This window comes from Olea europaea, unplaced genomic scaffold (genome assembly GCF_002742605.1).
Source record: "Olea europaea var. sylvestris unplaced genomic scaffold, O_europaea_v1 scaffold1431, whole genome shotgun sequence".
Classification (NCBI taxonomy): Eukaryota; Viridiplantae; Streptophyta; class Magnoliopsida; order Lamiales; family Oleaceae; genus Olea; species Olea europaea.
The window spans coordinates 28,545-100,633 of NW_019231846.1; the positions used below are offsets into that span (position 1 = coordinate 28,545).

The 72,089-nt window shown below is 31.9% G+C and overlaps 3 protein-coding genes across 6 annotated transcripts; 1 reads left to right on the plus strand and 2 right to left on the minus strand.

Annotated features, from left to right (window-relative positions):
* Positions 1-45,863: 45,863 nt before the first annotated feature.
* Positions 45,864-50,160, minus strand: LOC111375928 (zinc finger BED domain-containing protein RICESLEEPER 2-like). The gene is made up of 5 exons (XM_022998853.1): positions 49,732-50,160; positions 48,902-49,546; positions 46,281-46,367; positions 46,035-46,193; positions 45,864-45,929 (listed from the first exon to the last, which is right to left on the minus strand). The coding sequence occupies exons 1-5, from the start codon at positions 50,158-50,160 to the stop codon at positions 45,864-45,866; spliced, it is 1,386 nt and encodes a 461-aa protein (XP_022854621.1).
* An 11,034-nt stretch (positions 50,161-61,194) lies between these two features.
* On the plus strand, positions 61,195-63,207 carry LOC111375915 (bidirectional sugar transporter N3-like). Of its 4 annotated transcripts, none has more exons than XM_022998829.1 (6): positions 61,195-61,372; positions 61,599-61,635; positions 61,993-62,203; positions 62,284-62,445; positions 62,548-62,670; positions 62,770-63,207. In XM_022998829.1, exons 1-6 carry the CDS (start codon positions 61,321-61,323, stop codon positions 63,061-63,063), a joined length of 879 nt encoding a protein of 292 aa, XP_022854597.1. In that variant the 5' UTR covers positions 61,195-61,320; the 3' UTR covers positions 63,064-63,207. The 4 variants fall into 4 exon arrangements, with proteins under 4 accessions (XP_022854597.1, XP_022854599.1, XP_022854598.1 ...); XM_022998831.1 differs by having other exon boundaries at positions 61,197-61,372; positions 62,551-62,670; XM_022998830.1 differs by lacking the exon at positions 61,599-61,635 and adding an exon at positions 61,855-61,891 and having other exon boundaries at positions 61,209-61,372.
* Positions 63,208-65,959: 2,752 nt separating this feature from the next.
* Positions 65,960-70,880, minus strand: LOC111375917 (serine/threonine-protein kinase PBS1-like). Its single transcript, XM_022998833.1, has 5 exons — positions 70,127-70,880; positions 69,275-69,477; positions 68,578-68,767; positions 66,868-67,259; positions 65,960-66,787 (listed from the first exon to the last, which is right to left on the minus strand). Exons 1-5 carry the CDS (start codon positions 70,245-70,247, stop codon positions 66,302-66,304), a joined length of 1,392 nt encoding a protein of 463 aa, XP_022854601.1. The 5' UTR covers positions 70,248-70,880; the 3' UTR covers positions 65,960-66,301.
* Between the last annotated feature and the right edge of the window lie 1,209 nt (positions 70,881-72,089).

The following is a 72,089-nucleotide window of genomic DNA, read 5'->3' on the forward strand; positions in this document are numbered from 1 at the left end:
TCGATAAAAATTAATAAAAATTTTATAGTGAAAAATTAATAAAAAAATATGGATCCTAGGTATGATTAAGGTCCCGTTTGGTATCTATTTTTCTCAAAATGTGTTTTTCTCTCTCTTCTTTTCAACCACACATTCTTTATTAAAATAATATTACACATAAATAAAAAAATTTCTTATTTTTCAACTACACATTTCCCATTAATTTACTATTTAAAAATGCATTTTTACATAAAAATGTCTCCCAAACACCCCCTAAAAATGAGATTAAACCAATAAATTTTAAAGAATATGTGCGAAACAGGAGTTAACCATCATTTTTATCGTAGCTTAAAATTATTTAGCATATAGACTATTTGTTTCTTTTGAAAATCATTATTTTCACAAAGCACTTGTGTGGCTAAGTTTTTTTTTAAAGGGTAATTATCATAAAACGTTCTTACTTTTCAATATTATTGTGCAAAATATTTCTACCTTTTATTTTTTGGCATTTTCATCCTTATTTTCACATTTCATTTTGAAAATTATCATTTTCATCCAATTTCTCAATAAAAAATATAAAATAACAAATATACCCTGCCAAAAACAAAAAAGGAATGAAAAACTAAAGAGCATATTGCAATCACACTCAAACTTCTTTAAAAAACGCATGTAAGTCCAAATAAATTATTAGAAAGGTAATTAGCATAAGACATCTATACCTATCAATGTTATTGTGCAAAACGTGGATATATAAATTTTTTGATATTCTAACCCTTCTTTTTCACCCTTTATTGCGAAAATCGTCATTTTCATCTAATTTCTCAACAAAAAATATAAAATTATAAATATAGCCTCCTATTTAAATAAAATACAAAAAAGAAAAGAAAAATTAAAGAATAAATTGCAATCACACTTTCAAATTTTTTTGAAAAATGCAAGTGAGTCCAAATAATGTACAAAATGGACATACATATCAATTTTGCTGTATAGAATGTATCTACTTTTCATTTTTTATATTTTCACTCTTATTTTCACATTTTATGGCCAAAATCATCATTTTCATCAATTTTCTCAATTAAAAGTTGTAAAATGATGAATATATCCTTCTATTTAAATAAAATAAAAATAAAGAAATGAAAAATAAAAGAACAAATTTCAACTATATTACCAATTTTTTTTTTCAAAAAAGTACAAATAAATTTTAAATAAATATTTAAAAAACTGAAAAAACAAAATTTACTTTCTTCTTTTTTTTAATTATTTATTTGTACTTTTTCGAAAAAATCGGGAGTATAGTTGTAATTTGTTCTTTACCTTTCTTTTCTTTATTTTTTTATTTAAATGTGAGGGCGTATATGTTATTTTACAGCTTTTAATTAAGAAAATGGATAAAAATAATGTTTTTACAATGAAATGTAAAAATAAGAGCGAAATGCCAAAGAATGAAACGTGTGGATGTTTTGTGCAATGATATTAAAAGGTGGAGACATTTTGTGTTGATTACTTTTTTAATAATTTATTTGAACTTATTTGCAATTTTTTAGAAGTTTGGAAATATGATTGCAATTTGTTCTTTGATATTTCTTATTTTTTTATTTTATTTAAATATGAGAATATATTTATAATTTTACATTTTTTATTGAAAAATTGAATGAAAATAATGATTTTCACATGGGTGAAAATACCAAAAAATGAAATGTATGAACGTTTTGCACAATAACATTGAAAAATAAGGACGTTTATGCTATCCACCTTTTTTTCAAACTATCAAATGATGTTGCGCCACGTATCCCTCTGTTTTTAATCCCTGTTATCGAGCTTGTTTGTATAACATAATTGACTAATTTTATTATTAGAAAGAGAACGAGAAATCTCGTTTGTTTTTACAAGATATCTTTAGCTACTCATATTCTATTTTTCACTATATAGTTGATATCAAATTCACGCCATTGATGTGATATGCAACCTACTAAAAATTTCATCCTTTATTATAGGAGAATTATAAACAAATACAAGTATAGGTATATTGTGTACTTAAACTATTAAGAATAAGTAGAAATATATTCTTATACTATTGAGACAAGAAACATTATTGAAAATCACACCGACGTATGTATCAAGATTAAGTTAACAAGTTTTCGTACCAATCGTCCATTTATTACTTATGTATTTAACTAATACTAATCCCATATTGTCAATCAAAACTTTTAATTATTTAAATGGAAAATATATTATCTTACTTTGATCTATGCAATTATTAAGCCAAAAGAATTTACAAGCAAAAGCGAAATGGCTTCAATCATTTATGTATTATGCTCTTTTTCCATAATAGAATCATTACTTGCATGTTTCAACTTGCAATTGATATCTAATGCAAGAAATTGATTATATAATGGGCTGGACCAAAAACACTTTTTCTATATATATTACATTTTCATTAATCATATTAATGTAAGCCGTCAAATAAATATATAGTTAAATTAGATGAGCAGACAAGCTAATTGAATTATGAGTTGAACTGCATGTATAGAAGTCCTGTGCACAGAATTTGGTCAGACAACACACAGCATGGGATGGGTGGGTAATTTTTTGACATTATTTTATAACCTACATGGGGCCCATCATGTGAGTAATCTGGTGGACTTCTGTAGCCTCCTTTCTGTACAAAATGCTTAAACCTTGAATTATATACGCAACTACACAAGTAATTAAAAATATAACTATAATATAAAGCAAATTTCTAGAAAGTGAGAAAGAAATTCAAAAGTGACAATGATATCTATTGTTGAACACTGAATTCTTTGAGGACAAAAATTCCTTGTGGAAATAATTGCTTAATTTGTGGAACACAATTTGATTGGAGCCCTTTTTTCTTCATTTTAAATCTAATTTTGTTAACCCTCTACAGGTCAAGCTATGTAGAAGATAGCCAAATTCAAGTAATAAAGAAATATTTAGGGCTTGTGTGACAAGTTTTTGATGAAAATTTTAGTATGATTTGATAAAAGTTAATAAAATGAGTGGTAAAAAAATTGTGAGTACCATAAAATCTGTGATTAAAATTGAAGTTTGATTGGTAGAAAAATTGATAAAATCTTAACAAAGTTCAATCAAACAAAACTTTATATGAGATATTTTTATTTTCTTTTCTTATTCATAAGTTCTATCAGGTTGCTATCTCGAGGAAAAACAAATTTAAAAAAAAAAATTAAAAAAAATTCCTTATTGTTGTCACAATTTATGCACATGGGTCAAAAACTTTTGTTCATCGAAGTATTATGGGGGCAAGTGAATAGAAATTTTAACTTTAAGATTAATTGTCATATCTTTGATTCAAAAAGAAACAAAAATCTTTTGGCAAAATAAGTGGGACAGACTGTTGGCTATACGATTATGTACACGATTTTCTTCATTTTGAAACAAGAAACATCAGAAAACATTGTTTGATGAACATCATACCTAAAATACTTAATAGGAAGCTATACTTTCTTCGATTTTGGACGGTTTAATAAGGTATGAGAAGATATTTTAGATGTTCTGTCAAGAGATAAATCTCACATCGAATAAAGATGATAACATAGACCAATTTTTAAAAGTTTGGACAACTTCTCTTAACGAGGTAAATCTTTTAAGATGGAACCCAAGTTTTTAACATGATGTCAGAGCCCTAGATATAATTCCACATCGAAAAAAATATAAACTTATTGACTAACTTATAAAGGCTGAGTTACTCTTTTTAATAGGGTTGACAAGAAATTCAATTCAATGAAAACTAAAAAAATGATCATATAAATTTCAAGATTGATCTGCTCAAACGAGTCATCATCTTGTGGAATAAATCTCACGTCGAATAAAAATGATAACATACGTAAACATATAAGAATTCAGACTAATTTTCTTAACAATGTTGACCTTTTAATATAGAATCCAAATTTTCAACATGTTCCATAAAGAAATTAATTTAATTTAAAGAAACTAAACTAATAAAATGGACTAGATTATTACCTTTTTGGTAAGACGATTTTATGCTTGTACGCAAAATTTTAATTGTACCTTAAAATGTACAAACGTACACATTTTTATTGTCATAACTGGCAAAAGTCTCAAGAGATAAAAGGGTGGTTGGTTCCATTCTTTTTGAATGTGAATGCAAGCGGCTCACGCTTGGGAATAGAAACTTCCTCAGAAAGGGATTATATTCTGTTTTATACCGCAACGAAAAAATAATAATTTGGACGTGCGCAGTCAGCCCATTTCTTGTTCTACGTTTAAAATATAAATGACACGCTAAGAATTAAAAAATAGCTGATTGTAAGTTACAAAAATTTGCGATGGAGGTTCTGAATCTTTCAAAAAAGTACAGCGTAATTTCAAACATTTAAATCGTAATTGGATTGTGATATACGTACAAGTACTACGGGTTCCCGTACCAATCACTCATATACGTAGGGTGGATGGGTGGGGTTCTGAATCTTTCAAAAAAGTACAGCTTAATTTCAAACCTTTAAATCGTAATAAATACGTCATAAATTTTTCAAAAAAGTACGAGTACGATAGACGGACATATGAATGATTTTCGTAAAAAAATTCGTTAGTTGACCAAAAATCAAGTTGTGACCATCTTTAAAAAGGATGAAATGGTGAGTATATATATTTTTATGTTAAAAACATTAAATAAAAAGAAAGAAATTAATAATAAAAATATTTATTCCTCTTCCTCACTCAACCCACCTCTGATCAGAATCCATACATGTTTTTTCTTCCCCATTTCTCATCTGTCTTTCTCTCTATACCTTGTTTATTGAAAAACAACGATGACATCCTTGTTATTGTGAACATAAATTAAAGCGATTAATTTTTTTTTTCATAAAGCATCTAAACAAAAATTTTTTCGATTTAAAATCACAATTTAGAAAACAAGTAAAACATATATAGAATAAGTTAAATAATAAATATTAGTCTAACATCTCATGTTAAAATCTATCTATTAATACATTACAAATATTACAATTACAAATCAAAGTACTATTTTTTTAATCATTATAATGCAACAACATGATAGAAATAATTTAGTTATAACCTCGTAGTAGATACTAATTAACTCAACAACTCCCATTGTAACAAATGATTCATTCTTCTACCAATACTTTTTCGGTCGATCATGTCGTACCGGATTTGCCTAGTACGATTTATTTGGCTGGTATGATTTGCAGGCTATTGCATCAGTTTGAGGGTTTACCCAGTGCCACCTGAAAGATAGCGGTTATGAGTTCCCCCGTCATAAAAAAAAAAAAAAAAAAAATGATTCATTCTTAACATGAAGATAAGAATATAGGATATTATAAGTAAAACTAAATGATATAACAAGTAACAAAAGAAAAAGAATGGAAAGATTAAATATGATAATACCCTTAACAACTTTTTCTGGTCGTTCAATGCTTTCATCTTATTCAAATATTGACAAATCACGATAGATTACTTGTTACTATACAACCAATTCTTAGTACAAATACCACTTCAACCATCTTTACACTCAACAAACTCATAAACAAATTAAAAATTCGATCATTGAATGCACACTCAAAATGATTTAAAATAGCCCAACACAAATCAAAATGAAATCAAAATAATTAACAGTAAAATCTATCGACTAAGTAAACAATTAAATAATAAATTAAGTAACCTGACCAGAAAATTAAGATTTAAATAAAACAAAATGTTCAGCTAAAAACTTTCGGGAGTCCAGCATAAATCAAAACAAAACAACACACTAATAAAATATATAGCAAAAAATTATTAAAAATACAAATAATTTGGGTAAATTAACCTAGAAAATTGAGCCGAAACCGGAGAAAATAATTAGTAGAGGAAAAGAAATACTGAGAGTTTGATTTAAAATTTAGATTCAATTGTTTACTAAGGAATCAATAAATATGGTTCAACAACAATTGTTCAGCACTTCAACTAATTTGAGGTTCTTATATTCTCAATTGGAATGACGAATGGGTAATTGAGTAGGTTTTAATTAATTGTTGGGATGTATAATTATCTAACTCGCTATTGAGTTTAATTGGATTTAATTGAATTGTATCTAATATGAATGTATCTTTTTAATTGTTATGTGTTTAATTTTAATTGGATAGGTTAAAATTTAAATTAATTTGTCTTCAAATTTTATTCTTGTAAACGGTTTGCAAAAATTGAAATATAAACTAAACACTTTAAAATGGTTTGGCTCGATTCGGTTCAAAACCAAAATATTAATGGATCCAAATCAACGATTTCCTTAAAAAAAAAAAATAATAAATAAATAAATAAAGAGGCTGTTTCGAATCGATTTTGTTGTTCAATCCTGAATATTAAAGGCCGCAAGTACATTTCACAGAACGTGTTCTACCATTCCACCCTCTCCGACATAAAACCATTGCCTTACCCACAAATTACATTATTAACTACCCTTCTAGAGTAGAGTTTTCTCTGGGTGCAATTAGGGCTGTAAATAGATCGAATTTGCCCAAATTCGATCTGAACTATTAAGAATAATTATCCAATTCAATCCAATGGATATTTAATTGTTAAACCATATTCGATTTGCTATCTTATCGGATATTTGATCTGAGTTTGAAAAAATTAGAAAGATAAAAAAAATTTATATTAATCAACTTCTAAACCCTAAAATTAAAAGGTTTAGATAGCTTTTTACCTAATTCTTGGCCAACCTATTTATAGATTGTAAATTTTATCTATTCTAGTGAGCATTCAATGTAGAAAGTAAGAAGCTGAGAATAATGAAAGCAACTCCAACTATTAGCTCCTTTGGTTGTTTAATTTATAAAATAAATTAATTATTATTTTTATCTTATTTTAATTAATAAAAAATTAAATCTCTTCAAATATTTCAATTAACAATATTATACTATTATTATTATTTGAAATTTATGTGCAAAGTATAATACAAGTTTCAAAATCCATCTCCCATTAATTTTATTGGGTTCGGATCAACCCATTGGCAGCCCTAGGTGCAAACTGCAAAGAATACATGTTCGGCCTGAGGTTTCAGTGGGGTCCCCTTTCTTAGACGGTGTCGTTTTCATGGCCTTGGTGTTGAGGTATCTATTAGTGGTGACATTATCGTAATGAGTGTAGAGGTGGATAGAAAAAGTAGCATAAAACTGTTGAACTCTACAACCTACAGCCCCTTCACAAAGGAGGGGGCCCGCGCATTTTTTTTATTAGCGTGAGCTCCCTCCTTTGTGAGAGGGCTGTAACCCGTGCTGTGTATCGAGCTGTGCACACAGCGCGGTTCTAAAAAATAAACAAATAAGTGTTAAGAAATAAATAAAAATTTTAGGGAAGCAACAAATGAATTAGGAAAACTCGGCTTGAGTCAATGCCTCATGACAATGACTGTATGAGCAGTGCAATCTAGCCTCGAAACATTTTACCTTTTTGCATTTGCGTCAACCAAATATGTATAAATTGCATTTTCAGGTAGAATTTTATTTTATTTTTTTTAAATGTAAATGTACATCTTCTTTTTTACATTCACAAGGGGCAAAAAGTGAATTTAAATATTTTAATTGGAGCAGAATTTAAATTTAGGTCCACCGAAATGTAAATGAGAATACAAAAGCGATTTAAAAAATACCAATTTTATATCACGATTGGAGATACTTTAAGCATATACGAAAGTAGTCTTGGGTCATAATATAGTTGAATAATTCGGCCCAGAAATTTAGTGGGCCTTCAATCACCTCAGATACCTTTCTTCTGGAAAAATTTATTCCCCATTTACTGGGGTTGACATTTAAAGTAATAAATTCTCTGTTATCGTTTTCTTCTTCTTTAGACTTTAATCTTTGATATTCTCTCTTTATCTTTCCTTTTCAAAGATTTTAATGTCAACTGAAAGATGAATAGATTCTCCTACATTCTTTTGTTACAAATTCAGTTGGTTAATCCAATGGGCTAAATTTGACATATACAATAGGTTGGACTTAAACAGCCCAAATTAATAGGCTTCTGAGCTCATCCAACTAGCTAAATTTTGTAAATGACCCATCCCCAGTTAGCAAGCCACCCATGCCCTTGATGATGACCCACTCAGTTATAAATCAGTTTGAAATCAGCTCAACCCGGTTCACAAGTTGGTTTATCATAATAAACAGGCCGTATTGGACTTGATTGTCTAGTCGACGGCCTGTAATGGTTGACCATATTGTCCCGATCCGTTGATTTTTCTTTTCAAATTCCTGGATCAACTTAGTAATTGACTGTTTAATTCATGCTTACTGTCAAGGCAAAATGTTTTGATGCACTTTTTTAAACACTGAATTGAAAAATTATGGGTTGGAAGAAGGATTGGGGTAGGCATGTTTCCAAACTTCAGCCACGTTCAAAGTTATATAATATTTTTGTATAAGGATGAGTTCTTAGGAGGGTGGATGAGTTCTCCTTGTGTCCCATGAATTTAATTAACTTTGTTAGAAATCAAATGTCATGTAATCATTGTTTAGTATAAATTAAGAATTTGTTTGAAGTTCATGCCATCATTGTTTAATATAATTGTAAATAAAGGTTTGCTTGAGTCTCATTTTTTTAGAAAAATAAATTTCGTAATGGTGATTTTTTGATAAATGTGTAATAAAAAGAAAAAATAAATTGAATTAATTCATAAAAATATTTTATTGAAAGAATGTGTAGTTGAAAATGAATTTTAAAGAATATAGCTATAAAGGGCTAAGTCACCGTGCTCACTATTTTAGATAGGACTTACATGGTCCAAATTAATGGGCTTTGGAGTTGACCAGATAGATTATATTCAATCGATTAGATTATCATTTTGGGGGGTTTTGACTAAAAATGGATTTCACGAATTTTATGAAGTGAAAATGGGAATTTTGAAATATTGTATGAATGCTAAATAGTATCGTTGAAAATTTAAGGATATAGTTTTGTAATTTATTTATTTCAAGGTGATATTGTTTAATTTCCTCGTGCGGGAACTTGAAACGGACCATTCTCAATTAATACAAAACTAGTTATATTCATTTGGGAAAATTATATAGAAACATATATTTAAATATCAATTTTTATAAATAAGGAGGATTAACTTTAAATTCAAAATTAGGAGATAAATAAGGTTAATCAAAATTTAAAAAAAATAAATTAATTAATTTGTATACTCACCTCAACCTAGGGATGTAAACGAGTTGGGTCGAGCCGGCTCACCAGCCTAAAGTTTCGGCTCGGGTTCGGCCCGGTTAAAATGGCCGAACTTTTTTGCAGGCTCGAGTCGGGCCGAGCCAAAAAAATAGGCTCAGAGCTTGGGCTTTTTTTGGGCCAAGCCGTGCAGGCTTTTTTTTTTTTTTTTTCCTCTCTTTCTCATTCCCCTAAACTGTTGCTTTCAGCCTCAAAATTTTAATTTTAATTTTTTTTTAAAAAAAGCTCGCAAGTTCATGGGTCGTCTGGGCAAAACCCGTGTTCCCAAAATGGGGCTCGGCCCGAGCCCCGAGTCGAGCCGGCTCGAGCTTTTCCCGAGCCAAGTCACGGGCGGCCCGAGCCAGCGATCCCAATTGCCATCCCTACCCCAACCCCACCCAACCACACTACGTGTCAAGGACCGCAGCTTTATTTAGCCCCTTGACACAATCGCAGTCGCAGTTTACCCAACTTCGACCGCACATTATAAATATTAGTTTGAGTTTGAGTTGTAATTTTATTTTCATTGTAATAGTTATTTCAGTTTTAAAATAGTTATGATATTAGTAAACTTTTAGTATGATTCATCGTCATTTAAACATCTACTCCTGTCACTTAGATTTTTATTTAGAATGCTATTTTAGGATGAGGTATTAGTCATTCAAAGATCTTTCAAGCTCACTGGTGTCCGCCCCCTGCACCAGCAATTGTAATTTTCTGCTTTCGTTAATTGTAATGTTCAGTTTTCATCAATCAGTGTTCAATTTACTTACAAAGCATTCAAATTCTCTGTTGTAAACTTTCTACAAAATTGTAATCAAATGTTCTTTCGTCCAGACGCAATCGAGAAAAGGCGAAAGTAGTCTAGCGGAGCAGACTATTGTAGCACGGTATCCCATTCTGTGCTAAGAAGAAAGGCATCTTGTGAAAGTTGGTATCAGAGTTGCGGCTCACGACCCTCGATAAGAAATTTATGGATCCAATCATATCATACACCACTGAGGTGGGAGAGCCTCAAAATAAGAGTACTACTAAATAGCACTTGGATGCGTTTGATGAGACAACTACTCGGTTGTGCTATGCCGTTGACGGTCTCGTGGAAAAAGTCGAGATGGCAGAATCTGAGATTCGTGGATTACACATCCAATTGGATGAAAGTCAAAGGGCTTGCGCAGGAATGACTGAAACTGCTACAATCATTCCTGATCTGTAGGATGAAATGGAAGCATGGAGAGCTCAATTACGAGTACTCCAACATGCGGTGGGCAGTGGGCAAGCTCCTGTACCTGAGTATGCTCCTAGACTCAGAATTCTTGAACCGTGTACCTACGGAGGGGCACGTGATGCAAAAGAAGTCGAAAACTTCTTGTTTGACATGGATCAGTACTTTCTCACAACTTCGATCGAAGAAGAAGCTAGAAAGGTAACCACAACTACTAGGTATCTGGGTGGAGATGCAAAACTATGGTGACGAACCAAATATGTCGACATTCAGGCCAAAAGGGTCCGAATAGATTATTGGGATCTTCTCAAAGAAGCGATCACATAGCAGTTTTTCCCAAAAAATGTCGAGTATCAGGCTTGACGAGACTTCGAGACCTGAAACATACAGGCTCTATCAGAGAGTATGTGAAAACCTTCTCAGGGCATATACTGAATATTCGAGATATGTCAGAAAAAGATAAGCTCTTCACCTTTATGGAAGGGTTCAAATCGTGGACACGCACGGAACTTCGGAGACAAAAGGTTACTGATTTGACCACGGCCATGGGAGCCGTCGAATGTTTGAGCGACTACCAAACGAAATCCTAAAAAGATCGACCTTCGGGGAGTAACCAAGAAATTGGAGGTGGTAACAGACCTTACAGACCCAACTCGAACCCAAATGGGGGAGAGCGTTACTCTCAGAATAAGGGAGGAGCCTATCAAAGCACCCGTGGCTTTCAGGAAAATTATCATAATAGCCGTCAAGGAAATTATAACGGCAGCAACAGTAACAACTGGAACAAAGAAAAAGCAATGGAGGCGAACAGATGCCATTCCCAAATTGATGTGCTTTTTATGCGAAGGACCTCATCAATGTCGGAATGTCCTCAGAAACTAATGGTAAATACATATTGTCAGCTAGCACGTGGCGGGTCAAGTTCAAAGCAAGAGACCGCACATGCTAGTTGTCATGGTGAGACCGACTTTGAAGAGAATGAGGATGTAGTTGGGGCATTCTCACATCGGTGCAACACACTGTTGCATTGGGTTGCTGAAAATGATGATGTCTCCTTGAAGGCAAGGATGGAAGAAGCGAAGGCTCGAATTTGTAAGGTCAAAGGCTTAATGTACATTGATGAGAAGATCAACGGGAAGCCTATCCGATCTATGGTGGATACTGGTGCTACCCACAACTACCTTACATGTACTGAAGTAGAGCGACTCGAACTTGTTCTGAAAAAAGGTAGTGGGAAAGTCAAAGCAATCAACTCCGCTGCTCTGGAGTGGCGAAACTAGTGTTGATCAAAACAGGTCCCTTTGAGGGAAGGACAAATTTATCTACAGTTCAGATGGATGATTTCAAGCTTATTCTAGGATTGAAATTTCTTCGGGATACTAAGACGGCAGTGTTGTCGTATTTCGATTCGTTAATGATGATGAGTAATAAGCTATGTGTTATCCTTACACAAGTTGGGAAGATGAGCGAGAAGAGTATCTCAGCCATGCAATTCAGTAAGGGTTTCAAGAGAAATAAACTTTCATTTTTGTGCACTCTTCGATTAGAGGAGATCGAAGAGGCGACTGATCCTATTCCAAAACCCGTTAAAGGCTTATTCGGGAATTTGAAGACATCATGCCGGATGAATTACCAAAGAAATTACCACCAAGAAGGACGATTGATCATAAAATTAAACTTATTCCAGGCGTTAAAGCTCCCGCCAGGATACCATACCGTATGTCTCAGCCTAAACCTGAAGAGCTTAAGAAGGAACTGGGAGAAATGTTGGAGAGTGGAATCATTATACCTGTGAAGTCACCATACGAAACTCCTGTGTTGTTGCAGAAAAAGGTCGATGGTTCTCTTAGAATGTGCTGTGACTATTGAGCATTGAACAAGATCATTGTGAAGAATAGCTATCCTATCCCACTAGTTGCGGATTGCTTCGATCGACTGAGTCGGGTGAAGTATTACACAAAAATTGATCTTAGGTCTGGATACTGGCAAGTTCGAATTAAGGAGGGAGATAAAGAAAAGACTACGGTGATAACTAGATATGGAGCCTTTGAATTTAAAGTGATGCCTTTTGGTTTGACAAACGCTCTAGCAACGTTTTGTATTATGATGAATCAGGTACTTCATAGGTTCTTAGATGATTTTGTCGTGGTGTACTTGAACGACATAGTAATCTACAGCGAGACATTGGAGAAACATGTCCAACACGTGAGGCAAGTTTTTAATCAGCTACGGGAGAATGAACTCTATGCCAAACCGTATAAATGCTCATTTGCTCAGACATCTATCAGTTTCTTGAGTCACATCATTGAACAGGCAAAATTCGCATGGATTCGAAGAAAGTTACAGCCATCAAAGATTGGCAATGACCAAAAATCATACATGATGTACGTTCATTTCTTGGGTTATGCAATTAACAATCGAAGATTTGTGAAAGGCTACTCAGAAATTGCACTGCCACTTATTGAATTGACAAAGAATGATAAGGACTGGGATTGATCATCCCAGTGTCACTCTGCTTTTGAAAAGTTGAAGAAGTCCATGTGGACGAACTCAATTTTAGCCTTACTGGATATGCCTAAACTATTTGAAGTTCATACAGATGCTTCAGATTTTGCACTTTGTGGAGTCCTTATGCAAGAAGGACATCCGGTAGCATATGAAAGCCGAAATTTAAACCAAACAGAACATCGTTACTCAGCGCATGAAAAGGAATTGTTGGCAGTAGTCCGTTGTCTCGAAAGATGGCCTCACTATTTGCTTGGGTCTCCATTTATTGTGAAGACAGATAACATTGCGGTTAGTCACTTCATGTCCCAGCCAAAACTATCGAGTAAGCAGGCTCATTGGCAGGAATTTCTTTCAGAGTTCAATTTTATGCTGGAGTATCATTTCAGATCTAGTAATCATGTTGTTGATGCTCTTAGTCGACGGGCCAATTTGGCTGCCATTTGCTCCGTTGCTGCTCTTTCAGGGAGCGCTGTCACCACGAACACAAGAGACCAAATTCGGGCACTTATGGAGAAGGACCCGGCTACTCAATATTTGATCAACCTCATCAAGTAGGGTAAAACTAGATAGTTATGGCTCAATGGAAAACTAGTGAAGACAAAGGGAGACCGCGTATATGTTTCTAAGGGCGGAGATTTGAGGAAATCACTAATTACAGAACGTCACGACACGATTTGGGCAGGGCATCCCTGATAAAAACGCACTTGTGCACTACTGCAACTTGTATACTACTGGTCTCAAATGCAGGATGACATTACAACCTATGTAAAAACTTGTCTTATTTGTCAGCAAGATAAGGCAGATTATCAGAAAAAGGTGGGCTTGCTGGAGCCCCTTTCCGTCCCAACCCGACCATTCGAAAGTGTATCGATGGACTACATTATTGGGTTGCCAAAAGTTGAAGATTTAGGCAATATCATCGTCGTGATGGACCGTCTATCAAATTACGTGACTTTCATTGTAGCGTCTAAGTATGTATCCGCAGAAGAGACATCTCAACTCTTCTTCAAACATATTGTCAAATACTAGAGACTGCCTAAGGACATCGTCAGTGATCGAGATCCTCATTTTACTGGCATATTTTGGACTGAGTTGTTCAAACCTTTTGGTTCAACTTTGAGTATGAGTTCTAGTTTTCACCCACAATCTGATGGACAGACGGAGCGTTTCAATTTCATGCTAGAAGAACATCTCCGGCACTTTATCTCTACTTCGCAGAAAAATTGGTTGAAACTTTTGGATGCGGCTCAGATTTGCTTCAATGCCCAAAAGAGCTCTTCCACCAATAAGAGTTCTTTTGAGATTGTTACTGGCCAGCACCTGCTATTCTCTCATACAGTGGACATCGAACAAAGTACCAAGTCTCCTCAAGTGAAGAACTTTTCTCAAGAATGAAAACGAAATATTGAAATTGCTCGGAGTTATCTTGAGAAAGCTCAAAAACGGTACAAAAAGTCTGCTGATCTAAAGCATCGTTTCTTTGAATTCAATGTTGGAGATCTGGTAATAGTTAAACTTCTTGACAGAAATGTGTACAAACTGAAAAGAGCGAAGGACTCAAGATTAGCGCCAAAATATATTGGACCATTACCCATCTTGAAGAGGATTAGAAGAGTTGCATACAGAGTTGAACTCCTTTATGGTGTAAAATCCACAAGGTTCTTCATATTAGTGTGCTGAAGCCATACTTTGCATATAAGGAGCACGCATCTAGAAATGAGCCAAAGCGACCTGTGTTTGAACTGAAGAAAGCTGGAAAGAAGGTTGCTGAAGCTATTCTTGACCATCGAATCACTCGAGCTTCTAGAAAAAATCATCAAGAGTACTTGGTGAAATGGATTGGATGCAGCAGCGAGGAGAATACTTAGGAAAGAGAAAAGGACCTTAGAGCCTTCAAATCATTAATTGAAGCATATCATACATTGATGGCACCGAGGACATCACTAAAACAAATGGGAGAGAATGTCAAGAACCGCAACTTTATTTAGCCTCTTGACACAATCACAGCAGCAGTTTGCCCAACTTCAGCCTCACATTATAAATATTAGTTCAAGTTTGAGTTGTAATTTTCTTTTCATTGTAATAGTTATTTCAGTTGTAAAATAACTTTGATATTAGTAAACGTTTAGTATAATTCCTCGTCATTTAAACGTCTACTCTTGTCACTTAGTTTTTTGGTTCAGAATGCTATTATAGGGGATATTAGTCATTCAAAAATCTTTCAAGCTCACTGGTGTCCGTCCCTTGCACGAGTAATTGTAATTTTCTGCTTTCGTCAATTGTAATGTTCAGTTTTCATCAATCAATGTTCAATTTACTTTCAATGCATTCAAATTCTCTGTTGTAAGCTTTCTACAAATTTGTAATCAAATTTTCTTTCGTCCCGATGCCACCGAGAAAAGGTGGAAGGTAGTCTAGCAAAGCAGACTATTGTCGCACAGTATCCCTTTTTGTGCCAAGAAGAAAGGCACCCTGTGAAACTAAGTCACGCCACGCCACGCCACAAAACCCCCAAATCATTTTCCCATCTTCTCTCTCTTATCCATTACCCATTTTCTCTCTACTCCCTCTCTTTCATTGACTCCTTTTTGACGCGAACCCATATAAAAATAGTAGCTACGAAATCGACACGAGATTGAATCAAACCCAAGAAAGTCAAGAATCAATATTTAGAATTTGACTAAAAAATTTTCAACCAAGTAATTGATAAAATCTTCGACAATATGTTGACCCCTTGATCATAAGATTCTCACTCAGATTGTTTGGATGCTACAAGAAAATAATTTTTGATGAGTTCGAAATTTAGTTCAACGAAGAACAAGGAATTAAAAGCAAAATTGCTTACAAAATAATTCTCTCTAATTGAATGAATGAATTAATGTTGCACGTTTACAATGACATAATGAGTCATATTTATAGAAAACCCATAAAACCTATTTAAAAATGGAATTAAAGTCTAATAATACTAAATGTTATCATAAACTCGAGTTCCAGCATAAATAAAACATTTCGTATACCTAGTTAAAACGAAGTCAAATTCTAAGGATTATAAAGATACAAAAAAATATAGAATTTTAACTAAATTAGGAGATTTTTGCGAAAATTTAGAAAAATTGCATTTGGCTTGAAATTATGCGATTTCATAGTACATTTGAACGTGGTCACATAGAGGATAATTTTCTCCCAGCTGGCCTTGCTGCATACACCTATGCGATCACATGGATGTTAATACTACGTGGTCGCATAGTGTTCTCTTCCAGCTCCGTCGTCCAATGCTCTAATCAAATTGATCCACGTCGTTTATTTTCGTTCTTCTTTTATACCCAACATGAACTTGGTCTTCGGCTTGTTAAAGCCATTCTCTTTGAACTCTATAACTTGAACAAGTGACTGCATGGTTTTATTGACTCTAATTAATCTCGATCTTGATCTTAGCCTCTTCTCGACATACTTCAAATTCTTGTTAGCTCGTTGCATTCCTTAGATCACATAATCCCATCTCTCTTCTAAAGGATTCGACCTCGAATCCATACCTACATCAATCGAAGCAATATTAAAGACGTCGATTCTATGAATTATAAGATACCTTGAAGAATCAAGCTGTAGCCATTGTTCTCAATCATGACAATGACATGGAAGGGTCCCTCTTCTCTAGTGTGTAGTTTGAATCTCATTTGAATTCGTATCCACCTCTTTCGTATGTACACCCAATCACCATCACATGGATCAAAGATTACACACCCTGACCGCTCTCTTTCACAAGTGTGAGCTGCTTCAAGAACAATCTTCTATTTTCCACCTAAGCTAACACATACACTAAATAGTTAAAAGAATTAAAACCAATAAAGTTAGCGAATTAAGACCATAAATTATATCAAAATATGAGTAAGAAGTAGAAACTATCAAATTAGTGCCTAACACATTCCATCCAATTTTCCACATGTAGCTATGTAGATTACGATCAATATATCTCAAATATTTATCATACACACCTAAATCCTTGCCACAGACTATAGTATCATCCACAAGTTGATGCTCGGTGCCTGGGTTGGGTAGTATTCTAATGTGGACTGGGTCTTCAAAATCATATAAGACAGAAATATCCAAACTAGAGAGGGATTTGTTAGTCCTTACCAAAGTAATATCAATCTTATTCCTTTTTGCATAGAAGCTCACTTTGAAGTTTTTCCTCATATCAGAAGATTCTCTTTCTTTCTCCCTTATAGCTTTGCTCATAGCAGTGGCAATGGGTCGAGCCAGCCCTTAAACACGAGCACGAGCCGAGTTTATGGCTCATTACTTGAGGGATAAACTTGGCTCGTGAGCTTGTCAATTTTCAATTTTTTTAAAATTTAAATAGATAAAAAAAATTCAATTATACAAACCTTCCTCCTTTATCCGAATTTGAGACCAACTACTTAAATTTAGAGTAGGCAGGGTTAAAAATTATATACAAACGACTTGTAGATTGTAATGTGTACAATTTTCAAAGAAAATAAAAGACAATATTATAAAATAACAAATTTTGATTAATATGATTAAAATTCATCAAATATCACTTATGACTTACCTGACGACATATAATTTCGACAAATTAAAATTTATCTTGTAGTTTGAAATGAGCGTCTTGCCAATCATTCACGCATATTAATAATGCTTTCAAAATAATTGTTGCCAATTTCTCGTATGCCACATAGATTCGGACCTAAATCTATGTAGCATATGATAATTTAGAACAATAAGGAAATTGTAATTGTGTGAAGCAGAAAAAGTGAAGAACCATAATTTGAAGATGAAAATGGGTGAGCCGTGTGGGGGCATTTATAGGTAAATGTTTTGAGGAAAAAAATTGTGGCTTACCCAATGAGGCGTTGCACTCGGCTCGAGCTCGTGATATGACATCCCTAGCTGCTCATTTTTTCACACTTAGCCATCTCACTATCTTCTCTCCTACTCTTTCTTTTCCTCTCTTTGCTTTTCTTTTCTTCTTCACCTCTTAATTTCAATTGGTCTTCGTAAAACTATTGTGGTGTTAAGGATACAAGAGTAACAACTCTTCTATCTTTTACAAAGTCATACATATTCTTGAATCCATCATGATTCACCTTCCTATCATACTGCCATGGCTTACCCAATAAATGTGCTCAACATGTATCGAAGCTACATCACATATTACATCGTCATTATACTTCCAATTTAGAGATTCATCAATACCTACCTACATGCCCTAACCTCTCCACATTTATCTAACCACTGCAATTTTTAAGGCTTGGGATGTTTAGTTTTAGTCTATCCTAATTTCGCAACAAGTGTATTACTAGCAATGTTAGTACAACTACCCCATCAATAATCAAACTACATCCCTTGTTTTTGATATAACACCTAGTATAAAAGACATTTTCCTTTTACTGTTCTTCGTCATCCACTTTGATTTGTGTATTGAGAGCACGCATCACCACAAGTGCTTCTCTTTCGATTGGGTACTCTACTACATTACCATCACTAGTGCCCTCTAATTTAGGCATCTCATCTCCATCACTATCACTTATTACTTTCCCATTGCCACGAAAGATCATTGCCCTTTTGTTTGAGCATTGAGAAGCAACGTGCCCCGATCCCATGCATTTGATATCCCGATTCCTAGAAGGTTGGAAATCCACCTTAGGTGTAGCTTTGCTAACAACTTCCTCCTTTTCCCTGAGTGGTTCGTCTTGCTACTCGAAACAACCCTATCACCTATATTATTGCCTTACTTTGGTTTCCAAGAAGAGTTAGAACCCGATGGTTACCTAAATGTCTCATTTCTCTTCAATTGTCTTTCCACCTTCATAGCCACATGTAGCAATCCTCCAACTCTACATAATGTTGCAATTCTACCACAATAACTATTTCTCTATTTAAACCATTTAAAAATCGGGCCATAGTGGCCTTCCTTTCCTCTTCAATATTGGCTCTAATCATGATCATCTCCATCTCCTTTTGATAGTCTTCCACACTCATAGATCCTTGATAGAGGCTTTTAAATTTTTGATGAAACTCTCTATAGTAATGATTATATACAAACCTCTTCCTCATGATGACCTTCAATTCTTCCCATGTATTAATAGGCCTCGCACGATTCCTCATCTTAGTTGTCACTACTTGATCCCACCAAATAATAGCATAATCGACAAATTTAAGTACTGTAATTTTTACCTTCTTTTCCTTCAAGTAGTTGTGGCAATCAAATATCAATTCGATTTTCTCCTCCCACTCCAAAAAAACTTCCGGATCATTCCTTACCTTAAATGAAGGAATTGTCATTTTGATGTTGCTCATACTTCTGTCAACTCTATTTCCACCAAGATCTCTACCCCTCATTTTATGCCTAACTCATCTATCTCTCATTCTTCCTATTTTGATATCTACTAATGTTTCTTCATCAACGTTACTACAAACCTCATATTCTACACGATTTTCCACCCTAGGCTTTCGCCTACCCAATCTCCTTACATTAGGAACTCTCATGCGTAAATTGACAAGCAATGGGTCTTGCCTTTCCATCCATACCTTCTGCCTATCCAACTTGTCCTTCACATCTTCATACAACTTCTCCAACCGTCATGTCACCTCCTCCAATAGACTTAATTGTTGTTCCTGCTTGAGGTAGAATCATCCCTGTAAGACATCCTAAATCTATAGAATAATTGTCTCACATATTTATGCTGATGTGTTACTCAAATTGGCTTTTTCCTTTAATAATCTCAACACTCTTGCCATTTTCCACTCAAAGCGTTCACCTAAATGCTTCAAAGAATTAATTCAATCTCAATCAAGTTTTATTCTCGAAAAATTCAAATTAGGATGTGAGTGGGAATTTTGTAACTTTAGATGACTCAAGAAAGAAATAGTGAAAATAAAAAACTTGACACTTTGAATGGGAACTAGTATTTAATCCAAGAAAGTGGTTCTTGAATTCAGATTGAGCACTTCTGATTGTTTTGGGCTTTTTTCTTTTTGCTTTTTTATAACTGCCATTTTTCTATCTTTTTTCAGATTTTTTTCCATTTTTTTTGGTAAATTCAAGCAAATTTAACAAGGAGCCCAAAAATTTGAAAAGAAATTAATTTGGACACTAAATTAGTGCACAAATAACTTTTAAAATTGTTTGGAACCTTTGTTAGATTGAAAGGCTCAAAAGATGAAGAATGCGAAGAATACAAAAAAAAGATAAGAAAAGAAAACAAAGATTCAAACAAAAGGAAAAATGATATAACCTTGATAAATAAAACCTTCGTATACCTAGTTAAAACGAAATCAAATTCTAAGGATTAAAAAGATATAAAAAAATATAGAGTTTTAACTAAATTAGGAGATTTCGCGAAAATTTAGAAAAATTGCATTCGGCTTGAACTATACAGTCGCATGGTACATTTGAATGCGTTCATAGAGGACATTTTTCTTCTGATTGGCCTTGCTTCATACACCTATGTGATCGCATAGATGTTAACACTATGTGGTCGCATAGTGTTCTCTTCCAGCTCTGTTCCTCCAATGCTCAAATGAAATTGATCCACATCGTGTCTTCTCATTTCTTCTTTCATGGCCAACAATAAACTTGATCTTTGGCTTGTTAATGTTACCTTCTTTGTACTCCATAATTTGAACAAGTGATTGCATGGCTTTATTGACTCTAATTAATCTCGACATACTTCAAACTCTTGTTAGGTCATTGTCTTCCTTGAATTACATCACTTTCTCTCTCTTCTGTGGGCCATTCCTAGTGCCATTGCTCATTCTCTTCCAATTGCTGCGTATATCACAAAATCATGTACTGGCATCACTACGAAATGTACAATTGTGCTGTGGTGGTTTATTCGGGGGTTGTTTCTGGTCTGATATTTTGGGGACAATGTGGGTCGTTTGCATTGTGGTTAGTGGTTGTTTGTGGGTGACTGTTCATGGTTATTTTTTGATAGTCGATGATTATGGCAGTTTTTTTGTGGTCAATTCTCACCATCTTCCTTCTTTTTATCTTCTCATTATCACCTTCTCTACCTACCCATTCCCTACAACATCTTTCTGGCATTGCTGCTACAAGAAGGGACGCATTGCTTCGCTACCGTTGCTTCCGATTGGTAATGAAATTTTTAATTTACTCTTTGAAAATGTTTAGGGTTTTATAATCTAAGAATACTCACTGCCATGGTTTGGAAGGTTAGATATTGGTTTTTCATCTTTACTCTTTGAAAATGGTTAGGGATGGTTTTTGGTGTTTTGCAAATGGTGCCAATGATTTTTGATCTGTTGTTGTTGGTGGTAGTGTAGGCAGCAATGATTCTGTTACTGACAATGCATGTGGTCATGATGAGGTTGTGATCGTTTGGTTCTTGATGGTGATGGGAGTGGTGCTGGTTTTAACAATCGAGTGTGACCAAATCTATCTTTATTACAACTCTCTGTAATCATATCTGTGTTTAACTGTGACTATATGTGACTTGGCTACGTGACAAAATTAGACTGACATGTTCACAGACGGTTACACTGAAGATAAAATTGATCATAGTTAGTCACTAATCACACAGGCAAGTGAAGGTAGTACTTATGGCCATGAATTAAAGTTGAAGATGGTAATAGTGGAGCCTTGGAGATGATGGTAGTGGATTACGGTGCTGGTCTACGGTATGTGCAAATTTGCTTGTGGTAGCCCTCTAAAGACCAAGTATGTGTTTATTGTGATTGATTGTGACTAATTCTATGTTAATTGTGACCAATTTTGACTTGATCACATAAAATTGACCCAATCAGAGTCAGTCACATCAAAGATAAATTTGGTCACAATTAGTCACAGATAACACAGATTAGCGACTTGATTACATATAGGCGCAAATTAGATGGTCACAAATATTTGTACCGAAGACAAATTTGATCACAAATAATCACATGTAACACAGGTCACAAACAATAAATATGGTTACAGATAATACAGTTAGTCACAAACTAGTCACCTACGATGCAAAACTGTTGCCACCATACTTTTTGGAGATTTTTCTACAATGGAGGTAGCATAAGGGTGTATAGAGAAACCTTTTTCAATTCCTGGAGATTTTTTTACCATGGGGTGGCATGGGGTGGTTTCATAGGGTAGGGTGTAATCTCCATCTTTCAATTTTTGAAAATATTTTGGAAGTGGGATAAGGTGAGGTGGAGCGTAATCTTCAGCTTTCAATTTCTGAAAATGTTTGAGTAGGGTGGTTTCATGGAGTGTGGTGTAATCCTAAGTTTTCAATTTTGGAAATTTTTTTTGGGGAACGGGTGGGTGGGTGAATATGTGGATTTTTTATTATTATTATTATTATTATTATTATTATTATTATTATTATTATTATTATTATTTACCACCTGATTTATGAAATATTTAAAAAGTTTGTTAGTTGATCATAATAGTGCGAAAAGAAGGACCGACTCCAAGTTGTTCAAGAAGGCAAAGTTTGGTTCTTTTGGAGTGATAATGGAAAAGTTGACAGATAAGTCACCTCATACAATAACTGTCCTAACTCTAGCATATCTTTTGTTTCATTTCTTCTGGAACAATCAATAAGTACTTGTAGTTCATCCAATTTCCGTATCAGTAGAAGAACCATCGATGTGATTGACTAAGCAGTTGAAAAGTTCGTCCAATCGATGCCAAAGTTTGGGTAGAGTCGGATCTAAGCGTTGGTTAGGTAAGCATCCTGTAGATCCCTCTTACTAACCGAAATCAAAGAATTAGTAAGTGGGCTACTTCAGCGCAGTAGAGCCTGATTCTCGAACATTGGCTTGAGACATTTTCTCTATCCCTTCTTGAATGTGATTCTTATACGTAAGATTTCTATATTGTTATTTATTCATTTTCTGTTTCATATGCACATCATATAGGTCATTTATGAATCAAAATGTCACGTGTTCTTTCCTTTAACAATTATATTAGATAATGTTTATTAAATAAAAAACACTTTCACAGGGTTTTTATTTTGTTTTTTATTTTGTACATACAAAATAAGAAAAAATTAAAGGAAGAGAAATATAGAATATGTGCCATTGTACTACAAACACATGGTCCACATATATTTTCTTCTTGAATGAATGTTGCACAAGAAAAACTCTGGAAATCAATGGATGGAACGGATTAGATATATAAAAACGATAACGAGACAAATTTGAAACCTTCATAAATTTCAATATCAAAATAATTGTTGGAAATATTGGTTGATTTGTGTGTAGATAAATTATTAATTAATATAATCAATTAAATAACATAAACATAATTTAACAATAATATAATATAGAGAAGAGATTTAGAAAGCAAGTATTAGAAGTCACATCGAAGACATTATCCTAAAGTCGTATTACTTCCTCTACGTACGGATACTTTTGACGTTACACAGCTCCAAGATAAAACCCAGGTGGTTTACAGCCGGTTCTCTTTCTATGGGTATGACTATAGGGGGATAAGTGAACAAACCTTTATCGAGTTGTAAAAATTATATAAAATAATATAAGAATGTAGAGTGTATTCTATCAATTTATCATTTTCATGTTATGTTTAAAGTCATGAAAATCACTCCCTTTTATAGGGACAAATATAACCTCCATATTTATAAAAATAAATTCAATTTATGTATAAGTTATAATCCATTAATCATGAGTTTCAAATTTGTATTAAAATGTAAATTGAAAAATGAAAATGAAAATTACCTTTAATTTTAAATTTAAAACTTAAGTTTTATGCTCTACTTTATAATTTGATCAGCAATGACTCAAGTATAATTATCAAATAACAATTGTTAAGTCTCAATTTAGTATGGCAAAATATTATTAATTGATTTCATTAATGAATCTTTTTTCTTTTTATTATTAATGATCCTTCCTCCTTTCAATAGTGAAATATTGCTTCCATATTTCCTTTTCGGTTTTTCTATTAAAGTTATTTTATTTATTAAATTATTTATTATTAATCGGCCATAATGAATGGGTAATTTGGAGCTTGATTGCCCAGTCCAACTAGGGACGAATCCAACCGCTCGAGTAAGCTAGGGCGGAGCGTCAAGCATTTATCAAACGACCACTCAATATAACGATACTATTCACTAATATTTAATTCATTTATGTTAAAAGAATCTCCAATCAATATATAAATGCATTAAAAAGTAAAAATCATATACATATGAAAATGTAATTCAATACAACCTAAAATAATAAGGATTCAAAATACATTTTTTGAATTATGTATGTATTATCAAGTTTCAAATTAATTTATGTAAGACAAGATGAAGTTTATATGTAAAGTATTGATTAAACCCCAAAAAGAAAAATATTTTTCAAACTCTTAAAAGAATAAAGAATTTTACAAAATAAATTGATAAAACATAACAATTAAAGTATATGTTATGAAGTAATAATTTTGAGCCAACAAATTTTCAAAATGGCGATTTTTAAAGCTATTTTTACCCAACAAAGAAAAATATTTTTCAAACTCCTAAAAGAATAAAGATCGGTACTTAGATTGTTCAAATTTGAATTTTATAAAATAAATTGATAAAATCGAACAATAAAAGTATATATTATATGAAATAATAATTTGAGTAAACAAATTTTCAAAATGGTGATTTTTAAAGCTATTTTTACCCAACAAAGAAAAATATTTTTCAAACTCTTAAAAGAATAAAGATAGGTACTTAGATTGTTCAAATTTGAATTTTATAAAATAAATTGATAAAATCGAACAATAAAAGTATATATTATATGAAATAATAATTTGAGTCAACAAATTTTTTTAAAGAAATTATTTTAGAAACAAAAATTAATAATATAAAATTATTTAGTTATCATTTATTGTGCTAGAAAATTAAGAAGCAGAAGAGGACGTGAAGGGACCCCATCTCTCTTTCATGTGAGAAGAGGACTTCACATTTGAGATAGAGCACAGCGCATATATTAATGAAAACAAAATACTATAGAGTTATTTAATTATTATTTATTGTGTTAAAAGAATTAAAAGAAGAAATTGAAGTGAGGGGAATCGAACCAGTGCCTCTCAAATGCAAAATTGACACCCCACCATATGAGCTACAATGATATTCATTGGTAGTATGGTACAGTTTCTCTATTTAACATAAAACTTCTTTAACATGCAAACTCTCTTTCTGATGGAGCTAGCACAGGCAGCCGCTTTAACATAAAACTTCTTTAACACGTAAACTCTCTTTCCGATGGAGCCAGCACAAGCGGTCGCGTCGACTCGCCAAGTGCTGGCTCCGTCCCTGAGTCCAACGAATCCTGAAAGTTGATCAGTTGGCTCGATTGTTAATGAGTAGCAATTGAAATTCTATAATATATATTTAATCTAATTAAACACATACAGGAAAATCTCTATAAAGCAATAATGTTGGAATCGAGAAAAATTATTATTCTAGAGAAATTATTAATTTATCGATAATGTATAATTTATTAGTTTATCAAGAAATGAATATTTATTAATTTATAGTGCATTTTATATTTTTATAATTTGTAGTATTTTTTTACCATAATGCATGTAGGAAATTAAAAAAAAAAAACATTGAATTTGATGAAATTCAAAATTTAATTAAATCACACAAAAAGCATGCACGTACATACATTAAAAAGGAAACATTAATGTAAAGTTTAATATCTTAAAAGATTAATAATTCAAGTCATGTAACTTTACACATGGAGCATAATTACTACAGTAATTAGCTTTAACTTATGACCCCCCAATCATTCCAAATTTTGTTTCATTTTTTACCATGATATCTTAATTGAAAGGAGTTAACAAATCTACATTGACTGATGAGATGAGAAGAGCATTTTGTGAATACAAAAATGAACATCTCCCTTCTAGTCGAGAAAATTTGTAACAGTATGGAATTAGAATTATGTAAAACCAAATGAATTTTGATTTTATTTTTGCTAAATTAATTTTAAAAAGCAATAAAATTTTGATTTTTATCAAATTCTGGCGTAGCAGTTCAAAATGTTGTTAGGGGAGAGAGATCTATAGTATAAAAGGGACAATGCTTTGGAATAAGCATGAGTAATTAAATGAATTAAAGCACTGCGACAATAGATGATCGTATTGGATTTCAACTCCACCTATTGTTATTTATTTCAGCTCTTGATTTGTAATCTAATTCCGTTCACGCGTTCTTGACAATTTATAAAATAAATGTATTTAACTTTCCTTTTTAAGACAAATTAATTATATCCTAACCACGATCTGAATATATTCCTAACCCGAATTCAAATGGTTAGAACACATTAAATNAAGTCATGTAACTTTACACATGGAGCATAATTACTACAGTAATTAGCTTTAACTTATGACCCCCCAATCATTCCAAATTTTGTATCATTTTTTACCATGATATCTTAATTGAAAGGAGTTAACATATCTACATTGACTGATGAGATGAGAAGAGCATTGTGTGAATACAAAAATGAACATCTCCCTTCTCGTCGAGAAAATTTGTAACAGTATGGAATTAGAATTATGTAAAACCAAATGGATTTTGATTTTATGTTTGCTAAATTAATTTTAAAAAGCAATAAAAATTTGATTTTTATCAAATTCTAGCGTAGCAGTTCAAAATGTTGTTAGGGGAGAGAGATCTATAGTATAAAATGGGCAATGCTTTGGAATAAGCATGAGTAATTAAATGAATTAAAGCACTGTGATAATAGATGATCGCATTGGATTTCAACTCCACCTCTTGTTATTTATTTCAGCTCTTGATTTGTAATCTAATTCCGTTCACACGTTCTTGACAATTGATAAAATAAATGTATTTAACTTTTCTTTTTAAGACAAATTAATTATATCCTAACCACGATCTGAATATATTCCTAACCCGAATTCAAATGGTTAGAACACATTAAATTTTAGATTATCTATATGATTGCACAAATGATAAATGTTATCCTAACATCCATTGTAAATATGTTAATCTTGTTACGTTCTAAATTTATTGTGAGTCTTTTAATACTACAACAAACAACTAATTATCTAATTCGTGACCAATAAATTAAATAAAACAATGGGTGTGCAAATTTAATCAAGAAACACAATAATTAAACTAAACTACTAGTTTTGAATTAAAATAAATAAACAATAGGATTCATCTCATCCAATACAAAAATGGATCTAGCCTAGCATAGTTTTAAATAAATTACAAGAAGAATATTAGAAAAATATCAGCCGGATCATTAAGGAATATAAAAGATGTTGATCTTCAAGTCCAAAGTTGAATTCTTCAATTTCTTAATGGAATTGGCCTTAAATTCTTGCTATGGCTTGACCTTCTTTCCCAAAAGTAATGAATTAACCTCTTGTTCTCAATGAATTTGATAATATTATTGTGTATGAAGAGGCAAGAGAGAGTTCTCCAATGTTTCTCCCAAGTCTTATATTTATAAGAGTCAAAATTAGGTTAGGAAATCGTCCCAAAGTTGTTACTAACAAGAGTTTGAATCAAGAAAGGAAACAAGCCCGTTCGTAGAAAATTTGGCCTAGGCATTTGTGCAGGTACAACTACCGTGCGCACAGGCATGTTGATTTGCTCTTGGATCATGAAATTGATGTCTTGGTCAGTCACCAAAATCATCAGAGAACTGATTTGTGTCGCGTTGTCTTTGAGCAACTTTCAATATTTTGATCATAACTTTCTTTTAAGATATCCAATTAAGGTGATTCAAAATTCGGAAATTTCTCTTAAGTGAAAACCATACTTGGGACTATTGAAATTTGTTCCAGAGAAGAAGTAACATGAGCATTAGGTGGTTGAGGATTGAATCCGCTTCCAAATTGTGTAGGAATAGATCTTTTGCCCCTAGGACCTCTCCATCCTAGTAGATAACCTATGACTTGGAAGCATTTGTCGACAAGATGATCATGATTGCTACAATGAGTACAAAACACACCAGTTTAGCCTTTGCCTTTGGTGAATCTAAACCCATTGGAAAGCTTGGAGTATTGTATAGCAACCATGGCATGGGAGTCCAGGGCAATGCCAACTACATTGGTTGGAGAACTCCAGCTTTCTTCTTATAATAACAAAGAAAAGACTTTGCTCATGGTTGTTAGTGTTAAAGAAAGTAGCAATGGACTGTGCAAAGCTAAGTAAGAATCGTGTAATCCAATCAAGAACTTCCTCATATAATCTGGTTATTGGTAGTCAGCAAGATTCTTTAGAATATTACAAGAGCAAGTATTTAGAGTTCCACGCCGATAAGTAGGAAGAGGACGGTAACTGATATACTCATCCCAAAGAGTCTTGAAATCATTAAAATATTCAGTTATAGACTTTGATCCTTGGAAAATAGAACTCAGAAACTTCTCCAAGGTAAATACACAAGGGCTATCACTACGAAGGTACTGAAACTAAAGTTTACCCTAGACATCAGAGACATTGGTGAAATAAAATTCGTCTACAAATTTCTTTTGCAATGGAGCTCATCAGCCATGATAACACAATATTGTTTGCTCATAGCCAAGCAACATGAAGAAGAGCATTATAAGCTGCCTTCAATGAATGCAATTTTATTTTTCGCACTTAGGGCAATGTTGATTAAGCGACTCCAAGCAACATAGTTTTCACCAGTAAAGATCCCAGAAACCAGGAGAGCATAAGGATTGTCACTGGGATGAAGGTAGTAGGGACTTGAAGAATCATCTAAAGGAGTCTCCATGTATTTAAGAAGAATCAGAAAAGAAGGTAGCAGTATTGTAATGCTCTGATACCATGTGGAATTTAAAAAGTAGCAAATCCAAGAAAAAACCCTTGAGAGAAATTCATTATAATTCATATGATAGCTTATATTTTAATGGTTCAATTGTGGGGGTTAGTATTCACCTATAAGATGAGGTGATATTTCATTAAAAGATAAAACTAAAAAGAAAAAACAAGTTGAAGGATTATATTCTCTACATTTTCATACTATATTATTATATTTCTAGCAACTCAATAAAGGCTCGTTCTTTATTTTCTCGTGGTCGTGTCCATAGAAGGAGAACCAGCTGTGAAAGTCGTGTAGTGCCAAAAGAACCCACATGAAGGGGAGGCAAAACGAATTTAGAACAACATCATTAACGTGACTCCCTAAGGCTTACATTTCTAACTATTTTCTTCTTATGTTTATATTATTATTTAATTATATTTGCTATTTTATTATGTTAATTGATAATCAATCTAAACACAAATCACCCTTTTTTTTAAACAATATAAAATTGTGTTCTGTGATTTGTGTATAGATGATTTGTTTATGATCTCGAATAGACTTCATATTCTCTTAATTACTTAATTTTAGAAATTTGAGCATAGTGATATCTGTACAAAATTGAGAATGAATTCCCATAATTTTTCCTTGGTATAAAATTGAAGCACATTTTTAACTTAGGAGATCGATGAAACCGTTTGATCATATGTAGCTGTTTACAAAAGAAGTTGATAAGAGTAAGCATGTAGGAAGAAAGAAGGGCCTATGGAGTTGACACAATTGGTCGGTTACTGAACAATGTAAGATAGGGCCAAAACACATGATATATAGATAACCATTATGGAATGTAATTTCAATGAATTGGTTATTAGCCCAGCCTAATCAATAATAATATGATAACCTATAAAATGATTTTAATTGGGATTTAGAGATAGTGAAAATAATTTCATTCCAAGGAGTATGTCTGAAGCCTTCAAGCACTTCGCCCTCGTTCATTAGTGGTTAAGTAGCTGTACTAAAATAAATCTATTATATTGGACAGTGAATAACTATAAATTTTAATTCAACAAAAAAGGCAGCGAATATTTTGTAGCATTCACTGGCTTACAAGCACAAGAGAAAGGAATAACAATCACTAACTGCAAGAAGTTTGTGTTAGCAAATGCATTTTAGTGTCTCTTATTCAAAAGTATATTCTAAGCGTGCCCAAATACATATAAGTAGATTTATAAGCCCAAAATTAATACGTTTAGCTGATGTTAAATCTCTAAAATTAAATTTCTCCAAAATGATTGATTTGACGTTAAATAGCAACCTGTTATTTGTCATTTCAAGAACTATGTTTCAATTATTAAATATTTGTGTACAAACTTTTGAATGTTCGTTTTGATTAGCTTGAGATGTTATGCAGATGCAAGGTTTCAAAAATTTTTGCTCTTTATTATTTACTTATACAAGTCGTTCTAATATGTTTTCACATAAAGACTATCTTTATTTATCATTTGATTACAAGTTGTTCATTGCTTGATGACCATTAAAGGGAAATATATTTTCCAAACTAGGATGCTCGAAGTTGAAGGTAAGATTACGTGATTTTTATGTAGTCATTAATATTTGTGCATATACATGAATTTTGCAATTATTTTTTCAATGACTAGGTGAATAATGATAGATAAGAGAAGTTTTATATTTTAAATATTATATAAATATTGTAACTGACTCTTAAATGATTGCGTTTATAAAATTTTATAACTATAAGTTGGAGATATCTAGATTATCTAGATATCATCTCCATTGATCTTTATTTTGATAGAATGTATATATAACTATCATCATGCTACTAATTTCATTGTGGAAAAATAAAAATTTAAAGGCTCGATTATTTTGAGAATATGTTGGTATACAGTATTCTATTTTGGTGAATGATCCTATAATTATCCATGGAAGTTACATGTTCTGATATATTATTGAATATTAAATAAAGGAAAGTTACATTTTAAAATTTTAAATGCATTGACATAACTTTTCAAAGGCATGTGTGATTTCAAGTAGTAGGATGCTTTTATCAAATATGAATACGATGAAGTTAAGTTTCACTCTCAAGTCTCTTTGAGAGCCTTCTCACTTATTGGGCAAAATATGATAAATAAAAAGAACAGGTACTTATTAGTCCATGTTCTCTTTACACATTACTTACTACCAATTTTACCACAAGGTATATTTGAGAATTTAATGGTCTAAGGTTATAACTAAAATGAGTGAATGGAGAATTGGTTGTCTTGCAATCCGTTTCACGCATGTCTCTCACAAAATGACATGATCTCTTGATTTTTGATTTATGATCTAGTTTTTAAAGGTGATCATTCTTTAGCGATTAATATTTTGAATATCCTTGAAACGTGGGGGTATTAAACTGTTTAATAGTTTTTCCTTTCTTTGGTCAATTCTTGAGAAAAAGTTGGATTAATATCAAAATGTCATACTTTTATTTAAATCTTTCTAAGTTACTCTTATTTATTGTGACGCTAAAATTTTATGAAAGTGTTTAGAATTATTTGCAGACATGAAAAATTTCAAAGAAACTCTACACGATGGATATCTTTGAAATGTTGAGGTGTTTAATATAGATACACCTTATATTTTATTTTTTCCTTGTTGCAAACTAACTCTTGAAAAGTGCTAAAAATAAAATTGAAGATTATATGTGAAATGCAAGAGATCAATGTATGCATCTTTTCAAACGTGTTACTAGAAGCCAATATCAGAAATTTCATAAAGTTATCTTATTATAATTAAATATGTGATATTGACATTTTGAAAAAATTGTTGGGTAAAATTGCAGATATGCAGGAAGAGATAAGATTCATAAATTAATTGTATGATATTATTATCAAAGAGAGGCATAAATAAATTGTTGTCCGAGCATACACAAATCATCGAGGTAAAAAGGGCTTTAGCCTATAAAGGAGCCACCTTCGGAATAATCCAACTTTTGTTATTAATAATCCCATGGAAAAGTTCAATGTAGTAGAAACAACCCATACCGTGTGACTTGTAATAGTAGGTGATAGTGCTAATAATAAAATGTAATGCTAGGAAGGGTTTAAACCTAAATGGATAATGAGGCGAGAATTCTAGTGAGGTGTGGGTCACACGCACCTTTGGAAAGACTCACCTATGTAAGATTTGTCATAAACTCATGGCTATGGAATTGGACTATTTCATAGATATTCTTAGTAGAATAAAGATTAGAGTGCATGACCATTAAGAGCATTACCCGCTATGAACTAAAGCCTAAATCAATATTGTGTATAGAACAATTAAAGTTTAGCCAAAGGGACCTAATTTAAGGCATATCCCATTATGGTTCCCTCAAATGGAAATTGTTATCACTCAATGAAGTTTAAATCTAAAAGACACATACACCTATTGCACAGTATTATATTGTCATTATTATATTATATATGTATTTATCTATTTTGAAAGTTTAAAACTTGTTAGGGATTGTTGTAACATAAAATATATTTACCTTTCAATATTAAAACCATTTAATTTTTAGTTTTAACACAAGTTACAAAATCATAATTTATATGGTAACTTATATTTTAATGGTTCAATTGTGGGGGTTAATATTCACCTGCAAAATGTGGTGATATTTCATTGAAAGATAGAATTAAAAAGAAAAAAAGTTGAAAGATCATATTCTCTACATTTTCATACTATATTATTATAATTTTGGTAACTCGATAAATGCTCGTTCTTTATATCTATGTGGTCGTGCCCATAGAAGGAAAATCTACTGTGAGCTAGGGCTGCACAAAAAATCTCAAAACAAATCGAACCGAAATTGTTGAATTGAAATTGTTGGTTTGGGTCTACGTGGACCAGCGGTTTCCTTTCCTTTAAACCAAATCAAACCAAACCGTTTCAAAATGATTTGGTTTAGGTTTTGATTTTCAAAAACCGCACAAAATCGAACTGAGCCGTTTTGAAATTTTTTTATTAAAAAATTAATTTTATTAACTTAAAATTTTTACAGTTTTCACTTTTCAAAAGCAAATATCAATTTAGCAATTCAATTTACAAACAACCTATTGAAATAATTATAGAAAGTAAATTAGATTCATCATTATTGACCTATGATTTAACAGGTTCACAATACGTGTCCACCTCACCCGAAAATTTATTTCAAAATCATATGGAAAAAAAAACATATATTTTCAATTATTCAAATAATAATTTAACAAAACTACGTCAGCAAATCACGTCCAACGTTTCAGACGTCCTAATATAATTTTTCATTTCCCTATCATTTGACGCTTGTTTGTCACTGCTGAATGAACTGCTAGTCGCCTTTGCGTGTTAGTCTACTAATCTCTACTTTTCTCTCTTCTCTTTCAGTAAGTCTTAGATTCTTATTCAAACCATTTTTCTATCGTTCTTTCTTTTATTTGTTTTTTCGAACTTATTATATACTTGTGAGTTGTGGTTTGGATAGAAAAATGATTATTTGTGTGTCTAGATGATTAATGAATTTGCTTGTTATTTGGAAAAAATGAAGGACAGAGCATATTGATTGTGTGAAAATGTTAAAATTTTCTAACTAATACTATTACCTTTTACTTTCATAAAGTATTTAGAGGATGAAATTCGTCAATTCCCAATAAATCGAAACTCTATCGATCTTTGTACATCTAAATATATCCCGTTCAATCCTTATTTAACATCTCACTAGCAAGAGGAAATGAATTCTAACCAAACTATAATAACATAATGTGACTCTAAAATTACCAACCGTTATATGACAATATGAATGTCATACAAGACAATGTAAATAAAAGTGAAGAAAGATGTATTTGTTCTATTAACATCTTTTAGCAATCAACTTTGAAAATAATTTATTCATGGGTCTCATGATAAATATGAATGTAATTTAACATTTAACATTATTAGTTCTCTTTTAAACTTATATTCAACTTATATTAAATACTTTACTATAATATCGAAAAGTAAACTGCGGATTAAAACGAACCAAATCGCAAATTATGGTTTGGTTTGGTTTGGTTCGAAAAATAAAATGGTTTGGTTTGGTTTGGTTTGAAAAAATTTCAAATTGCATAAAATGGTTTAAGTTGAAAATATAGCACAAACCGTTCAAATCGAACCACGTTCACCCCTACTGTGAGCTATATAAATTTTATTTTGGAGTCGTGTAGTGCAAAAGAACCCACACGTAGGAGAGACAACATGACTTTAGGACAGCTTCCTTAACATAACACCCTAATACTTGCATTTCTAACTCTTCTCTTCTTATGTTTATATTACTATTTAATTATATTTATTATTTTATTATGTTAATTGATAATCAATCTAAACACAAATAACTTATTTTTCCCAATAATCGTATTACGAGTAGTTCAAATTTTAGCCACTATAAAACTCAACAAAAAAATGAAAAATTAAAGCAAAAAATCAAAAGAAAATAAAGGAACGCGATGATTTTCGCCCTAAAGCAAAAGGTTCAGAACTGGAGTTTCTAATCCCTTTTTGAGCTTTCGTCACTAGAAGGATATCACTATATCAATGACATCAAACGAATTGTCCAGTACAAAGCTCCATGGCACTCAGACGAAATCTCACAAGGTTTTTCCCAAAATAAGCCTCACAATACAAAACAACATTCACTCGAGAATGACAGATAATTGGTCTATACAAATCACTCAAGATCTATACAAAAGGGTTGGAAATAATCTCATCAACAATGGCTTATTTTAGAATGCAGTAGAGAACAACGAAGAACCCAAAGAGAGTTCAAGAGACAAGAGGGAATGAAAAGTCTGGCATCTCAAGCCCTAATTTGGATTAAATATTGAAGGCACTTGAAGGTCTTGATCCAACGGTGCAAGAGGTGACACTTAGCAAGACCAGGTGCATTTGTTCTCATAAAAGAGAAGTCGTGTTTCATCAACACGTTTTTGGCCAAGAAGCGTATCAGTATCAATTCGACATTTAAGGATTCGGCCCACAAGTCCATCATATTCGAAGAGTCCAACCTAACAACATTGTGCCATTCTTCACATTCCCCATCTTGGTACAATGATTCCAGCATAATTTATAGTGATTCTTCCAAACATAACATCATTTGCACTTATTCCTGATACACAAATAAGCAAGAGTTAATATTTAGATTACTTAAACAGTCCAGAAAGTTGTTTAAAGGCAGCACTTTAGTACCAACATCAGCAGAATTAAAATTAGTAGAAATCTTTTCCAGTTTTACAACACTTTGAGAAATTACATCTCTAATAAAATGAAATTTCACATCAACATGCTTAGATTTATTATGTAAAACAATATTCCTACTTAAATATATGGCAAATTGGTTACCAAAGTGTAAAACAACATCATTTATAAAGCCAAACTCATTCAATAGTCCTTTTAGCCAAATTTCCTCTTTACTAGCATCAGTTGTAGCTATATATTCTGCTTCAATTGAAGATAATGCGACAATCTCTTATAATCGGGATTCTCAACTTATACAGTAATTACACAAAGTATATATGTAGGCAGACGTTGATTTTTTGTTGTCCCTATCATCTGCATAGTTAGAATATGTGTAACCCCTCAAGATAACACCCTCAGATTGTTTTCTATACTCAATACCTAGATCTTAAGTTCATTTAATGTATATTCTCAATACACTTATAGAAAATGTCAAATCAGGCCTTGTACTGATTATTAGATACATAACAGACCCTATTGCATTTGAATAAACCTTCAGTTTTGGGACATTGATCACTTGAGAGTTTGAAGTGATTTACTAAAGGCGAACTCATACTTTTAGCATCAGACATAGAAAATTTTTCAAGTAATTTTAAAACATAAGTTTTTTTTATTATGACTTAGTGTGTCATCTCTCCTATTTCTTTTAATTTCAATACCTGAGATTTTTCTAACAAGACCTAAGTCCTTCAATTCAAATTTGATTTTAATTAACTCTATTTCATTTATGTCAGGACTTGCTAAGAGCATGTAACCCACATAAAGAAGAAGATATAGTGAATTTTCACTTCCATTCCTTTACAATAGAGACATGTATCGAAATTACTTCTTTTAAAACCAAGTCCAAGCACAATGGTATCAAATCTTTTGTATCATTGTCTTGGAACTTGTTTTAAGCCATGAAGTGACTTTTTAAGAAGACATACTAAGTCTGCATTTTTATTCACTTCAAAACCTTTAGGTTGTCCTATAAAATAGTTTCTTCAAGATCCCAATTTAAAAATGTAGTTTTTACATCCAATTGATCCAATTTCCAATTAAGCTGAGCTGCTAAGGAAAGAATTACTCTAACAATTGTAAATTTTACAATTGGAGAAAAGATTTCATTGAAATCTATTACCTCTTTTTGAGCAAAACCCTTAGCCACAAGTCTTGCTTTGTATCTAATGTTACTCTCATTCTTTATACCTCTTTTAAATATAAAAACCCACTTACAGTCTATAACCCTCTTTTCCGTAGGTCTTTTAACCAAGGTCTAGGTTTAATTCTTCCTTGATGATTCCATTTCTTCATGCCTTGCAGCTAGCCAATGCTTAGAGTCCTTGCTACTCATAGCATCTTTAAAGGACGCAAGTTCATTCTCAATGAACCCCTGAAAAGTCAGAAGAGATATTTCATCATCAAATCTCACAGGTGGTCTTATTTATCTCATTTCTCTATCTCTAGCAAGTTGATAATTATTTAAAGATTGAGTTACTTCTAAATCAAATTCAGATTGGTGATTTTCATCATTATTTTGGGCCTGAACATCACTATTAACAATCTGATCAGCATGCAGATTATCAGTATTAACTTGCTCCACCTCAATTTCAATTTCCCTTACTACATGTTCAGTCCGACTCATTTCTTCAGCATTCTTACCAAATTTTAAACAAGTCAGATCATCATCATTAAACACTACATTTCTACTTATAATAATCTTATAACCTTTAGTTTCCCTTACCCAAAATCTATACCCTTTTACCATAGGTAAATAATCAATGGGTATGCAAATTTAATCAAGAAACACAATAATTAAACTAAACTACTAGTTTTGAATTAAAATAAATAAACAATAGGATTCATCTCATCCAATACAAAAATGGATCTAGCCTAGCATAGTTTTAAATAAATTACAAGAAGAATATTAGAAAAATATCAGCCGGATCATTAAGGAATATAAAAGATGTTGATCTTCAAGTCCAAAGTTGAATTCTTCAATTTCTTAATGGAATTGGCCTTAAATTCTTGCTATGGCTTGACCTTCTTTCCCAAAAGTAATGAATTAACCTCTTGTTCTCAATGAATTTGATAATATTATTGTGTATGAAGAGGCAAGAGAGAGTTCTCCAATGTTTCTCCCAAGTCTTATATTTATAAGAGTCAAAATTAGGTTAAGAAATCGTCCCAAAGTTGTTACCAACAAAAGTTTGAATCAAGAAAGGAAACAAGCCCGTCAGCAGAAAATTTGGCCTAGGCATGTGTGCAGGTATAGCTACCGTGCGCGCAGGCATGTTGATTTGCTCTTGGATCATGAAATTGATGTCTTGGTCAGTCACCAAAATCATCAGTGAACCGATTTGTGTCGCGTTATCTTTGAGCAACTTTCAATATTTTGGTCATAACTTTCTTTTAAGATATCCAATTAAGGTGATTCAAAATTCGGAAATTTCTCTTAAGTGAAAACCATACTTGGGACTATTGAAATCTGTTCTAGAGAAGAAGTAACATGGAGAGGTCCTAGGGGCAAAAGATGATCATGATTGCTACAATGAGTACAAAACACACCAGTTTAGCCTTTGCCTTTGGTGAATCTAAACCCATTGGAAAGCTTGGAGTATTGTATAGCAGCCATGGCATGGGAGTCCAGGGGAATGCCAACAACATTGGTTGGAGAACTCCAGCTTTCTTCTTATAATAACAAAGAAAAGACTTTGCTCATGGTTGTTAGTGTTAAAGAAAGTAGCAATGGACTGCGCAAAGCTAAGTAAGAATCGTGTAATCCAATCAAGAACTTCCTCATATAATCTGGTTATTGGTAGTCAGCAAGATTCTTTAGAATATTACAAGAGCAAGTATTTAGAGCTCCACACCGATAAGTAGAAAGAGGACGGTAACTGATATACTCATCCCAAAGAGTCTTGAAATCATTAAAATATTCAGTTATAGACTTTGACCCTTGGAAAATAGAACTCAGAAACTTTTCCAAGGTAAATACACAAGGGCTATCACTACGAAGGTACTGAAACCAAAGTTTACCCTAGACATCAAAGACATTGGTGAAATAAAATTCGTCTACAAATTTCTTGTGCAATGGAGCTCATCAGCCATGATAACACATTATTGTTTGCTCGTAGCCAAGCAACCTGAAGAAGAGCATTATAAGCTGCCTTCAATGAATGCAATTTTATTTTTCACACTCAGGGCAATGTTGATTAAGCGACTCCAAGCAACATAGTTTTCACCAGTAAAGATCCCAGAAACCAGGAGAGCACAAGGATTGTCACTGGGATGAAGGTAGTAGGGACTTGAAAAATCATCTAAAGGAGTCTCCATGTATTTAAGAAGAATCAAAAAAGAAGGTAGCAGTATTGTAATGCTCTGATACCATATGGAATTTAAAAAGTAGCGAATCCAAGAAAAAACCCTTGAGAGAAATTCATTATAATTCATATGATAGCTTATATTTTAATGGTTCAATTGTGGGGGTTAGTATTCACCTATAAGATGAGGTGATATTTCATTAAAAGATAAAACTAAAAAGAAAAAACAAGTTGAAGGATTATATTCTCTACATTTTCATACTATATTATTATATTTCTAGCAACTCAATAAAGGATCGTTCTTTATTTTCTCGTGGTCGTGTCCATAGAAGGAGAACCAGCTGTGAAAGTCGTGTAGTGCCAAAAGAACCCACATGAAGGGGACGCAAAACGACTTTAGAACAACATCCTTAACGTGACTCCCTAAGACTTACATTTCTAACTATTTTCTTCTTATGTTTATATTATTATTTAATTATATTTGCTATTTTATTATGTTAATGGATAATCAATCTAAACACAAATCACCCTTTTTTTTTTAAACAATATAAAATCGTGTTCTGTGATTTGTGTATAGATGATTTGTTTATGATCTCGAATAGACTTCATATTCTCTTAATTACTTAATTTTAGAAATTTGAGCATTGTGATATCTGTACAAAATTGAGAATGAATTCCCATAATTTTTCCTTGGTATAAAATTGAAGCACATTTTTAACTTAGGAGATCGATGAAACCGTTTGATCATATGTAGCTGTTTACAAAAGAAGTTGATAAGAGTAAGCATGTAGGAAGAAAGAAGGGCCTATGGAGTTGACACAATTGGTCGGTTACTGAACAATGTAAGATAGGGCCAAAATACATGATATATAGATAACCATTATGGAATGTAATTTCAATGAATTGGTTATTAGCCCAGCCCAATCAATAATAATATGATAACCTATAAAATGATTTTAATTGGGATTTAGAGATAGTGAAAATAATTTCATTCAAGGAGTATGTCTGAAGCCTTCAAGCACTTCGCCCTAGTTCATTAGTGGTTAAGTAACTGTACTAAAATAAATCTATTATATTGGACAGTGAATAACTATAAATTTTAATTCAACAAAAAAAGCAGCGAATATTTTGTAGCATTCACTGGCTTACAAGCACAAGAGAAAGGAATAACAATCACTAACTGCAAGAAGTTTGTGTTAGCAAATGCATTTTAGTGTCTCTTATTCAAAAGTATATTCTAAGCGTGCCCAAATACATATAAGTAGATTTATAAGCCCAAAATTAATACATTTGGCTGATGTTAAATCTCTAAAATTAAATTTCTCCAAAACGATTGATTTGACATTAAATAGCAACCTGTTATTTGTCATTTCAAGAACTATGTTTCAATTATTAAATATTTGTGTACAAACTTTTGAATGTTCGTTTTGATTAGCTTGAGATGTTATGCAGATGCAAGGTTTCAAAAAATTTTGCTCTTTATTATTTACTTATACAAGTTGTTCTAATATGTTTTCACATAAAGACTATCTTTATTTATCATTTGATTACAAGTTGTTCATTGCTTGATGACCATTAAAGGGAAATATATTTTCCAAACTAGGATGCTCGAAGTTGAAGGTAAGATTACGTGATTTTTATGTAGTCATTAATATTTGTGCATATACATGAATTTTGCAATTATTTTTTCAATGACTAGGTGAATAATGATAGATAAGAGAAGTTTTATATTTTAAATATTATATAAATATTGTAACTGACTCTTAAATGATTGCGCTTATAAAATTTTATAACTATAAGTTGGAGATATCTAGATTATCTAGATATCATCTCCATTGATCTTTATTTTGATAGAATTTATATATAACTATTATCATGCTACTAATTTCATTGTGGAAAAATAAAAATTTAAAGGCTCGATTATTTTGGGAATATGTTGGTATACAGTATTCTATTTTGGTGAATGATCCTATAATTATCCATGGAAGTTACATGTTCTGATATATTATTGAATATTAAATAAAGGAAAGTTACATTTTAAAATTTTAAATGCATTGACATAACTTTTCAAAGGCATGTGTGATTTCAAGTAGTAGGATGCTTTTATCAAATATGAATATGATGAAGTTAAGTTTCACTCTCAAGTCTCTTTGAGAGTCTTCTCACTTATTGCGCAAAATATGATAAATAAAAAGAACAGGTACTTATTAGTCCATGTTCTCTTTACGCATTACTTACTACCAATTTTACCACAAGGTATATTTGAGAATTTAATGGTCTAAGGTTATAACTAAAATGAGTGAATGGAGAATTGGTTGTCTTGCAATCCGTTTCACGCATGTCTCTCACAAAATGACATGATCTCTTGATTTTTGATTTATGATCTAGTTTTTAAAGGTGATCATTCTTGAGCGATTAATATTTTGAATATCCTTGAAACGTGGGGGTATTAAACTGTTTAATAGTTTTTCCTTTCTTTGGTCAATTCTTGAGGAAAAGTTGGATTAATATTAAAATGTCATACTTTTATTTAAATCTTTCTAAGTTACTCTTATTTATTGTGACGCTAAAATTTTATGAAAGTGTTTAGAATTATTTGCAGACATGAAAAATTTCAAAGAAACTCTACATGATGGATATCTTTGAAATGTTGAGGTGTTTAATATAGATACACCTTATATTTTATTTTTTCCTTGTTGCAAACTAACTCTTGAAAAGTGCTAAAAATAAAATTGAAGATTATATGTGAAATGCAAGAGATCAATGGATGCATCTTTTCAAACGTGTTACTAGAAGCCAATATCAGAAATTTCATAGTTATCTTATTATAATTAAATATGTGATATTGACATTTTGAAAAAAATTATTGGGTAAAATTGTAGATATGCAGGAAGAGATAAGATTCATAAATTAATTGTACGATATTATTATCCAAGAGAGGCATAAATAAATTGTTGTCCGAGCATACACAAATCATCGAGGTAAAAAGGGCTTTAGCCTATAAAGGAGCCACCTTCGGGAGTAATCCAACTTTTGTGATTAATAATCCCATGGAAAAGTTCAATGTAGTAGAAACAACCCATACCGTGTGACTTGTAATAATAGGTGATAGTGCTAATAATAAAATGTAATGCTAGGAAGGGTTTAAACCTAAATGGATATTGAGGCGAGAATTCTAGTGAGGTGTGGGTCACACGCACCTTTGGAAAGACTCACCTTTGTAAGATTTGTCATAAGCTCATGGCTATGGAATTGGACTATTTCATAGATATTCTTAGTAGAATCAAGATTAGAGTGCATGACCATTAAGAACATTACCCGCTATGAACTAAAGCCTAAATCAATATTGTGTATAGAACAATTAAAGTTTAGCCAAAAGGACCTAATTTAAGGCATATCCCATTATGGTTCCCTCAAATGGAAATTGTTATCACTCAATGAAGTTTAAATCTAAAAGACACATACACCTATTGCACAGTATTATGTTGTCATTATTATATTATATATGTATTTATCTATTTTGAAAGTTTAAGACTTGTTAGGGATTGTTGTAACATAAAATATATTAACCTTTCAATATTAAAACCATTTAATTTTTAGTTTTAACACAAGTTACAAAATCATAATTTATATGGTAACTTATATTTTAATGGTTCAATTGTGGGGGTTAATATTCACCTGTAAAATGTGGTGTTATTTCATTGAAAGATAGAATTAAAAAGAAAAAAAGTTGAAAGATCATATTCTCTACATTTTCATACTATATTATTATAATTTTGGTAACTCGATAAATGCTCGTTCTATGTATCTATGTGGTCGTGCCCATAGAAGGAAAATCTACTGTGAGCTAGGGCTGCACAAAAAATCGCAAAACAAATCGAACCGAAATCGTTGAATTGAAATTGTTGGTTTGAGTCTACGTGGACCCGTGGTTTCCTTTCCTTTAAACCAAACCATTTCAAACTGATTAGGTTTAGGTTTTGATTTTCAAAAATCGCACAAAATCGAACCGAACCGTTTTGAAATTTTTTTATTAAAACATTAATTTTATTAACTTAAAATTTTTAAAGTTTTCACTTTTCAAAAGCAAATATCAATTTAGCAATTCAATTTACAAACAACCTATTGAAATAATTATAAAAAGTAAATTAGATTCATCATTATTGACCTATGATTTAACAGGTTCACAATACGTGTCCACCTCACCCGAAAATTTATTTCAAAATCATATGGAAAAAAAAACATATATTTTCAATTATTCAAATAATAATTTAACAAAACTACGTTAGCAAATCACGTCCAACGTTTCAGAAGTCCTAATATAATTTTTCATTTCCCTATCATTTGACGCTTGTTTGTCACTGCTGAATGAACTGCTAGTCGCCTTTGCCTGTTAGTCTACTAATCTGTACTTTTCTCTCTTCTCTTTCAGTAAGTCTTAGATTCTTATTCAAACCATTTTTCTATCGTTCTTTCTTTTATTTGTTTTTTCGAACTTATTATATACTTGTGAGTTGTGGTTTGGATAGAAAAATGATTATTTGTGTGTCTAGATGATTAATGAATTTGTTTGTTATTTGAAAAAAACGAAGGACGGAGCATATTGATTGTGTGAAAATGTTAAAGTTTCCTAACTAAGACTATTACCTTTTACTTTCATAAAGTATTTAGAGGATGAAATCCGTCAATTCCCAATAAATCGAAATTCTATCGATCTTTGTACATCTAAATATATCCCGTTCAATCCTTATTTAACATCTCACTAGCAAGAGGAAATGAATTCTAACCAAACTATAATAACATAATGTGACTACAATTACCAACCGTTATATGACAATATGAATGTCATACAAGACAATGTAAATAAAAGTGAAGAAAGATGTATTTGTTCTATTAACATCTTTTAGCAATCAACTTTGAAAATAATTTATTCATGGGTCTCATGATAAATATGAATGTAATTTAACATTTAACATTATTAGTTCTCTTTTAAACTTATATTAAATACTTTACTATAATATCGAAAAGTAAACTGCGGATTAAAACGAACCAAACCGCAAATTATGGTTTGGTTTGGTTCGAAAAATAAAATGGTTTGGTTTGAAAAAATTTCAAACTGCATAAAATGGTTTAAGTTGAAAATATAGCACAAATCGCTCAAATCGAACCACGTTCACCCCTACTGTGAGCTATATAAATTTTATCTTGGAGTCGTGTAGTGCAAAAGAACCCACACGTAGGAGAGACAACATGACTTTAGGACAGCGTCCTTAACGTAACACCCTAATACTTGCATTTCTAACTCTTCTCTTCTTATGTTTATATTACTATTTAATTATATTTATTATTTTATTATGTTAATTGATAATCAATCTAAACACAAATAACTTATTTTTCCCAACAATCGTATTACGAGTAGTTCAAATTTTAGCCACTATAAAACTCAACAAAAAAATATGAAAAATTAAAGCAAAAAATCAAAAGAAAATAAAGGAACGCGATGATTTTCACCCTAAAGCAAAAGGTTCAGAACTGGAGTTTCTAATCCCTTTTTGAGCTTTCGTCACTAGAAGGATATCACTATATCAATGACATCAAACGAATTGTCCAGTACAAAGCTCCATGGCACTCAGACGAAATCTCACAAGGTTTTTCCCAAAATAAGCCTCACAATACAAAACAACATTCACTCGAGAATGACAGATAATTGGTCTATACAAATCACTCAAGATCTATACAAAAGGGTTGGAAATAATCTCATCAACAATGGCTTATTTTAGAATGCAGTAGAGAACAACGAAGAACCCAAAGAGAGTTCAAGAGACAAGAGGGAATGAAAAGTCTGGCATCTCAAGCCCTAATTTGGATTAAATATTGAAGGCACTTGAAGGTCTTGATCCAACGGTGTAAGAGGTGACACTTAGCAAGACCAGGTGCATTTGTTCTCATAAAAGAGAAGTCATGTTTCATCAACACGTTTTTGGCCAAGAAGCGTATCAGTATCAATTCAACATTTAAGGATTCGGCCCACAAGTCCATCATATTCGAAGAGTCCGACCTAACAACATTGTGCCATTCTTCACATTCTCCATCTTGGTACAATGATTCCAACATAATTTATAGTGATTCTTCCAAACATAACATCATTTGCACTTATTCCTGATACACAAATAAGCAAGAGTTAATATTTAGCTTACTTAAACAGTCCAGAAAGTTGTTTAAAGGCAGCACTTTAGTACCAACATCAACAGGATTAAAATTAGTAGAAATCTTTTTCAGTTTTACAACACCTTGAGAAATTACATCTCTAATAAAATGAAATTTCACATCAACATACTTAGATTTATTATGTAAAACAATATTCCTACTTAAATATATGGCAGATTGGTTACCAAAGTGTAAAACAACATCATTTATAAAGCCAAACTCATTCAATAATCCTTTTAGCCAAATTCCCTCTTTACTAGCATCAGTTGTAGCTATATATTCTGCTTCAATTGAAGATAATGCGACAATCTCTTATAATCGGGATTCTCAACTTATACAGTAATTACACAAAGTATATATGTAGGCAGACGTTGATTTTTTGTTGTCCCTATCATCTGCATAGTTAGAATATGTGTAACCCCTCAAGATAACACCCTCAGATTGTTTTCTATACTCAATACCTAGATCTTAAGTTCATTTAATGTATATTCTCAATACACTTATAGAAAATGTCAAATCAGGCCTTGTACAGATTATTAGATACATAACAGACCCTATTGCATTTGAATAAGGCACTCTAGTCATTCTTTTAAACTCACCTTCAGTTTTGGGACATTGATCACTTGAGAGTTTGAAGTGATTTACTAAAGGCGAACTCATACTTTTAGCATCAGACATAGAAAATTTTTCAAGTAACTTTAAAACATAAGTTTTTTTTATTATGACTTAGTGTGTCATCTCTCCTATTTCTTTTAATTTCAATACCTGAGATTTTTCTAACAAGACCTAAGTCCTTCAATTCAAATTTGATTTTAATTAACTCTATTTCATTTATGTCATGACTTGCTAAGAGCATGTAACCCACATAAAGAAGAAGATATAGTGAATTTTCACTTCCATTCCTTTACAATAAAGACATGTATCGAAATTACTTCTTTTAAAATCAAGTCCAAGCACAATGGTATCAAATCTTTTGTATCATTGTCTTGGAGCTTGTTTTAAGCCATGAAGTGACTTTTTAAGAAGACATACTAAGTCTGCATTTTTATTCACTTCAAAACCTTTAGGTTGTCCTATAAAATAGTTTCTTCAAGATCCCTATTTAAAAATGTAGTTTTTACATCCAATTGATCCAATTTCCAATTAAGTTGAGCTGCTAAGGAAAGAATTACTCTAACAATTGTAAGTTTTACAATTGGAGAAAAGATTTCATTGAAATCTATTACCTCTTTTTGAGCAAAACCCTTAGCCACAAGTCTTGCTTTGTATCTAATGTTACTCTCATTCTTTTTACCTCTTTTAAATATAAAAATCCACTTACAGTCTATAACCCTCTTTTCCTTAGGTCTTTTAACCAAGGTCTAGGTTTAATTCTTCCTTGATGATTCCATTTCTTCATGCCTTGCAGCTAGTCAATGCTTAGAGTCCTTGCTACTCATAGCATCTTTAAAGGACGCAGGTTCATTCTCAATGAACCCCTGAAAAGTCAGAAGAGATATTTCATCATCAAATCTCACAGGTGGTCTTATTTATCTCATTTCTCTATTTCTAGCAAGTTGATAATTATTTAAAGATTGAGTTACTTCTAAATCAAATTCAGATTGGTGATTTTCATCATTATTTTGGGCCTGAACATCACTATTAACAATCTGATCAGCATGCAGATTATCAGTATTAACTTGCTCCACCTCAATTTCAGTTTCCCTTACTACATGTTCAGTCCGACTCATTTCTTCAGTATTCTTACCAAATTTTAAACAAGTCAGATCATCATCATTAAACACTACATTTCTACTTATAATAATCTTATAACCTTTAGTTTCCCTTACCCAAAGTCTATACCCTTTTACCATAGCCCCAGAAAACACACTTAAGGGCCCTAGGTTCAAAATTCCTTTCAGATTGATGTGCATAGGCTGCACATCCAAATATTTTCAGATTACTTAAATGTACAGGTTTTCTTATCCAAACTTCTTCAGAGGTTTTATACTAAAGGGAGTGTATTCAATTGAGACTTTTAATGACTTTTTGGGATTTAAAAAGTTTAGGGATATTCACTTAAGAATTTTTGAGACTCTCTAAAAATCATAGTATATTCAATTGAGATTTTTATAGACTTTTAAAAAGTCTATAAAAGTTACGGTGTATTCAATTAAAAAATTTTAGAAGTCTCTATAAATCTTGGGGTATTCAAATTTTAATGACTTCTAAAGACTTTTATAAAGTTTTTGGAGTACTAACTTTTAAGCAAAAAGTACTCATATAAAATTTTAAAATTTGCCTCTCATTAATCACGAGATTTTAGGAGACTTTAAAAAAAAAAATTCAATCCTTCTTTCCTTTAATCTTCTATGGACATGTATGATTAAATTTTTTCTATTGATTATATTCCATTTATCTTTCTTTCTCAATCTTATTTTTTATCTCTATTTTCTATGAAAAATTAAATTGAATTCTTGTAACTTTCTTTTTCTTTTCCATTCATTTTTTTCTGTGAAAGACATATTTTTTTTATTAAATTATAAAATTTTATATGAAATTTTTTTAATTAAATTTAAATATATTGATTTTTTTTATTTTTAAAAGTATACTACACTTATAATATTAAATCAAATATATATCTATAATTTTGATTATTATTTATTTAAATAAAGTCTTTAATTTTTATTTCTTTAATTTTTATTTTTTTATTATATAAGAAGAAGAAGGGAAAGGAAAAGGGAAATTGTGGGAACTAATACTTCGTATATAAGAATTTCACATCAAATCTATGTAAATTCTATTTCAAATGAAAATCTCCCAAAGTCTTTTAAATTCCACCAAAGTCTATAAAAATTTTAAAATGAAAATCTATGGAAAGACTTCTAATTCCATAGAAATCTATAAAAATCCATGAAATCCATAAAAATCACCACTTAAAAAAGTCCATCAAAGTTTTCAAAAGTTTTAATTGAATACACCCCCTAAATATCGCTAGTGGGGGTTCTATTTATTTGGTAACTAACAGTTTTTGCAGCTTCTTCCCAAAATAACTTGGGAAGACCAGAACTAAATAACATGCATCTAACCTTTTCAAGAATAGTTTTGATCATTCTTTTAGCCAAGCCATTTTGTTTGGGGGGTGTGTCACAGTTCCATGTCTTAAAATACCATGCAATTTACATAATCCATCAAATTCATAATTGCAAAATTCAAGCTCATATCAGTCCTTAACATTTTAATCTTTTTATCAGTTTGATTTTCAATCAACGATTTCCAATCTTTGAAAATATTTAAAGTGTCAGACTTAGATTTAAGGAGAAAGATCTAGCTTTTCCAATAAAAAAAATCATCTATGATTAAAAGGAAAAATCTGAAACTAGTATGTGTGGGCACTGAAGCTGGTCCTTAAAGACCAGCATGCAATATTCAAGTATAGATACAAATTTATACATCCCAAGCAGAAATAGTAATCTATAATGCTTTCCTAGTATACAGTGATCACAAAAACTGAGTTTCTTAATTGCATTATTTTCGAAGGCACCTTGTTTTTTCAAAATCTGTAAGCCTTTGTCACTAATGTGGCCTAATCTTTTATGCAATATTTGTGAGTTATCATTGGGGACAGATAGGGGTGGTTGTCCGGTGGGTCGGTCCGGGTATTTCAATAGCTAGAACCACCTATTATATTTCGGGTATTTTATAAATGGATCCATTCTTTTCCATCTAATTATTTGACCCAAACCCGAACCCGAACCCGAACCCGAACTCGAACCATCGGTTTCGATTTAGATTCAGTTCTACCCATAACATTTTTTTGAATACATATTTAGTAAATCCAACCATGTAATTAGACGGATTATCACAAACTATCCATCATGTCATAGCTTTAGTAACGACATTGATGGACTAATCGTCCAAACCGTAAACAAAGCCTTAACAGATTAAAAGTTACACAAAAAATTAAAAAGACTAGCCTTAAAAGAGCATTATAAATTAGTTAAAACTTAAAAGAACTTTAGTAGGAGTATAGGCCAGCATTAAACAGAGCCTTAAAACTTAAAAGACCATTAATAAGGCCATCTTATTATGATAATAATTAGAAGTTCAAAAAATTTTAAAACCAACATGAGAAGTTAAACAACGAAAAAATGTCATCAAAAGAGCCATAAACCGTAAAATGTTAACAATAAAGTCCAGATGATAAATATTCTCAATAGATTTTGAGTCGCCTACATTAATCTACGTGAGTTGCGTCGCACCAACCATTTAGACATCCATTGCATGAGTTGTGGCATTAACAAATCTACGAGACATAATTAAAATATGATAATCATTACAAGCTTAACAAAATTAAAATTTATTAGATTAACAAAATGCAATATAAGAATATGGAAAAACAATGTTTACTTACCCGTCTCAATTTTCTTGTAAAACTCCGTCTCTTCAATGCATATTTCATTTAGGGTACTTTCAAAAGTCCAGATTCTCCACGTAACCAATTTTGTGTGCAAATTAATGCCTCAACTGTTTTAGGAGTTAAAGAACTCCTAAATGAATCAAGAATTTGTCCACTCGGGCTAAATGCTGACTCAGAAGCAACCGTAGAGACAGGAATGACAAGCACATCCCTTGCTATCTCAGATAAAGTACTAAAACTTTCACTATTAATCTTCCACCAATATAAAATGTCAAAATTTTCATTTGTAGGGTCTTCAATACTTTCTCCTAAATATTTTTGAATCTCGTCTTTTCCAGGTAAATCCACATTGCTAGTTTTCAATTTTTTGTACCCTATGTCAACTTTATTAAATGGACTCATATCATCTCTATCTCCATCTTCATCATCATCTGAACCATCAACAGAAGTTAGTCCATTATTAGAATTATGACCACCAATTCCATCATCAATACCATGTCGTCCCTTGTATTCATTGTATAAAGCATACAACATTTTCATAACTTCACTCTTTAACACATCCACCTTGTTTTCATTATATAAGATACTCGCACAATATGCAACATACTCAAATTTGTATCTCGGATCAAGTACAATTGCTAAAAGTAAAAGCTTGTTTATTTTCTCAATTGTGCCCCAATACTTGTCAAACTTGACCTTCATATTGCACGTTATACTTCTTAGCAAATGATCATTTTTATTACTCAATGTTGTTAGTGCATGTTCAATGTTGCAAACTTCTTTGAAGTAAAGAGTAGCTGACTAGAAGTAACATGTAGTAATGAACTAAACTTCAAAGTGACTTCATAAAAAATTCTTAAAAATTTGGCAAATTTTCTTGCCTCATCCCAATCATCACTAGTAGGTGGTCCTTCTCTTTCGTGTCCATTTTCACGCTCGTCAAAATATTTATAATAAAATCCATCCTCTTCCTCCATCCGTTCAAATGCTTTCTGAAAATTCAATGCACTGCCCAACATTAAAAAGGTTGAATTCCATATAGTGGGTACATCTAGAATGGCAAGCTTTTTGCAACCAATCTTCTCTCTTTCAATACAAGCTTTAAACTTCATATGCCTAGAAGGAGATGATCGAAAATTTTTTATAGCATTTCGAATACTTGCTATGGAGTGGTTAAACTCCTTCAACCCATCATTAACAATCAAATTAATAATATGCACCGAACACCTTACATGCAAATAAGCACCACGCAAAATCATGCAATCAGCTTTCCAATTCTTCAACTTGTTTTTCACATAAATGATTGCCATATCATTTGCATTTGCATTGTCAACGGTAATAGACCACACTTGCTCTGTCCCCCAATCAAGCAAACTATTTTCAACAAGTTTTCCTATTGTCGCCCCTTTATGATTTGGAACAACGGAAAAGCTCAAAATCCTCTTATGTAATTTTGAAGTTCAATCAATAAATTGTGCTATGATTTCTATGTAATTAATATTTTGAATTGATGTCCAATAATCAGTGGTAAGAACAACCCTTTGCCTATTCTGAATAAGTTTATTCTTCAATGATTCCTTTGTCTCGCTATAAAGATAGAGCACATCCCTAGCAATTGTTCTTCGAGAAGAGATATCAAACTTGGGATTGAGTTTTTGCACAAACTCTTTAAAACCCATACCCTCTACAAAGGAAAGGGGCAAATCATCAATTATAATTATCCTAACTAGATATCTTCTACATTCTTCTCTATTATACACCGATGTTGTAAGATTAAACATGTTACCATCACCATTACCACCATCATTACTCTATCGAGTTAAGGTCTTTTGTTGGTCACCAAACTAATTAGCCTTATATGCATGACAACTATCCAAATGCTTCCACATACTATAAGTACCACCTTTTGAATTACTTTGAAGGACTTTTCCACAATAATTGCATTTTGATGTTTCTCCATTACCTACCTTAGTAAATCTCAACAAAATTGCTGATCTTGTCTTTGTTCTCTTTTTAATTCCAAGTGTCTCATCATACATCTACAAAAATTAAATTGTTTTACCATAACCCGTAACAAATTTAATTTGAAGAGGGAAAAAATAATAAAGGCACACCACGACGTTTGATATTGAATAGAAAACAATAGTAAAGGCACACCACAAGTAATATTACTAGTTGTTGCATGATAGAGACTTGAAGATAAACTTAGACTTGAACGAATCCATAAATCAATCAACAGCTTGAGAATTTTGATTGATGAAATTGATATTTGACGACAAATGAATCTAGAAAACAAAGCTGAGCCCAGCGTCCTTTGAATTTCAACTACATGGTTATAAAAAATCAAATAATATGTCAATACTAGAAGAAAAGGTAATTATTAAATCACCGATTAATAATCCATTAAGTACTGAGATTAGTTATTAATAGCTTTCAAGTTTAATCAATAATTGGGATTATTTATTAATCCATTAAGCTCCAACATTTTGATCCCAATTCATCACATTGCAAATAAAAAAAAAAGGTGAACTATAAGATCATGGCTGCAAGAAAAACTGTTCAGATTTCTTGATAAATGGATGCAATGAAGACGTGGAGTACAAAGAACCATTAAACACAAATAGAATAAGTCGCCAACTCCTCTTTAAAGTAATTAAAAAGAGTGGCAAAAACTGTTCAACATAGACGCTGACAAGTTAGCATATTATTTTTCATTATACGTTTATTTTCATATTCAGATTTTATTTTCATTACAAGTTGGTTATCTGTGGTGTTGGTGCTGGTGACGAAGCCATTGTTTGACGGAAGAGAACACCAAAAAGGAATTGGGAAAGGAGGCAGCAGGCAGAGGATTGTAATTCTTTATAGGTTTGGCAGTGGGCAAATTCCTTTTGGGCAAGATTTATATATTTGGATGTTGTAACTAAGATGAGCCAAAAGATTTGGACTTAATATTTTCTCTAGGTTGAATTGAGGAGCCCATTTAGTTTTTAAGTTATAGTCTATAAATATCAAATTTCGTAATTTTTTTATGCAATCTATTTAACTATTAAAAAAAATTACAACGAAGTTGGTTCCATCCGGTTACCCATGGTTCCAATTCAAGAACCAAAAACCAACCCAGACCCAATCAATTTTCGATTTTCGATTTCAATTCCTTTTTTTTAAGAACCGAAATCGAAACGGTTCGGAAGATTCGATTCCGGTTAAAATGCCCACTCCTAAGGACAGAGATTGCTGCTAATGTGGAATCAAAATAGTTTTGAGTATGTAAAATATAAAGCCCATATCTCTTGGGGGCTTCAGTAACAAGTTGAGAGCCCCTCAAGATTTTAATGTATCCCTTGTTAATCACAATATTATATTTCAAGTCATCTAGGAAATTTGATTTCTTTGTAAGTCAAGGACATACCTGGCCTTTTGTAGAATCAATTCATCATTACCTTTAACCCTTAAGGTGATAGTTCTTATGCCTTTTACTTGATCGGACATGTGATTACCCATAAAAACTTGGCCTCCATGAACATTTTTAAACTCAAAAAACATTCTCTTTTAGGACACATGTGAAAGGTGCAACTACAGTCAAGAATCCACTTTTGACTAGGTGGACTGTGAACAACAACATATAGTTCATCTGTGTTGGACTCATTATTGTAGGCCAAGGCAGCACCACCATCATCTTTTGACTTATTCTTCAAATCATTAAGTCTCTTGTGGCGATCTTTGATAAAATGATCTCCACCTAGACAATAAAAATATTTTTTACCCTTTGCCTTGTTTTTCATTTTATCGTTAAAGTCACCTTCTTCTTGTGTCTTTGTTTTTTATTAAAGTTGACATTCTTTGGATTTGGATTTGATTTGGACTTAGCCATCAAATTTTCACTACTGACAGATCCTTTCTTCTCATATTTTTCCTCTAACTCTTTGATTTTTAAAGCATTTATTATCACATTTGTAGTTAGAGTCTCCCTCACATATTCAATTGCATTTTTAACATCATTATATTTATCAGTGATTGAATTTAAGAAGACCATAGCCAGTTGATTTTTTGAGAGTTTCTCATCACAGTCGGCTAGGTCACGAGATAATCTATTAAAACTATCAATATTCGCCTCAAGATCAAAAGAAGGGTTCAATTTAAAACCAAAAAGTTGTTTTAGAAGATTCACTTTATTAGACATGAATTTATTCAAATAGGTATCTTCCAATTTCTTCCACAATTCAGCAGTAGTTTTTGTCTCACCAATCTCTCTTAACACATTATCAGACAAATGAAAAAATATAGAGCTCCATGCAGTTTCATCAAGTTCAGTTTAGTTTCTTCCAAATCATTTGGCCATGACTCATCAATAGCCTTAGCACATTTTTGTTGAAGTAAAAGGGCTCTCATTTTTTGACGCTAGAGACTAAAGTCTCCTTTACCATTAAAGATGTCCAGTTCAACTTTAGTAGTGACGATCAAAACACAATTTGAATGTCAACAATGCAGACAGATCACACAAGCCTTCAACAGTAGATACAACTTGCAAGAACTTAGATATCATACACAGTAAACCAATTTAAAGTGTACAAACAACAAATAGGTTGTATGGTATAGATTATTCAGTATGATCTCAGTAGTTCATTTACCAAGAATTAAACAGTTTACTCAAAAACCAGAATATCAAGTAACAAGTGTACAAGTCACAACATGCTATATATAGTATTACAGAACACATGCAAGAACATGAAGTAAAAGGTCTAAATAGTTGACTTGAAATAAAGGCAACCCTTAGATTCCAGACAACTCAAAGGTTCCTGAACAAAGGAATTGCTAAGAGATGTCTTCAATTTAAAGATTTGACCACGGTTGCAAGTATCTTAGAAAACAAGCCAGTATTGTGAACTGTAACTCCAAAAATTGGAACGAACTCACCAAATCCCTTTATTAGGGTCAAGAAAAAAACAGAGATCTACCGAACAGGTGCAAAAACTTTCAGATCTTCCAAACTGGAGCCAAGAACCACCGTTTAAACGCTCTAATATCACTGTTACGAGTAGTTCAAATTTTATCCACTTTAAAGCTCAACAAAAAATTATGAAAAATTAAAGTAGAAAATCGAAAGAAAATAAAGGAACACGACGATTTTCACCCCAAAGCAAGAGGTTCAGAATCGGAGTTCCTAATTCTCTTTTGAGTTTCCGTCACCAGAAGGATATCACTGTATCAATGGAATCAAACAAACTGTCCAGTACAAGACTCCATGGCACTTAGATGAAATCTCACAAGATTTCTACCAAATAAACCTCACAATACAAAACAACATTCACTCAAGAATGACAGATAAAAGGCCTATACAAATCACTCAAGATCTATAAAAAATGGTTGGAAATAATCTCATCAACAAGGGCTTATTTCAAATTGCAATAGAGAGAAAACGAAGAACCCAGATAGAGAGTTCAAGAGACAAGATATAATGAAAAGTCTCGCATCTCAAACCCTAATCTGGATTAAATATCGAAGGCACTAGAAGGTCTCCATCCAACGGTGCAGAAGGTGACACTTAGCAAGATCAGACACATTTGTTCTTATAAAAGAGAATCAGCGACACATTTTTGGCCAAGAAGCAAATCAGTATCAATTCAACATTTAAGGATTCGGCCCACAAGCCCATCAGATTCAAAGAGTCCAGCCCAACATCATTATGCCATTCTTCACAAACTGCCAACCTCAAACTGACGTAATGGTCAACAAATTTTAGCAGCACAGAATTCAGACTGAGATTTCTTTTCTTTGCTTCTTGAGCCCTCAATTCCAAGGCTTCTATATGTGATTGTAGGTTCCAACGTCCATTGCAAAGCCTTTTTAATTTTTTTTACTAAAAAGGAATTATTTTTCATTTTTAAAATTACACATCCTCCTTTCAAGGTTGAAATATCACTAGCTGTTTTATCTGTCATCTTTTTCCTCCTATTAGAGCTGTTTTAATAATTAAATTATTTATTGGTAAGACGATGATTATCAAGCAAGAAATTGTGGGACTATTTTATATTATAAAATATTAACTTCTAGCATTGACACTTGAAAATATGTTATTAAGTGATGAATTAAATTAATGTGTAAATTATTAATCGATTCTCATCTGTTAAAATATAATTTCAATGAAATATATGTTCATCAACACAAATAGAGATGACTTATACATTACATTAAGGGCTCATTTAGCATAATTTTTGAAAAATTAAAGGAACTTTTGACACCGAAAAAAGTTTTTGAACCGTTTGACTATTTTTATGAAAATATTTCTTTTAATTAGAAGAGTTTTTAAAGAAAGTTGGTCCAACGTAACTTTCTCTAAAAACACTTTTAGAGTTGAAAGCTCTTTTAAAGATTAATTTTCAAACAAAAATTAATATATTTTTCTTCAAAACCTCTTCTATAAAAAGCCAAAATAAAAATAGAAGCCAGGTCCTAAATTGACTAGTGTCTATAATACATTAATCATTGAAATGCAACGTCATCATCCGCAGGTAATTGAGGAAAAAGACTCTTTTTGCAAATAAAGAATGGACCTTTTCTATCATTCTCAACCTTTAAATCCCCACCCCCAAAATCTTGTAATTGGTCCTCGTTTCCCTACTCATCAATTTCGTCATCCTATGTTTTAACTTTTTAATGATCTTTATCTAACTTTTATGTATCTATATTTTGCCGACTTACCACTGTAAATCAATCATCACTTTTTACTCTACAATCTTGAATCATGTAATCTATCCTCGACTTCTTATCATTCATGAATTTTATCATTGTACGATTTTACTCTTCTTTAATGACTTCCACGATTCTATAACTCTCGTAAAGTATGAAACGTATCAATATTTAATTAACTTACGTGTCTACTGAAAAAGGATGCTAAAGATATTTTTTTTTTAATCATAATTTTTGTATGACTTACTTTTATATAATATAGAAACTCCCTATTTTCCTTGATAGAAAAAACTAAAAATAAAAAATAATGAGTATAATAGTCGCAAATAAAAAATGATAGGATTGGAAGAAGAAGCAATTATTGGGATATACATGCTTTAAAACACGAGGCGGTTCTAAGTTTTATAAAAAATTTGTTCAAGGATGAGTTCTCTGTGAATCCCATGAATTTAATTAACTTTGTCGATAATCAAGGTGTCTTGTCATCATTGTTTAGTATAAACTAAGTAACGGTGCTTATTGAATTAGACGTAAACTATCCAAATTAATAGGATTTAGAGTTGATCCAATCGAATTAGTTATTTTTAAATATATTTATTTCAAAGAGTACATAGTTTAATTTCCTCGTGCGGGAACTTTAAATGGCTGTTCTCAATTAATACAAAAATTATTTATATTCATTTTTAGTTTCATATACGCATCATATAGGTTGTTTAGGAATCAAAATTCCATGCTTTCTTTCCTTTAATAATTATATTAGGTATTTTTTATTAAATAAAAACCTCATTTCCACAAGGAGAAACTCTAGGAACCAATAGATGGAACAAATAACGATATAAAATTATAACGGAATAATTTTGAAGTCTTTATCAATTTCAATATCAATATTTATTAAGTATGCTTTATTTTATAATTTGATCTGCTATGACTCAAGAATACTTTTTCAAGAACAATTTTAAATTCTCAACTAAATATGGCAAAATAATGTTAAGACCCGTTTGGTAGTGCTTTTTTACCCAAAAAATTGATTTTTTAACTGTTATTTTACTATTCTAAATGTCATTTTTTACTTCTTCACTCACATGTGACTCCCACTTTTCTCTTAACAATCAAAAAATCAATTCTCAAAATTACTACCAAACAGGGCCTAAATGATTTCGATAATGTATTTCCTTTTTTCATTTGATTATTAATGATCAATCTTCCTTTCGAGAGTGAAATATTGCTTCAAGCTTTCCTTTTCGGTTTTTCTATTAGAGCTGTTTTAATGATTAATTTATTTATTCACAAAGCGATATTTTTCAAGCAATAAATTGTTGGATTAATTTACACTAATAAAATATTTAATTCTAGTGTTGGGAAATATGTTATTAATAATAAGATGTAACGATTTAAATTAATGCATTAATTTTTTAATAAATTCTAGTCTATTAAAATATAATTTCAATAGAATTTATGTTCATTAACATATAAATAGAGATGACTTATTCATTACACTAAAAATTGACTAGTGACAAATATATTAATCATTGAAATGCAACGTCATCATCAGCAGATATATATTGAGAAAAAAGCCCTCTCTTTGCAAATAGTCAATCTTTAAAGCCCCACTCTAAAATCATGCCATTAGTCCTCATTTCCCTTCCATTAATTTCGATATTTTTAATCATCTTTAGCTAACTTTCACTTACATCAATCAATCATCGCTCTCTTTACTCTACGACCCCAAATCATGTAATTCATTCTCGACTTCTCGTTTCTTTGTTCATGTATTTTCTTTAATTGATTTCCACGTGTCCTTTTCTTACTGGTTTGAAACTCTTGTAACACATGCGACGTGTCAGTGCTCGACTAACATACGTGTCTAGTGAAAAGGATTCCTTTTATCATAATTTATATATGATGTTATTTGTAATCATTCACAACCGTAGTTGTCCTACGTAACATAAATATGACGGTTAGTAATTTGATACATCAACCACACTATACATACAACAATCGAATTGATAGAACACATACAGATCACACACATCACATGGGTGAGTGATTTTATTTTTTCAATATAAAACTCACATGGGGTCCATCCCATGTGAGTTCTATTTTCTTCCATACAGGCAAAATTATTGTTGATATAGAAAGTAATAAAATATTACCACATTAATGTGTTAAATCACTAACTGTCACGTATGACGATTGCGATGATGAGTGATTGCAAATAGAATTACTCTTTATTTTTACAAAATTTAGAAACTCTATTTCCAAATTGTGTTGGTGCCGTTAATGGTCAAACTATTGAAAATTCAGGCTCCCCGATAATATGGGCAATTCCAAGATTTCTTACGATTAAAATAGGCTTTAATCTGATTAATTAACGGGTTCATTCCCCTTAAATTAATAATTTCAATTTCAATTGCCTTCCATTCAAAGGAAGTACGTAAATACACACGTGGAGTGCCATGCACGAAAGGATTTTTGTGTGTTTTTTCTTAAATACAGGCTTAAATCGTGGCCAATTAAAGGACGTAACTCAAAACAAGTCCATCTACGGAAACTTTTAGCGATTTAGTTAAAGTAATACCATCCAACTATTCATTTCTTTTCTGTTTTAAATGCTGCACTTTTGGACAATTTTTCGATTTTTTTTTTTTTTAGTGATTTCCAAATTTTTAGCTTTTACCCTATAATTAGCTCGACTTCGAACGATTACGATCCAATCTAGTTTAAGGGGTGTTTCGGAGTGATTTTTCACTAAAAAAAATTGATTTTTTGACCGTTATTTCACTATTCCAAAAATAAAGTTTGACTTCTTCTATCACAGGTGACCCCCACTTTTCTCCTAACAATCAAAAAAACAATTCTCAAAATCGCTTTCAAACGGGGCCTAATTTTGATACTTATTTGGATTTATCGATGCTATTCACATCAATTACAAAATTAAATCACCTAATATATATAGTCTTTGTTCGATCCTCATTATTTCTAAAATACAATTTTTTTCTTTCTTCTTTTCACCCACGCAATTTTAAATAAATTAATATTAAACGTCAATTCAAAACTTTTTCTTATTTTTCAGATACGCATCCTCCATCAATTTACTTTTAAAAATACATTCTTAACCAGAATACGAAGCTCAAATAGGCGAATAGTTTTTAATGTCCCCATTTTCTTTATAGCCTTTAATAGAGAGATTGGATTGAACAAATCATACTTCGTACGAATACACATGTTGAAGTGTCATTTGATCCTAAGTTTCTAATCATTCATTTATTTGGATTCCGTGTAAAGAATTCTACCAAGTTTTGAGGAGAAATTTGAACCAGATCAGCAATTAGAGTAGCCACATGTTTAATGTTACAAAAATTTTAGGCTCCACCATTTGGTTTGATCGATCACTCGATTCTTGATTTAATCATACAACAAAGTGATCTGCATGGATTTCGATCCATTCTTTTCAATCATGCAAACATATCATTAGCTCAATTATTTGCTTGAAAGTGACAATTCTGCAATTCAATCCTCTCGTCCTATTGCAAAACACTTATGTGTTACCGTATATAATCAATATTAGAAAAATCTTCAAAAGATTAAATTTTTAGTCGGTTCTACATCAACGCAGTATTAAATCTTAGTGTACAAAATTATCTTTAATGTAAAACGATTCCAACGTATGCTTTTAATTTTATCGGATAAAAAGCATTTTTAGATTTCTCTCAAGTAGCATTTCCTACCGATAAGCTGACGTTTAGCTTATTAGTTCTATGATTATATTCAAAATCGACGTATTATTGGTGTCAAAATATCTATCTGATTCAGAATGGAAGAGCTTGCATCAAATTTCGATTCAAACATGGATTATCTAAAGATTTCCAAAATTTAAACGAAAACCAGAATAAATAAATATTACCATATTACTTCTAGATAATAGGATATAGTCGTTTATCATACGAAATGTTTGGCAAATAAGTTAAATACCTAACTAAATTTTGATTTGTTGCGGGCCCACTTCCCACACATTTTTAACCACGTATCTGTGTGGTTCTCTTAACTTATAAAACATAGACTTATTTGCCAAACGTGCTTTACACCGTTGGAATTCAACTTCATAGTATAGAAAACACGAGAATCCTTAAAATTCCTAACGTTTTTTGCAGCATACACACGAAATCGTGCAATAATCACTGGCAAACAAATCAAGAAAACAGAAGTATAGACGCATATATAGTGATAGAATTTAAGAAAAAGACAAACTTAGTAAGGTAACGATTCCAGGGTGCCTGTTTTCTGCTATATTTATGTGGAAGACAACTTCACGTATAGAACGAGGTTCTATGCTTTATGGGTGTGTAACGTAAAATTCACCTTCTCCATCCCACCCTTGCTCTGATAGCGTGACTCGATTGTGTCGTTTTGTTTTATTTTATAATTCATCTACTCGTCATGTCACAATCAAATCACGTCTATTACTAATTAAAGATACAATAATGTTATAATTGAACCATAACTGGTAAAATGAAAAATGGGTCGAGTATATTAATCATCCGTACGTATTGATCTATTGGAAGCTCTCAACGATACGCAATCATGTTAGTTTGTTTAATTTTATATTTGATTCAATTGTCTTGTTACAATCACGTCTCGAGTGTCTAAAGACACATTAGTATATAATTGAACCGTAGCAAACAAAATAAAAATTAGATAGTGTATTTCACTCATACATCCTGAGATATTGGACACTTCAACGATACTCAATCATGTTGTTTTGTTTAATTTTATATTTAATCAAGTTATCCTGTCGCAGTCACGTCTAGTACTATCTAAAGAAACATTAATATTATAATTGAACTGTAACCGTCAAAAATCCAAAATTAATCATGTATAACTGTCATTCCTCTCTACAAATTGGGTGCTCTAGACAATACGCATTCATTTTATTCTATATTTGATCATAGTTGTCCTGTCACGATCACGTCTAATACTATCTAAAGATGCACTAGTATCATAATTGTACTATAGCATTCAAAATTTAGTTGTTATTCTTCTCGACAAATTGGGAACTCTCAAGTCGTTCTGTTTAATTTTATATTTGATTCGGTTATTATATCACAGTCACGTCTAGTACTGTTTAACAATACACTAGTATGATGAGTGACTAGTAGCGATCAAAAATAAAATGGATTGTGTATATCAATCATTCATCTAGAAAAATTGAGTGGAGTGCTCAATCATGTGGTATTATTTAGCATCCCCTCAACAAGATTTATAAATCAAATATAAATAGTTAAAACTTCATTTTCAGATTAAATATACATGTACTATCTACTTATTCACCACTCGTTTTTATCTACTTATAAATTAAATCATTTATCAATTCTTCCCAAACGGACCCTTAATTTTTATATTTGATTGCATTAGTATTAACTATTAATCAAATAGTAGCCGTCAAAATTCGAATCGCCCTTCGTAACAAAAGGTAATTGAACAAACAAATTCACTGCAAATAATGCTTTTAGAAGCTAATTTCATGCAGGGACACGTGAAGGGTTAGAAGTCCATACATAGTTTGGCGAATGATTCTATCGTACGCCACCTCCACTTGTCATGCAACATAGATGAGCGTAATCCGCACCCTCTCTTACTTTCACCTATATAAATACCCTTCCCTCCATACGCATTCAACATGAAATTTCGGGAGTGGCTATAGAGTATAGAGAGAGTGAGAAAGAAAGGGTTTCACAGAGACCCTTCGGCTATAAATTTTAAGAATTTCTTGAGTATCAGAAATGGCAGTTTTTGATCTCCACCATCCATGGATGTTTGCTTTTGGCATCTTAGGTAATAATATACACTGATTTTTTCTCCTTTTCTTCTCTTTTTTGATTCCTACTAATTATTAGAAATACTTCACTGTTTTTTTGTTTAAATTTTAAGTAAATAGTTGTTTTTAGTTTTTAAAAAGCTTGAGAGGAGGTGGTTCAACAGTTTCCTAGTTCGTTTAACATTCCAGTTACATGTATATTACACTGATGGGAAGTTCTTTCTTTTTCTTTTCTCTTTATAGGAAACATCATTTCGATAGGTGTATATCTTGCTCCTGCGTAAGTATCATCTTCTCTTTTTTGATTCCTACTAATTATTAGAAATACTTCACTGTTTTTTTGTTTAAATTTTAAGTAAATAGTTGTTTTTAGTTTTTAAAAAGCTTAAGAGGAGGTGGTTCAACAGTTTCCTTGTTCGTTTTTCTTTATTTCATAACATTCCAGTTACATGTATATTACACTGATGGGAAGTTCTTTCTTTTTCTTTTCTCTTTATAGGAAACATCATTTCGATAGGTGTATATCTTGCTCCTGCGTAAGTATCACATTCCTTTATTAATCTCTATAAAGAAAAAAAAAATTATATGATATATATACATGGAGTATTAAAATGATGTATATTTATTTGATTTTCAGGCCAACGTTCAAAAAGATTTGTAAAGAAAAATCTACCATGGGGTTCGAGTGTTTACCATACATTGTAGCACTCTTTTCATCGACTCTATGGTTGTATTACGCGTTCTTGAAGGGAGATGCCCTTCTGCTTATCTCTATCAATTCATTTGGATTTGCTATAGAAACAGTTTATATTACGTTGTACCTTGTGTACGCGTCCAAAAATATTAGAGTACGTCATCCACATATATCCTTCTTAGTTACTTTTAATTTATTAAAAGTGCTCATATTTAAATAAATTCATTTTTGCAGTACAACACGATCAAGTTGTTAAGCCTTCTTGATGTTGCTGTGTTCGCAATAATTTTCCTCCTTTCCTATTTCATCTTCGATGGTAACATCCGCGTTAATGTGGTTGGATGGATTTGCGTGGCTGTCTCCGTTTGTGTCTTCGCAGCACCATTGAGCATCGTGGTAATTATTAAGAACATTCGTGTTCCCAAGTCCTTTTTTTTTTTTTTTGGGCCATAAAATTAAATTTTCACTAATTTTTTTATCTTGTTCGTTTGTTTTAAGCAGTTTCAAGTTGTCAGGACTCGAAGTGTAGAATTCATGCCATTCTTCTTGTCATTTTTCTTGACACTAAGTGCAGTCATGTGGTTTGCCTATGGTGTACTTCAGAAAGATTTGTGTATTGCAGTAAGTTGAAAAAAAAAATGTTGTAATTTAATTATCATTAAATGCAATCCTGGCTATGTAAAATTAACTTCAATTCGATCTTTCTTTTTCGATATGTAGCTCCCGAATGTTCTTGGATTCGCTTTGGGACTTGTTCAGATGTTGCTGTATGGGATCTATAGGAAATCGAAGCCGGTTGTCATCGAAGAGAAAAAGTTGCCAGAACATGTAATGAACATTAAGTTTCTAGGAACCCCTGAAGTCCATCCAGTTGATTCAAAAACCTGTGAAAATTTCGAGGATAAAAAGGAGAAAAAGGATGAAGAAATTTGTGCAATCAATTTGGAAATGGAACCCTGCAGCCCATTGAAAGTGCAGAAGGATGCACCTACACTTATTGTTTGTGCCGCTTAATTCACTGTTTACTTGCCCTTCTTCCTTCCTGCTCTCTCCAGTTGTGATGTAAAATAAAAAAATATATATAAAAAGAAATATGTTACTGTCAATTTAATTCATGTAATGTACAATGAACAGTAAAAATGGGGCTTTTTAATTTTACTCTTGTGTTTCTCTCTACCGTTTCATGGAAATTGATAGAATTTAATTGAATTTTTTGTTAAAATGGACACAAGATTGAGGCCGTATATGAACCGAAGGCAAGCTAGAGAAAATTACAGTAGTAAGAAAAATCTGAAAACGTTACTTAATCATATTACTATACTTTCACAGTATTAATAAATGTATATTCAAAAATAGTAGTTCATTAAGTTAATAATATGAATTGTCGCATTACACGATTCATTCATGGACTGCGACATCGACTAATACTGATATCTGTGATCACTAGGGACATTGGAAGAATTTGGCTCGACGTTGAGTTTGATCATTTCAACAACGATAGCACGTTCGTGCATTGAGCAGACAGCCTTGGAAAACGAGTTTTGAGAAGCCACATTATGCAGAGCTTGCCTAATGAGTTAGGAAGTTTTCTTAAAGGCTGAAGTTAATCAGAGTCCCTTTGGTTTAGTAACATGGGGGCAAAGGGAGAAGAATAGTACTATGGCATTATCGTAATTTCATCATATTACGATGGCAATATCTCATCAGATCGGTATCCATTGGGGATTGATACTTCGTGGACTTGATGTTGAGGTTGATAACTTAGTTATTGATCAAATAGAGCGTGATTTGAAGGTCAAAGGCAATGAAAGTATGATTCATTAGCCAATAAACATCAATTCATATCGCTTGAGTAATAGTAATCAATTTTATTATACAGGGGACATGTAGTTCAAGGATTAGAGCATGTGACTATAAGCTACTGTATCGGGGATTTGAATTTTCTCTTCTTATGATAAAATCATTTCGATTCGTAATATTAAAGTTATCAAGAGTCAAGTGTCATTTAAGTTAGAAATTTTCTAACTCATAATTTAGCTCGAGCTTTACCACAAATGATGTGGGTACCATGGGGATTGGGGAATTGGTATTTTTTGCCATGGTACAATTTTCCCTAGAAAATATAGTTGTTCAAATTAGTATACAAACCTTAACAACATTTCTAGTTATTGCTAATTGACTTACTTTAACATGTTACCATAGCTAGATTGAAATTAATAACGTATGCGCATGGACATGTCCCTTTCACATTAATTTCATCAAATTTAACATATACAAGTAAATTCTTCACGTGCAATGCATAACTGCAGAACCATAAATATTACTAAAGTACATTCCATATTCAAGAAAATATCTTCTTCTCAAACTATCGACGAATTTGCTAATTGATCGTAAACCTAGTCTCAAATTGACATTTATCAAAGATTCGTTAACGAATCCTACATGTACGAGTTGGGATTAAATTTAAATCGATTTAAACTTTTAGATAAAGTAATTTGACATCGTTCAGATAACAAGATGGAAATAGGATCTTAACAAGGAGCCAAGGGCCTGGATTATGGATTATGTAAAATGTTTCCACAAAGAAACATATGTATTACTTGATACCTAATGTTCTAGAATAATATTATAAGTAGTAGATTAGAGCATGTTTGGTTTACCTTTTTCAAGTTGGTTTTTGTTTTTAGTTTTTGAAAGTGTCCAAAACATGTTTGGTATGTGGTTTTTGAAAATGCATTTCCGAAAATAAGGAAAAATTTATAACTGAAAACTTAAAACGACCACAAAGAAACATATGTATTACTTGATACCTAATGTTCTAGAATAATATTATAAGTAGTAGATTAGAGCATGTTTGGTTTACCGTTTTCAAGTTGGTTTTTGTTTTTAGTTTTTGAAAGTGTCCAAAACATGTTTGGTATGTGGTTTTTGAAAATGCATTTCCGAAAATAAGGAAAAATTTATAACTGAAAACTTAAAACGATTTTTTTTTTTTAGTTTTGAGTATTTTCAATTAAAAAACTCAAAATGCAGAAAATAGACAAAACATGACATTTTTTTCTTTTTCTATATATATATATATACATAACTTTTTTTTTTTTTACCTAGGGGATGCTCAGTAGTACTTTAAAATAAAATGTTGTAATCTGATACAATTTAGTGAAGCATAATAATTTTAAAACCAATAACATTTTTCAATTTCGATTATTTTTTTTTTCCGTTGACCAAAATTTCGAAGAACTATTATTTCTTTTAACACTGTCTAAGTGACAACAAAATTCATCCAAAAGGATGAAGCACATACTAGCTATTTTCTTTACAACGAATGCTATTTTTAGTCTATAAATTTATTATTTTATTTTTGTAGCAAGAAAAAATAGTAAATTCACCAAGTTTAAAATATATATTATCTGATAATATATTAACATAAAATTATTATATTTTACTAAATAATCAAATTATTAATTAAATAAAAGTCATAAAATAATTTCTAAAAATTTATTATTTATTGTTCCTATACAGTTCGAACTATATATGGGGCCTTGGGTATCAAAATTTGGATATTTATAGATGAATTATATTATGGAAAATTAGTGTGCTTGGAAGTCCCTGATGATTAAATAAACCAAGATTATTTTATTTTTGTAGCAAGAAAAAATAGTAATTTCACCCAATTTAAAATATAAATTATTTGATAATATATTAACATAAAATTATTATGTTTTACTAAATAATCAAATTAATTGAATTAATGTCATAAAACAATTTCTAAAAATTTTAAACCAAATGCATTTTCTAATTTTCTGTTTTGAAAAACCATTTTTCAAAATGACAAACCAAACATATTTTCTGTAATTCGAAAATAATCCCTCAAAACAGAAAACTAAAAATGAATTCAAAACTAAAAATAGAAAACGCAAACCAAACGCACCCTTATGTTTTTCATAGAACTGGCAAAAGAAAAATCAAGCTTCCCTTTCAGAAATACTTACGGTCACTGTTCCATCAGTAAATATACACACTTAACGCTCTCTTCTTCTTTATCTAGAAATGAAAATAAAAGAAAATTTTCAAAATAAAATAAAATAAAATAAGGCCCCTTATTGTGTCTTTTTTATGAGTTTTGACACTCATTCTTCACAAGAAGATTGAATTTCCAGTGCTTGGTTGAAGCACAATTTCTGGGATGTTTCAATCACCAATGAAATATGCAGGTGGTCAAAGGGAGCCTTATACTGTATGAAAATAAGTACTACCCGTTACTGCTGTCGAAACTTCCTTGGGCATTTTGTCGTCTTTTTTCTCGCCAATTCTCACCCCACATTTTAGCTTCTGCCACTGCGCGTTCCCTGTGCAAGTCCCTGTTCAACATTTTCGTAGTTTCTTTTGGAGAGTCGTCCTTCTCAGATCCTTCCAAGTCCCATTTTCTTCCAGATCCCCCTCCCTCTTCATTCCTCAATATTTTTCCACCTCGCTCATCTTTGTTTCTGTTATCGTCCTTATCCCCAGAAAACCTGCAGATATGCCCAGGAGCTATACTATTATCATACTTCTGATTTGCCAAATAAGAAAGTGCAGTGACGACATCTCCAATCAGAGGGCGGCTAGCAGCCTGTTCTTGGATACACATGGATGCCACAGCCAGAGCCTGGTAAAGACCTCGCATAGGATACTTGTCTTGCAGCCGTGGATCTGCCAATTTAGCAAATTTCCTCCGGTCATTGAACAATGGCCGTGCCTGCATTACATGGACAATCCTCATGGTAACTAAATATATACTGAAGAAAATGTACTATTGCAAAATATTGAGTCACTTACCCAAGCAACAAGGTTCTGTTCTCCATGTGGTCTGGTGCCATCAATAGCTTTACGCCCAGTGATGAGCTCTAAGAAGACAACCCCAAAACTGTAGACGTCAGATTTAACTGTCAGTTGCCCAGTCATGGCATACTCGGGAGCACAATAACCATAAGTTCCCATGACCCTGGTGGACACATGCGACTTGTCTCCCGTAGGACCAAGCTTTGCAAGTCCAAAGTCTGAGAGCTTTGGAAAATATCCTTCACCTAGCAATATGTTTGACGACTTAAAATCCCGATATATAACTGGAGGATTTGCCTTGTCATGGAGATACTCCAAACCTTTAGCTGCACCAGCTGCTATCTTCATTCTCGTGTTCCAATCTAATGGCTCTTTATCAGGTGGAAGATCTGGAGGAAAAAAATACAATGTGAAGATTGTGAACATATGATAAAATGGCTGTAGACATGATAGAGAAATTTAATAATCAATTACCAGTATAAAACACAAATAGCTAACTTCATCAGCATACTCCACCATTAACAGTGCAACCAACTCAAGAATGAATGAGAAAATTTGTGTGAACATGTTTGTGTTTAAGCGATTTAGAAATTTTGAATAGAACAGGAATGATATAGCTCTTAGCTTACAACCAACTAATCCCATTTCGTGATCATAATGAGATCACAAGCAAATCTCGAGCATATTATGTAGGACAGAGAGGCAAGAAAATTTTTTATTACTTCTTCATGACCCACATAATTAGGTTGCAAAAGGGTCTCAGAATTCATTAACTGGACCCACTAATCATACAGTTAGCATAGTATTAGGATGCTTCAATGATGTTCTACATGAACTGACAGAAAAAGACACTACCGCAGTTGCTTTTCGGGACTGATTACATTGTAAATTAAAACTGGTAAAGAGGTAAGAGAGATAGCTCATCTCATTGCTTCTTAGTAAATTGTAGGGTGAAGCTTAGGGCTTGAGACATGAATAGATTAGTGTCTAATTTCTAGGAATCAAACACAGACTACTGGCAAGTCAATAGGTCAATCATGTTTTCTTGTCGAAAAAGGGTGAGAATGGGATCACAACAGCCAAAGGTCATCGATAGATCTTGTGATTGCACTGTACTACAAGTGAATTGAATACCTTGAAGGATCAGTAAGAAAATTTGCAAGGCTTATGCTGTCAATACATGCAAAAGAAAAAATTGAGAATAATTATTTGGAATCTTTTAAGGTTGAAAGAGGAGACAGATTTGGTAAGAAATTGCATGTCAAGGAGAAAAAGTATCCAAGATAGTAACAAGCTGGAGACGGATTTTAACAATGTCATTCTCCTGGATTATGGTTATGTAAAATGTTTCAGTGACGATACATATTAATTAGCTGACACCCGATGTTACAGAATAAGATTACAAACAACAGGTCAGGTAGTGTGTTTCATAGAAAAATTCTATGACAACTGGAATAAATCCGATCATTTCATCTTCGAAGAGTAGATTCTCTAAATGTAACTAAAGAAATAAATTGTTCATTGTTTTCTAAAACTTTTGGTCTTATAGTGAAAAGGTACAATTCCATTACACGAAAAGTTCTTATCTCACATATATCCAGCAGTATTTCCAAATACAGGAGAACAAACTATATATGGAAAATAATAATAATAATAAATAAATAAATAAATATAAACGGAACAATAGGACAATAAGAAAAAAATTACCAAGAAGGTGATCTTCCAAGGATCCCAAGGGCATAAATTCATAGACAAGAAGCCTCTGATCCCCATCAGCACAGTAACCAATTAGATTCATCAAGTTAGGATGATGTAGAAGGCTAAGCATAAGAACCTCTACCAAAAATTCTCGATTACCCTGAAGCCCATTCCTATCTAACTGCTTAACAGCAACAACCTAACAAAAAATTGGAAAAATGTACTCGTGAAAACTCAAAGGAAGCATTTGATAATAATTTGGAATCATAAGTTGATGAAGACAAAAGTAACATATATATCCTTAAATTTTATAAGAATGAAGTACTCAAGTTACTATACTCAGTGCTCTCACTAAAGAAATCGAACAAATCACTTTATAGCAAATCTTAAACACATTGTTTTTAAGTTAATTCATCACCTACTCATTTAATATTGTTTGAATACACATATATAAATGTATTAGCGTGCACACCACCATTTAAATAAAATATCCATCTACGGACGCATGGTTGTAAATAATCTCAAAGACATTCTTGCAACCAGTGGTCCCCTAACTTGCAAGCGAAGCCAATGTGATTCACAAACCTTGCAGAAATAAACAACTTATTTGGTGGAAGAAACTTCTCAGTTTTAATTGAAGATCATCCATAATGTCTCACATCCATGTCGTAACACAAATTTTCAGTAAAGTTAATGGGAAATTTACCTGTCCACTGGGAAGATGCCCTTTGTAGACACACCCAAATCCTCCTTCTCCTAAGAAACACTCTGGCCTAAAGTTAGTTGTAGCAGCAGCAAGCTCGCGGAAAGTAAATGTCTGTGCAGCAATTTGAGCAACAGGTGCATCTTTCGGTCCTGATGGTTCTTTCCTTGGCCCGACATTGCTCCTTAATTTGGCCCTGTCTGCACCTGCAAATTCCACCATGACAAACCACCAGAAACCCATAAAAACTCACAAACATCTAAACAGTGCTATCAGGAAATAACAATATTAAAAATGAAAATATAAACTTCAGTACATTATTCAGTCAATTTAACAGATTAGTGAAATAAAGAAGATATTATTGCTTCACAGTACTATTAAGCAAGACCCAAGTTTATACTTATTTATATTCTGCATCTTAATAATTAATAAAGGTAAACTCTTGGTCTATTCAAGTGATATCAGAATTAGCAGGAATAACTTCTGTTTATTCAACGGAGGAAAATATGAACTTGAACCATTTCAGGTTGAATAATTAGTATTCCAATATCACAACCAGATCAAATTTAGCCATCATAGTCCCCTTGAAATCTCATTTCACTATTAAATAGATAGGAAGAAATAAAGTATCTTTTGTCAAATCCATCATAAAGTTATAGGGTCCACGTCTAGTTGAATCTAAGCAGCAGTCCAATAAATCTTAGTTATAAACAAAATCAATCAAAGTCACACATAAAAATCAATCGAATCAACTAATCTTTTATACAAAAATCCCAGATCAGATCAAACTGAGACAACATAAATACAAATAAAAATCCGAAGTACCTCTGCATAAATTTCATAAAAGACACTAACCAGACGATAATCTTGATATGTTGGATGAAATGTTTGGTTGGACTTCCCTGTGATCATCCCTTTCTTTTTGGGGATTTAGCTTTTCCTCATCCCTTGAATCAAAACAAGGAAAGCAGCCCATTTACCTCCCCCAAAGATCAAATCTTTATCAAAATCTTTTCTTGAAAATTACTAGATGCGCCAAGACCATAAACTTGTCATGTTTTTTAACCCAATTCCACCACACATGCCCACAAAGATTTAGTTTGTGCGCACTAAATACAATAAACACCCAATATTAATTCACTTTATCCAACTGATCAGCTAGGAATGGAGATATGATTTGCTATTAAAGACAAGAATGACTGAGAAAATAAAGACCCCAAAACAGAACTTGAAAATCTATATTATAATAAAAGAAACAAGAAACCAAGATTGGGAAATTTCCTTGTAGAATCTACAGCTACTTGGTAGTGCTGGTGGAGGCGTTGTGATGGAGCTGTAGCCGGCTCTTTGGCTTTTCATTCCACACTAAAGTTTAAAGGCTTAAGGCCAATCCCTCTCGCACATGTACATATATTTAATAATTCCATAGAATAATCTTTTATCTGCGTGCGTTTACACACCCCCCTTGCCCACTACCACTCTGACCAGATTATGGTGAATCTGCTTCTAAAGGTATGTAATTAAAGTAAGATTTAATGCTATAATCTATATTATTAATTGGGAATTGATACAGATTGATATAAAGAGTTTTTGGATTCAGATTCATCTCATGAAACGTCTTTTCGATTTTAATTAGTTATTCTAATTAATTTACATAAAAGGAAGATTTGTGAAGTGTGAAAAATGGTTTATGACACGTTGATGTATTCAAAGACAGTAGTTATAGCAATCAATATCTAGCACATCCAAGTACCGATTTTCAACTTCTTGAAACTTTTAATTTTGCTTTTCAATTTAGCCCGTTTGGTATTCATTAATTAAAAATTCATTTTTTCCCATACTCACTTTCAATCATAAATTCTCACATTAAAATACTTACCTGGTAAGTTCAATTTTTTTTTTACTTTTTAATTATATATTCTTTAAAAAATCACTATTCAAAATCTCATTCTTTCCAAAAAATGACTTTCAAACAGGGGTTTAATCTAGTGTCTAGTTATTTGAAATGGATTTTGTTTTTAGGAAGATCACTTAATGATTTAAAGATATTAAGATTGTGTTACGTTACTAAAAAGGGAAGATTGAAACCAACAAGCTACTAACTGATGTTCAATTTATGAATAATATTATTCGTAGTGAAGATTATCGACAGTCGTCCTATATGATATACATGTAATAATTTGTTATTTGGTTTATAAGGTAATAAAAAAATGTTATTTTAATGTTTCAAATAAAAAATTATCATTTGTATGTTACGTAAGACGACTACCAGTAGTATTCACTATGAATTGCATTACTCTAAATTTATCCTAATAGAAATGAAAAGACTCGTGATTTAGGCTACATCCATGTAATAATATGATAATAAGATAATTTAGCATGTATTTTGGCTTCATTATTTTAAATTATAATGAAAAAAATCGTAATTTTTTGAATAATGTATAGTTAAAAAGGAAAGAAATTTTTTTAGAACTACGTATAATATTATTTTATTAAAAAATGTGTGATAAATAAAAAGAGAATGAAAAATAAATTTTAATTTAATGGGCCAAATATGAGCTTATTGAATTAAACTATGATTCTTCTCTTTATGGGTAGTATTGGAAGTATGTACTGACCACTGGTGTTAATGTGCAATAGGACAGTTTTTGTGTAGGCAAATGTTAAAATTAATTAAAATGTGAATAATAAACGTGTCAAATAATGGCATAGACAGAGCATACAATGGTGAAATTAATTGATTTTTGCCGGGGCAGCCGCGAGGACATGTAGGTGGTGCGGTCCATAATTATAGAGTTAAATATTTCATTAGTTATTG

Bases quoted from the DNA above. Each gene is read 5' to 3' on its own strand.
- LOC111375915 (XM_022998829.1), top strand. From the start codon at position 61,321: ATGGCAGTTTTTGATCTCCACCATCCATGGATGTTTGCTTTTGGCATC. The intron at 62,204-62,283 runs GTACGTCATCCA...TCATTTTTGCAG, and splicing joins ACGCGTCCAAAAATATTAGA to TACAACACGATCAAGTTGTT. The intron at 62,446-62,547 runs GTAATTATTAAG...GTTTGTTTTAAG, and splicing joins CAGCACCATTGAGCATCGTG to CAGTTTCAAGTTGTCAGGAC.
- LOC111375917 (XM_022998833.1), bottom strand. From the start codon at position 70,247: ATGGGCTGCTTTCCTTGTTTTGATTCAAGGGATGAGGAAAAGCTAAAT. The intron at 69,478-70,126 runs GTTAGTGTCTTT...TGGAATTTGCAG, and splicing joins CATATCAAGATTATCGTCTG to GTGCAGACAGGGCCAAATTA. The intron at 66,788-66,867 runs GTAAGTGACTCA...CATGTAATGCAG, and splicing joins AACAGAACCTTGTTGCTTGG to GCACGGCCATTGTTCAATGA.
- LOC111375928 (XM_022998853.1), bottom strand. From the start codon at position 50,160: ATGGCAATCATTTATGTGAAAAACAAGTTGAAGAATTGGAAAGCTGAT. The intron at 46,194-46,280 runs GTAAGGGAAACT...AAATTTGGTAAG, and splicing joins TAAAAGGGTATAGACTTTGG to AATACTGAAGAAATGAGTCG. The intron at 45,930-46,034 runs GTAACTCAATCT...CTGACTTTTCAG, and splicing joins AATCTGAATTTGATTTAGAA to GGGTTCATTGAGAATGAACC.